We start from the raw sequence: 53,865 nt of genomic DNA, 5'->3' as shown, positions 1-53,865 counted from the left end.
CAACCCTAAAATGAATATAAAATAATTCAACAAAAAATATTTAATTGATTTAATTATTTTAAATATTTAATTTAATTAGGTGTTTTGTTTTGATTTATATTATGAATGCAATTAGATGTATGTATAAAATACTAAAAAGAAAAAAGAAAAAGAAGAGAAAAGAAAAAAGAGGAGACATAAACTAAGGAGAAAAAGAAAGAAGAAAGGAAGATAAAATACTAAAAAGAAAGAAGAAAATGAAAAAAAAAAAAAGAAATAAGAAAGGAAGAAAAAAATAATCACATATTTGGTACTATTTAATTGAAATTTCCAAAATTATCCTTCATAAAAAATACATGTTTGGTATCTAAGGTTATTTTTGTCACTGGGTACCTAAAACGATATAAAATAAAAATCAGGTACCATTTGCATGCGAAAGTGAAAGATTATGTACCATTTATATAGTTCACTCTATAAGAAATAATGTCTCTTATAATGGGTGTAAATCACATTGTTTTGTATATGTTGATTGAGTTTAAAATGTTCTTTCAATTTTCGCCGGAATTTCACGTCATGTGAAATTTACTAATTACATAAGTTTAAGATATTGCGGCCAAATTTTAAGCTAGGAGAGAAATATCAAATTACGGCCAAATCATTTTAAACACCATCTTCCAAAAAATTAAAGGATTATTTGCATATAAATATATGAACTTTCAACATTTTCTGATTTTTTCCCTGAACTTTTATTTTTGAATGTAAATACATAAACTTGGATTTTTCTGATTTTTCCCCAACAAATAATTCCGGCCAAATCAAAGCTGATGTGGAGTGCACTTGGCACGTTACCACCTACATGGCGAAAAGTGTCAAATCAGTATGACATGTTATTAGCTTGCAAATACACGAACTTTCGACATTTTCTTATTTTTCTCCTAAAGCTTTACTTTTTTTCTAATTTAAATACATAAACTATGAGATTTTTTATTTTGTTCCTAATAAACAATTTCATTCGTAGTAAAATTATTTTGTGAATTTCTCTAGTTTTATCATGTTTCTAAATTGTAATTTTTAGTTGTTTTAGACAATAAATATTTTTAAATTATATTGAATGTCCAATATCCTGAAAAAGTAACAAAGTTTAAAAGATGTTGTGAATTAAGATATTTGTGATTTTTATCTTTCAAATTGCAGTTGGTTAGAATGGTGGTTGTTTTCATTTGTATATGTAATGCTTTATTTTTGCGATTTAACATGACTATGTAAAAATTCACTTTAATTTTGTTTTGATTATATAATTTTTTTAAATGATACATTTTTAAAAATATTAATAAATATAAATTAATACTCATGTCTAAATTTAAAAAGTGTTGAACATTAAATGATTAGAGAAAATATACTGTTAGGAGAAAAATCAAAAAATTCTAAAAGATTAAGTGAAATTCTAGAAAATCTTGAAAGCTCCCAAATTTTAAGACAAATTACTATTTTTAATCCAAACGACGTCGTTTTAATACTCCTCGCTTTTTTCTCATGATGGAACTTCTAGCAAAAAGGTCAGCTTCAATATAAAGAAAATTTAATTTTAAGGAAAAATCAGAATAACTCATAGTTCATGTTTTTAGATTAAAAAACAAATGTTTGGGAGAAAAATAAAAAAATATTAAAATTCATGTATTTACATGCAAATAACCCAAAAATTAAATAAAAGTATGTAAGATTTTGTTGCGAAAGTGAATTTTGGAGTTTATATTTTTGGGACAATCAGATCTCTATTCTGCAGATGTTTTGCTTAGCATGAGCAGTATCAAATTACTTTCCTTCACAATACGTATTAATTAATCATTAATTCTTATCAATTTGCTTGATACTCTATTTCAATATCCAGTTTTTGACCCACTTTGCAAACAAAAAGAAAATCTAATCTCTCACACACACTTCATGTCGACAGCAACAACTCTACTACTTTTGTGTCTACTATAAATAATGTCATTACTCTGTCTGTCATTACCAGCTTTTTGTTATTTCTAATCTCTATTTACCAGGCTTTAATCAACGTGTTGGCTCTCCATATTCTTGAGTATTACTTAAACTTTTGAGTGTTATTGTAATCACGATTGAGTTCAAAATGTTCATTTGGCCCACAACTACCGTCTCATGACATGTCATCTGCCCTTTAATTACTAATATATACTACTCCATCACTCTTACAAAAATAGAAAAATTAGAAACATCACAAACTTTGTCAAATTAGTAAATAAAATAAATTAAAATTAAAAAATGATTGAATAATTTTTAATGGATAATAAGGCTAATCTAGGCATGTCAATCGGGCCAACTTGTTCGAAATATCGAGGTATGATCTATTATTTTGGATTATAATTTTTCTCTGGTTATATCCTAACCTAACTTTTAGGTTTCAAGCTAACCTATCGGGACAATCGGGCTCAAAATTTTTTATCTTTTTACCTAATATGGTTCTATTGATAATTTTATATATTAGTAATAAATGAATATAAATACAAATGAGTGTTATTTCAACTAAACAGATATACGAAAATACATTTTTGTTAATAATAATTATTATACGCATTCGCCACATTAAAAGTGGCGCGTTTTCCTTTTGTGTTGTTCCACTAAAAGTGACATATCCTAAAATGCAACATCACCTTTACCTTATTATTTCTCATACTTTATTCTCTCTCCACTTAACTCATAAAACAACACTACTTAAGATCGCGTGATATAAAACAAATGTCACATTTATTGGGACGGAGAGTTTGTAATTTTTTTTATGACTAGTAAAAGCAAGATAAAAAATAAAATAATAAGTACTTATAACTTTTAAATAATTAATTAAAATATATCTGCATGTGCATTTGAAAAAAAAATACTTATAACTAACTTTTAAAATTTTGAAAAAGTAAGAAAAAATGAAAACTAAATAACGAGAGTTCTCTCGCTCAATTTGGGTCAATCCTATCTACGTGCTTGCCTGCTCGGGTTGATTTTGAGCCAACCTTATCAAGTTGTTGTTATTTGGATTGTATTTTGTTGTGTTATAAATTTTAACCCTAATCTTATAAATTGTCGTGCAATTCGGGCCAATCGACGAGTTTCATGTTAATCAACATCTCTAGGTTTATCTTATTAGAAAAAATATTACCAAAAATAAAAATAAATTACTAATTTTAAGAGATAACTCAAAATTATAAAAATGCACTAACTTTTATTTTTTTGGTACGGAAGTGTAGGGCTGGCAATTTTTGACACGACACGATAACCCGACACAAACCGGCACAAAATTAATGGGTTTGGGTCAGAGCTTATTGGGTTCGTGTCCTTATCGGGTTGACCCATTAAGGACATGAAAATTTCGTGTCGTGTTCGTGTCGGGTTCGTGTTATCCGTTAACACTACGTGTTCGTGTCGGGTTCGTGTTATCCGTTAACAAATAATATTTTAATATTATTAATTCTTATTATTTTCATTTTTCAATATTTATTAAATTGACTCTCATAGTCTCATATGGTCATATCTCATTTAAATCATTTAAATATTTAATCACTTTCCAATACGTGTTGTTTTCGTGTCGTGTTGACCCGAAGTGGTTCGTGTCGTTAATGGGTTCGTGTCGTGTTTGTGTCTGAGGGTAGCGGGTCGTGTTCGTGTTCGTGTTTGGGGTTTTCTTAACATGTCGTGTTCGTGTTTGTTGTTATCGTGTTCGTGTCGTTATCGTGTCGACACGATAACGACCCGACACGCACGATTTGCCACCCCTACGGAAGTGCAATATCAGAAATTATGTGCTACTACATCATTGATCACGACTACATGGATATGACATCATAAATCATATTCGTCTTAACGTCATTTTTTTACTATAAAGGTCGTCACATATCAAGAATAAATTATAGAGTTAAGGCTAAAATTGGTCCTAAACATATAACCATTTTACGATTTTGGTCCTAAACTTTATCTTTTAGATTTTTTGGTCCTATACATTTCAAATCGAATCACATTTGGTCCTGAACTAACAGTTCCGTTAAAAACTAACGATCAACGGGTTTAATCCCGATTTTGACCAAATTAGACTTTTAATTCTGATTTTTTACTCCCTAATCAATTCCCTAATTATTTTAGTAAATATTCATTTAAAACATCAGAAATAAATTAATAGATTATGGCTCCCACAGCAAATCCACCAGCATTCCGTCCACAAAAATCATCTGATTCCCCCTGAAATTCCACCGCACCTTCATCACCTTCATCACCGTCTTCTTATCCATGCGCACCCACAAAATCAGATATATTCTGCTCCATCTCCCCTCCTCCGCACCAGATCGAGACATCGTGCTCGCCGCCGCCCTCGCTGAATCTCTCCTTGTCGAGTACACCGCGCTCTCGGAGAAATGGTCCTGCCGCGACACCAGCGCGAATTTATTTTTTTGGTCAAAAACAAGTGTAGTTGAGAAATTAGGCTTTCCATGGCTTCAGAGTTGCGGGCATAGGAGTCGGAGTTCCGGTCAAGCATATCGGGCAGTACACTGCTAGAGCAAAAGTATCGGGACGGGCAGAGGGGCAAATTCTGCCTCCACCCCCGTGAAATTGATCAGCTCGAAGCCGGTAACTGAATTCTTCTAGCTAAAGTGTCGTAGCATTTCTGATCTCTCTCTCAACACTTGTTTATGATCTCCATAACTAGGGTTTGAGAGGAAGAGGAAGGAAGAAGATGAAAGATGACAGGAAGGAAAAGATGAAAGAAAAGGAGCGATGTGAGGAAGATGAAATAAGCCCTAATCTATTATTTATTTCTGATATTTTAAATGAATATTTACTAAAATAATTAGGGAGTAAAAAATCAGAATTAAAAGTCTAATTTGGTCAAAATCGAGATTAAACCCGTTGACCGTTAGTTTTTAACGGAACTGCTAGTTCAAGACCAAATGTGATCCGATTTAAAATGTACAGGACCAAAAAATTCAAAAGATAAAGTATATGACCAAAATCGTAAAATGATCATATGTTCCGGACCAATTTTGGCCTTTATTCTAAATTTTATTATACTCCAGTTCTTTTACTATAATGGAGTATTAGTTACAACTGAAATGAACCTAATCCAGTTTTCCTAATATGCTACTCTATCAAATCATTCCGGTAAACCAATCCCAAAATGCAGTTTTTTTACTAATATACTAGTACTCCACTATTTAAAACTATCACATAAACTAATCTCATAACATTGCAACGTATAACCAATCCAATTATCCTAATAAAAAGTTCCACTAGATATTACTCCATAAATTAATCATCGATTTTTTATGGAAGTAGATATCTTATAGAAATGTATATTTATATCCTCTTATTTAACAATAAAACCAAGCATAAATATGCAGTTGTCTTGAACAGTAAACTTTTTCCCAATTAATTTGTTAGCCAAATAAATAATTATACTTTTCATATGGAAATCCTATTTTGTATAGGAATAACAGTAATTGTGGCACATCAATCCTCTCGGAGGTCAAGTTTACATATTTTTGCTCTTCTTGTGTTTTTTTTTCAAAATCTTCTTCCCTCTTATATTGCTTTTTTAGGAAATTACCAAATAAAAAATTATATAAAACGATAATTCTGTTGTTCCATCAGAAAATTAATTTTACATGGAGATTATAACTTGTGTTCTTCCATGAATTTAATTGGCCACATTAATTCATTAAAAAATCATTTATACGGGCAAGGATCCCCCGATGATGTGCATCCGATGATGTGCATAGAGGATTTGCTATTTATGCACACAAAATAATTTAAAAGGAAAGAGAAAAGAGATAAAATAAAAGAAAAAATACATTCATTTTATTATGTGATGACTGCATTTTAAGGCGGCTGTGCACAACAGGGGATCTCTGGCCCATTTGTGCAACGCCTGTGACCATAGAAAAAATGTAAAATGATTATAAACACAATTTACGATTATTTTTCTGTTGAAAATCATTTATACAAAGACTATTATTGCTTGCACATCTCATTTGTATAGGAATAACAGTAATTGTGGCACATCAATCCTCCATCATTTCCTAGGTCAGGTTTTACATAATTTAGTTTTTCTTTTTTTTTTTTCAAATTCTTCAATCCTATATTTTTATGAAATTACCAAAATAAATATATGTAAAAGGATAATTACATTGCTGGAACAAAAAATTAGTGATATTAAATAGACAAGAGATTAAGAGCATTCGCAACGCGTCTTGCGGGCGTCTCGGTCTCGTCTCGGAGAGACGAGACGGCCACGAGACAACCTTCCGTCCCGGTCCCGTCTCGCCGAGCGTCTCGTCCCGAAGGGACGGCTCGCGCGACAGCTCACCACGCGCCAGCGCCACGTGGCGCGCGCTGGCGCTAGGCGTGACGCCCACTCACCGGCCCACGAGTGGGCGTCGTCACGCTGACACAAAAAATCATTTTTAAAAAAAAAAATCGATTTTAATAAAAAAACAAAAAAAAATTAAAAACGGTAATATTACCATTGAACGGTAAAAACAAACATTTTTTTTTTTTTACTTTATAAATACTTCTCTTTCATCCTCATTATACACACACATCTATTATTCTCAAATCATCTCCATTTCCTCTCCAATTTTCATCACAAAATGTCCGGCAACGGAAACTCTGGCGGCTCCGGCGGCTTTGACATAAACGCGTTTGGCAACTGGGGGGGGCATGTACAATGTATTGGGTGGTTCCGGTTCCGGTTCTTCGACGCCGGGCACCCAAGGCTCGTCGACGCCGACGGCGTACCAACCACCCCATTTTGATATGGATGCATACGCTCGTCCCTCCGCCCCGAGGTATTCGCAAGGATTATCCCAAATTAGGGAGGATTATCCAGACGAACCCAATCCGGAAGGAGGACGAGGCGGTGGAAGCTCCAGGGGTCGCGCATTCAACGCCGTGGAAGAAGAGGAGGAGGCGACCGAGGATGAGGAGGATATAGACCGTCATCCATACAGCCGGGCGGACACGATGACTCTGTTCAACGCTTGGGTCAACGTCTCGTACGATCCCATTGTCGGGAATCAACAAACCCGCAAGTGTTTTTGGGAAAAAGTCACCGCCGCCTACAAAGAGAACAAGCCGGCTCGGTCCCGCCGCCGCACCCTGAAGATGCTCCGCAGTCATTTTGACCGCGTCGACAAAGATGTCAAAAATTTTTGCAGCATCTACAAGAATGAAGCAGCTCAACACCAAAGCGGAGCCAGTGGAGCCGACATTATGAGAGCGACGTTGCGAGTCTTCTTTGACGACAACGGCAAAGAATTCAAACATGTCGATGTTTGGGAGGCCGTCAAAGACGTTGAAAGGTGTGCCGACGGTGTCCAGTCCAGCCAGGGCTCGAGCTCAAAGCTCACGAAGCACACGGCGAGTGGCCAATACTCGTCTAGTGAGGGCGGGTCAGGCAGCGCCTCACAAGAGGTTGATGGCACGACCACCAATGTAGGGGGCTCCTCCCGTGGGCGCCGTCGGCCGCAAGGGACCAAGGCGGCGAAGGCGGCTAGAGGGAGGAGGGGCCGAGGCGAATCAAGCCAGTCGGGCTCGGGCTCGAACACCCTATTGTCCATGTACTTGACCGCCACGATGGCGGACACTTCCCGCATAACGCCTCCACAATATCAAGCTCATCTTGCCGGAATTGAGTATATGGCAAGACAAATTGGTATTCCGCCTCCAGGTAGCTTCAGTGCACCGCCACCTCCTTCGGGGGATGATTTGCCGGCGGCGTAGTTTTTATAATTTCTATAAAATTGTATTTTAAATTATGTCTTTTTTATTTATTTTGCCACGAATTTAATTATGTATTTTTTAGGATGTTAAGTTGTAATTTTATTTTATTTAATGAAGTGTGTTTTTATTAATTGAATTTGTTGTAAATAAAAATAAAAAATGAAATTGAATGAATGGTTAAGGGATGAGATGATTAAGAGACGGATAAGAGATGGAGGGTTGCAGATGTTGTCTCTTAATTAAGAGATGGAGTGAAAAGTACATTGTGGCCCATGAATAGTTAAGAGATAAAACAGTTAAGAGGCGGATAAGAGACAACGTTGCGGATGACCTAATATAACTTGCGTTGTACCATGAATTATAAATTTATGCACGCATGGGCGTAGCGCAGTTGGCAACGGAGGGACAGATCTTGCTCTAATGAGCCAACTGTAACAGAGGGGCAGATCTTGCTCCAATGAGCCTGGGTTCAAATCTCACTGTTGTCGTGTAGTTGCTCCCATTTCTCAGTCACAAGTGTGAGGCCTTGGGAGATGGACTTCTGGCAGTCAGTGGGTTAAGGCCTCCCCCTTAACGGGGTACTGCGTACCCTGATTTAACTCCCTCACATGATGTCGGGCCGGAGTGTGGGGCCACCAAGGCGACATAATCGCCTTTTTTCTGCAATGAATTATAAATTTATAATTGGCCATATTAATTCGCCAAAAATAATCTATTCACGCACTAATTATACGCTATGTCTATGATCATAGAAACAATGTAAAATGATTATAAACACGATTTACGATTATTTTTCTGTTGAAAATCACACAATTCAAATGATCTCTCCCAATAAATACATTAAATATTGCCTTATGTACAATTGGATTTAAATTGTTGATAATATGGTTAGCTAAAAAGGCCATTTATTGTGTGGGCTGACCTACTATTAATAATTGGCCAGCAATTTTCATTTGAATCAGCTATAAATTATGTGCCTATATTCTCAATCACCCTTTCCTACAAATTAATGCTAATTAACTTCAAACAATTTATTTGAAAGATACACGGTGGAGGTAAATTATTTAACCTTATTCAAACAATTTTAAAAGTTAAGGATTGACTTAAAATTACCAAGGCAGCAAGTCTCCGTCAAAGATTGATTGGTTACAATAATTTCATGTTCAAACGAAATAGTAGTAATTGGATAAACGTCTATTTATTCACCAAATTTAACAGCTTAGGATGATCTTCGAATTTTGTTCATTACTTTTGTCCAAGTTATTACATCAAACTTAAAAAGATTTATAAATAAAATACTCAATTTAGGTGAACTGATTTACAATTTGAATATGAATAATGTACCTGGAGATCATTTGAGCTGCCTAATAATCACTCAATTGTGATCCAATTTGCAATTCCCGCGCTATTTCTAAAAGGTTCTTAAAATAAATAAATGGAGATCATGATTGGTAAATATATTATATTCTCTATTTTGAAAATTGGTAAATATATTATAAAATAAATTTTGTTTATTTTGATAAATAAATGGGTTTCCTATTTTTTGTAAAATAAATATTTGCACAATGTAAAATTGGTAAATAAATTATATTCTCTATTTTGAAAATTTGAAATTATATTCTCTATTTCAAAAATTTGAAATTATGTTCTCTATTTCAAAAATATACAGTGTTTCCAATTCTTCTTCATATTTACTTTCATGCCTTTTCTCTCATTTAATCATTTTCCACTCTAGAATTATTTCCTACCTCAGTTTGCAGTTCTAAATTTCTAATCCATCCTATCCTCTCTCACCGACACCACTTTTGCAAATTTGTTCACTTTGCAATTTTTTATTTTAATAAATAAATAAAGCTTTCAATTTTTTGAAATAATTGCACACTTTCAAATTATCAAACAAATATTATGAGATTTCAAATCATCAAAAATATAGTTATGAATATTTATTGTTATGATATTTGGTGATCAATGAAGAGTGATGACAAAGCTCTCTATACTGCCGACTTTTTAGTCGTTGGGGCTATTTTTAACGACAATTATAGTATAAATCTCTAGTTTATATCACTCCTTCCTTAATGATTTCTCTTTTATTATGATGAAATCAATTAATTAGTTTGACAATGCAAAACGCATCACGTTAGAGCATCTCCAATGGTCGGCGTCACCACCGGAGCGCCGATTTTTCGCCCACGCCGGTTTGACGCCGAACCATTGGAACCGGCGTGGGCGAAATCGGCGTCAAAATCGGCGTCGCCATGCCGATTCCCGCGCTGACGCCGGTTCCCACGCCGATCCTCACGGGCGCCATTGTGGCTCCCGGATCGGCGCCAAACCGGCGTCGGATTTAAATATTTTTTTTTTTTTTCGCAAAACACTATATATACGCGCGTTGAACCTCATTTTCATTCGCACCACTTGTTTTAACGAGTACTCTCTCTCTACCTTACTTTCTGTACAAGATCAATTTAAGAAATGAGTAATGCCGGTGGTAGTGGTGGGGATGCGGATGAGTACGAGCGTATGATGAACGAAGAGCTTGATGCCTATACGAGCCGTGAGGTTGATCGATGGATGCAGAGTTATATGCAGCCGGCGGCACCTCGCCCACGACCAGTTGTCCACCGTCGACAAGTGGTGCATCGTGATCATGACGCTGCACATCAGCGCCTGTTCACAGATTACTTCGCAGAGGAGCCGCGTTTTGACGCCAACCATTTCAGGCGTCGTTTTAGGATGAGGCGGGACTTATTTATGCGTATTGTTAACGAATTGGAGCAGCGATATCTGTATTTCCGCTTCAGGCACGATGCGGTTGGCAGACCCGGCCACACCCCTATTCAAAGTGCACTGCGGCAATCAGGCAGTTGGCCTACGGCACCGCGGCAGACATGTGGGACGAATACCTCCACATCGGTGAGACGACTGCCATCGAATGTATGAAGTATTTCTGCCAGGGCGTGATCGAAGTATTCGGTGATCAGTATCTCCGAAAGCCTACCCCCGAAGATTGCCGGAATTTGCTGCGGATGCACGGGGATCAGCACGGGTTCCCGGGAATGCTAGGCAGCATAGATTGTATGCATTGGGAATGGAAGAACTGTCCCGCTGCCTGGAAGGGGTTTTACACGACCGGCTACAAGGGAAAAAATCCCACGATGATCCTCGAGGCCGTGGCTGATTACCGGTTGTGGATTTGGCATGCGTATTTTGGGATAGCCGGTTCGAACAACGACCTAAACGTCCTCAACTCGTCGCCCCTTTTCAACGAGCAGTGCCAGGGCGTCGGTCCGGCCATCAGTTTTGTCGCCAACGGCAACCAGCATGATATGGGCTACTACTTGGCGGATGGGATATACCCTAGGTGGCCCGTCTTTGTGAAGACGATCCGGTGCGTATCAGAGCCGAAGAAGGCCTACTTTGCGACGCGGCAGGAGTCGGCGCGAAAGGACGTGGAGCGCGCATTTGGTGTGCTTCAAGCTCGATGGGCTGCAGTTAAGGGACCAACGCGTTTGTGGCATGTCGACTGCATTGCTGATATAATGTATGCCTGTATTATCATGCACAACATGATCGTCGAAGATGAAGGTGTACAACTGACTGATTGGGCCACCGACGATAATGAAGCAGGTCCAAGCCACGGCGTCATCACCGCCAACGTACGAGGTGGGGTACCGCACGATGAAGAAGCCCTCCTCCAAGCACATGCCGACATGCGTCAGACGGAGGCTCATATTCGACTGCAAAATGATTTAGTTGAAGAGTTGTGGGCGCTGAGGACTGCAAGGCGGTAGTTTTTATGCAAATTTATGTAATTTTTTAAATGTAATATTTTTAATTATTGTACTTTTTTTTATATTAATGTAATAAAAAAATTTTAATATTATTATTCGAATTTTCCGTATTTGTCTCGTAATTTAAATTCCGTATGTTGATACAAGTGTAAATTAAATTATATAATTGTTATTAGTGATGTGGATAGGTAGTGTGAAGGCTATTTGATGGCTATTTGATGTCCAGTTGATGTGGCAAGCTGATGTGGCAGGAGAATTGTAGTGCTGATGATGTGGCAGTGTGAAGGCTATTTGACGGCTATTTGACGTCCGTCAGCATTGGAGATGCTCTTATAAACCCCTATCGTAAAGGAGAAGAGATTCAAATAAATATAGAAAACGAAGAACGAAGAACGAAAAACAAGAATCCATCTCCATCCATTTTGTTGTTTTCACCTTTTTCCGCCATTCAGCGTTTGGCCGGTGCGCTTTGCTGACCTGGTACTCCCCTCATTTGCTAACCCCACTCACTCATTTTCAAAATCCCCACAAAAAACAACAACCCAAGAATTTTTCAAAATCCCTCTCTCACAAAAATCCATTCTTTAAAGTTCCCAGCTTCCTTGTTTTTTATCCACCCCTATAAACAGTCACTTTTAGCTTTCAACGAAAAAGAGAGTCTTGGTCTTCTTTGTCACCGAAAAATTCGGCGGGCTGATTTTCTTGCGTTGCAGATTCTTGGGTTTTTTTTTTATTTCTTGGTGGTGCTTTGTTTCCGGTTTGCAGATACTGAAAAAAGGGTTTGACTTTTTCAGAATTTGCTATTTAGTTTCATCAAGATTTTCCACTGCCCTTTTTGGGATTTTGAGTGGTTTGATGATTTCTGGGGATTTTTGTCAGCTTGTTCCTTCTTTCACATGATTAGGGTTTTTGGTGAGTTATCATTGACCTTTTTGTACTCTTTACCCCCTTTTTTTTGCTCTGTTTCCTGTTTATTGTGCTCTGCCTTTTATCTTATCATGTATAGTGTTTTTGAGTGTAAAAAGGGTGATTTATGGCAGGTTCAAGCAAGTCTCTTAAAAATTGAGAGGATTGGATTCGGTTACAGAAGCAAATAAATTCAGGTAATATTGAAATGGACTTTTGCTCGTTTGATTTTGACGTTCTTGAAAATGTTTTATCATCTAGACTTTCATAAGACTTAACCCCTCATCGATGGCAAAAGCTAGTTTGGTAAATTAAATCAACCCGGCTGTTATAATCGGAAAATCTTAACAGAGTAGTATGTGAAGATTTTCATCTGAATTTTTATTTTGTTTTTTTATGGATATGAAAATGTCTAGACGTCAATCTGTTGAATTGACTTGTTGTATAGAACTTGTCTTCGAATAAAATTGAGTGAAGTCGTAAAGGGGTCAGTTGTCTTGCACATCTGGAGTTTTGAAGTAATTCTAAGTTAAGATCTGGAACAAGTAGTAATATTTTTATGTTGTTGATTTTGTAGTTTATGGATTTAATGACAATATTTCGTTTACAAAATTGTTGTGCCATGTTAATGTTTCATTATATTGTTCTATACGATGTCATATTGTCTGTAGGTGTCCATCTCTGTTATTGATGAACTCTCGTAAAACATATTGTATGTATAGTATGATAATTTTCTCTCTCACACTGATGTGTTCATTTCCTCGTAGCTGAAATTCTCCTGATAATGTCAAGAATACACCTTATGATGATGATGTAGGCAATTGAATTCTCCTAATCTCTCTACCTATAGCCTTTATGTAAAAAGAACATATCTCTCATAGAATTGCTTGCTTCTTATACTGGTTCCATCTTGAGGATTCACGATTATATGATTCTTGATGGAATGGATTGTGGTCTAGCTTTGGATTTGACTAAGGAAAAAAGGCGTCCATTAAGAAACCGTAGAGCCTTTTGGACGCATGGTGTATTGCAGCCTCTATATTATCGATTTGGACCCATGGTTTCAGTCTACAAAACAAGTGACTTAGAACTTGGTGCTTATTGCACTACTACTTTCAGATGATATTTTTGGTATCTAAGCTCTTTTTTTCATCTTGTAGTGAATCTCTTACATGTCTCTTATGTAATATATTTATCTTTTTAGCTGGTTTAACTTGGATTGAAACCTTGGTATGATCCTTCCTCATGTAGGGTCTATTTCTTGATTCGCAATAGGACTAACGCATGTTAAGAACCTGGCATTAAGCACTGATGTATTTTGCTGGAAGCAACCTTCTCTTGACATACTCTTTTAGTTGGAAAAACTATATTCTATTTCTGCATTATTGTCTTCAATTGTCAGTTTGATTATCATTAGTTTCTTTCTTTTGCGCTTCAGACGTAAAATAAAATCGAGGCATTATGGTGGCGAAAGATTATCAGAAGAGCAAAGGATCAAATAAAGCTGAGGTGGGAGAAATAGACACCAGTGCACCATTTCAATCGGTCAAAGATGCTGTCAACTTATTTGGTGAAGGTGCTTTTTCAGGCGAAAGGCCCACCATCAGGAAGCCAAAGGCACAATCTGCAGAAGTATGTTTATCCTAATTTCTGATCTCGTCTTTGTTACTCTTAATCATTGCTTTGTGTTGGTGATTCTTCAACTTGAAATTTTAAGAATGATGAGGATAATGTCATTACGGCTGAGTGCTTGGTTTTGCTATTAGTTTAGTTCAAGATAAACATGATTTTAATTGTTATTAGATGGTTTCTTGTTTTGGCATTCTTATCAGTATCTGGAGTAATAATAGTCTTCGTTCTTATGACGATGTGCCAAAGGACACCAGAAGTTTCTTTGTTATATATGCAACGTGAGGTCATATTGTCACACGGACCATTTCAATTCATCACAAATAATTACAAAAAGCAACTTCCTTGAAGTCATGATAATATATTTGGTCGGGAGGCTAGGTTATTTAATTAGCAGAAGTATTGATGTGTGCACTCACCATTTTATGTGGCATACTACTGATGCTGCCTCTTCCTTTGCTGGTGTTTCTTCTTTGTAGCGAGTTTTTGTAAAAGAGACGCAGCTTCACCTGGCCCAAAAGGAGTTAAATAAGCTGAAGGAACAGTTGAAAAATGCCGAGACTACTAAAGTTGATGCTCTTTCAGAGCTTGAAAAAGCCAAACAGACTGTTGAGAATTTGAGCCAGAAGCTAAGAGTCATTAATGAATCAAAAGATTCAGCAATTAAATCTACAGAAGCTGCAAAGCATCAGGCAAACCAACTTGCAGAAGCCAACAACAATGTTTTGGAAGGAGTAAATGGACATTCAAACGGTGATGTTGAAACTGACAAAGTGCAGTATTTGAATGCTGTTGCTGAACTTAATGCTGCTAAACAGGAATTAAGGAAAATTCGTCTGGAATATGATGCGTCTTTAGAAGAAAAGGAGAGAGCGGCAAAGCAAGCTGCTGTGGCTGATACTGCTGCCAAATCAAACATGGAGAGAGTTGGTGAACTGACTGCGGAAATCGCTAGTGTGCATGAGTCGATTCAGCAAGTAAAGTTGGCACACATGCAAGCAAAGGAAGATGAAACGAATATCTGTGCCGACAAGGAGAAACAGAAGCAATTATATAAAGATAGAATTGAAGGTCCAGTGAAGAGACTGGTTGCTTTGAAAAAAGATGTAGACCCTGAAGTCGCAAGAAATTTGGAGTCCGAGTTGAATGGAACCTTGTCTGAAATTGAATCTTTACGAAAGGAGATGGAGAATACAAGGGTCTCTGATCTTGGTTCTGTCAAGGCTGTCACTGTAGAGTTGATTGGTGCGAAGGAATCATTAAATAAAGTAGCAGAAGAGGAGAGCTCGCTAAGAAGCTTAGTTGAGACTCTTAAGGTTGAGCTGGAAAACATTAAAAGGGTTCATGCTGAATTAAAGGAGCAGGAAGCAGAAACCGAATCATTGGCAGGTAATCTACATGTCCAGCTCCGGAAAGCCAAGTCTGAGCTTGAAGAAGGACTTGCTGAAGAAGCCAAAATCAGAGGTGCATCTGATGAACTGGTTGCTTCGATTCATCAGCTAACTACAGAGAATGAGGCTGCTAAGATCGAAGCTCAAGAGATGAAACAAAAGGCTGAAGAGCTCAGCAAAGAAGCAGAAGCTGCAAGGATTGAACTGGAAGAAGCAGAAAATAAGCTAGAGATTGCGATGAAAGAAGCTGAGGAAGCAAAGGCAGCTGAGGCCAAAGCCCTTGATCAAATTAAGATGCTTTCCGAGAAAACAGATGCTGCACGTGCCTCCACATCCGAGCCTGGCGCCCAGATCACCCTGTCAAGGGATGAATTTGAGTCACTGAGCCGGAAGGTTGAGGAATCTGAAAAACTGTCGGATATGAAAGTTGCAGCTGCCATGGCTCAGGTGGAAGCCGTGCAGGCCAGTGAGCACGAGGCCCTGCAGAGATTGGAGGCGACCCGGAAAGAGATAGAAGACATGAAAGCTGCAACACAAGAGGCGCTGAAGAAGGCAGAGATGGCTGAGGCAGCGAGGAAGGCAGTTGAAGGGGAGCTCAGAAGATGGAGGGAACGGGAGCAGAAGAAGGCTGAAGAAGCAGCAGCACGAATTCTTGCAGAGACAGAGAAGTCCTTGGAATCATCTCCTAGTAACTACCAAATCCAAAAGCCGAGGGCTCAAGTGAAAGGAAAAGCAGGGGAAACGAAGAGGCTGGAGAAGGCAAAGACGTCTGTATCGAAGGTGGCACTGATGCCTAGTCTTTCATATGTTTTCCAGAAAAAGAAAAACAAGGTCGAGGGCGGGTTGCCTTCGTACTTGCCTGGTGAGAGGCCGGTTTGGTGAGTGCTACTGTGAGTTTCTTGTGCAGAATAATGTGTTATATGCCTTGTAAATTTGAGGCTAATGTTTTGAATGCTGGACAAGATTAGGTGACTGTTCTGGTAATTTGGTTTTATTTGTTAAATTGTGCTTTTTTTGGTGTATTGAGAATGTAAATGGCTGCTGGTAATAAATATTGTATAATAACTGGTGTTTTTGTTTAGTGTATGCAGCTTCAGCCTCCACAATTCGTGACAACAAGCCAAAATGAACAAAATCAAACCAACAACGAAATTAATTAAGTATTACCATTTCTTTTTATTCTTTTCATTATAAATAGAAAATGGAGCTTTTATTATTGCTTGAGAATGTGAGAACCAATTTTAGATATTCTATTGCAAATACTCCATTTACGGTAAATATATTATATTAATATTACTCTCTTTTTGGTGATGAATGCCGACCCAAATTCATAAATCAAATTTTAGCAATTTAACATTTGTTTATTAGCAATATAGCTCTCACCAATTTATTGTAAAATTTTATTATTCAAAATAAATGTCCATGTGCAACGTTTTAATTTTTATCAACTTTTTTTATTATTGAAATTTGTATTTTCACAAATTTTAAATTTGAATCTTTTAAAAATATTCTCAATTCTCCCTTTTATTTTGTGTTATTTAAATTTGAAATTACTGAATACCACAAACTACTACTCCCCAAATCCAATGTTGTAAATCGAAAGCAAATAATAATGGTTGTATAAAAAGGCAAGCCCCAATTTTCATCTCCTTCTCACAGCAGCCCTGAACGACCACTCGAACTACAGCTCTACAACGCGCCGCCTCCTTCAACCCCAATTTACATACCTTTTCTCATTAGGTATAATTGTAATTCGATTTCGGGAAGTTCCTTTCTCGCGAATTTTTGAGCTATTTGCGTTTTTGCCGGCTCACAATTGTGACTTGTGAGCCTTTTCTTATCAAGTTCCAGCTTGGTGTCAACTACCTCGAATTCGAATACCATTTAATTGAATATCAGCCGACCGCGAGCTCAGTTACACGCACTGTTCCATACAAAGCAGTACCTGAAAACACAGAAAGAGTTTTGAAACAGAGCTCTTTGCCATGCCGTCAATGGCCTCCAACAACGCTGATCACACTGCCACAATCAATCATCCCAATGGCTCTAAAGCGGACTTTATGGCCAGGTTCTTTACATTCTGCAGCATACAAATAGTTTCCACAATTTTGTTTACTTACAAGTTAATTATTTCAGGAGGCAACAAATTGAGAAACACAGGAAAGCTCTGCCGATTGCTGCGGGTAAGTGTTTATTTTATAGTTATGGCGACTCGTTTGTTGTAGAGTGCCTTGGCGTATTTCTAATTAGCTTATGTTTGATATTTCGTTGGTTTCACAATTCTGTTCTTTTCCAATATTAAAGGATTTTGCTTCTGATTTTTGATATTATGCAGTCGAAAAGAGGTTGGTGGAGGAGGTTCGGAATAACGATGTTCTAATTATTGTTGGGGAAACTGGCAGTGGGAAGACAACACGTAAGTTTCTAATTTTTTTAGTTGTGAAGCTTAGTTGTAGATTGCACATTTGCTTGATCTTGCTTCCAAAGTTGCTCTTTTGTGTAAGTAATAAGGAGTATTAGGGTCGCTAGTGTTAGTCCGTGCCAATGCTAGATAGACCTAGTTGACCTCCAAGTTCTTGTGGCCTGTGGAGCTATCCGTTGAATTTTACTAAAGGAAGAAGAGAGTTGATATTTGTTTCCGACTAAGAAACTCTTGACAAATAATTTACTCCATTAGCACCAATGCCCAAATTTGGTGATATGAGTATGTCATTAGCTGGCCTTGTAGTCTCTCCTTTATGGATTTATGTTTGATTTAGCATGGAACGATTTGTATTAGCTGCTAACATTTGTGGATTTTCAATTTTGCATGCACCATTCCTTTAGTTTATCCAAAATGCTAGATGTTGCTAATTGTTTGTGTGAAACATATGGCCTTTATTTAGCTTTCAACTAAAAGACTGAGTGCTGGTTTTCTTTTGCTTGTGTTAACTATGACCTTTCCAGTAAAAGATTGTTTCGTCACTTCATGTATGGTGTTGACTGTTGAGCAACCTAAAGGGATGACCCTTTTCAATATACATTTTTTCCTGCAGTGACATTATGCCCTTCTTGTGCTTAGAATCATGATCTATAGGACTTCCTGTATCTTGACTTGTTTCAGTTTACTCTATCATGCTCTTATCTGCACAACTTTACTTATCAACCTTAATTTTGGCAGAGTTACCGCAGTATCTATTTAATGGAGGGTTTTGCCACAATGGAGTAATTGGGGTAACTCAACCCAGACGTGTTGCCGCTGTTACAGTTGCTAAAAGGGTGGCTGAGGAATGTGGAGTAACATTAGGAAAAAAGGTTGGATATGCCATTAGATTTGATGATGCCACTTCTGCTTCAACAAGGATAAAATACATGACAGATGGCTTGTTACTCAGGTAAAAGAAACATCCATGTTTCCTGTTTGCCACATTACACATTTTTTTTCATACAAAATCACAGATTTGTTTTTTCATACATGTGAAATCACGTGCCTCTGCTATCCACAATGGCATTTGATTCATGCTTGGAGCTACAAATTACTGGATGTACATCCCTCAGAAAACTAACTGGTTGTGTTTTAATGACATCTACAGGGAAGCATTATTGGATCCATATCTCTCTAAATATTCAGTTATTGTTGTGGATGAGGCTCATGAGAGAACAGTTCACACTGATGTATTACTTGGTCTACTGAAGACCGTTCAAAAAACAAGGTCACAGGGTGTTAGTAAGACCGTTCATAATCAACCTATAGAAGCTGAGAATGGCATACAGTTGGAAAAAGAGAACGTGGTTGAATCCACCAGCATTCTGAAGCCTAATCAAGGCAAAAATTTATCCCCATTGAAGTTAATTATTATGTCTGCCAGTCTGGATGCAAAAATCTTTTCCGATTATTTTGGTGGTGCTAGGGCTGTGCATGTCCAAGGCCGACAATATCCTGTTGATGTACTATACACTCATCAACCAGAGACTGATTACGTAGATGCAACATTGATTACTATTTTTCAGGTCAATGCAGCATTTCTTCATATTTACAAAAAAAATAAAAATAGAATTTCCTCTTTTTTTTGATTGCATTAATCACTTATAACCTTTTTGGCTGACACCTTTCTAATCCCATGTCTAAGACAAGCTTGTAAATTCTATAGTTGCTGGTACATTGTTATTCAGCAGTTCCTTTAATCTGGAACCATAAAGTTTTGGAAAGGACGGCCCGCACAGAAGCCTGAATATTAACGCTTAACCATCTTTCTTACATCCATGGAGTTTTATAATTAGTTTTGTGTGTGTTTTTTTAAAAAACAGTGCAAGTTGTGAAATACTGAAATTCATATAAAAAATTGCATTGCAGTGCATCTGCTTGCTAAACATAATCCTGCTGCTACTTCCTTATCTCATATTTGAGGATATATACTCCCTTTCTTTCCAGTAAGAACATATTTGTATTTTATCCTAGCTTTTAAGGTCCTATCTCATGCTATGCTGTCTGAATCAACTTTGAATGAATAAATAATGAACTTTGAAGGTCTTACTGGATGGTCCTAGCTGATGTGTCTGTAGACTGTAACTCACTTCACTTTGACCTTCCAGATACATCTAGAGGAAGGACCAGGTGATATACTTGTGTTCTTGACTGGACAAGAGGAGATTGAATCTATTGAGAGGCTCATCCAGGAGCGCCTTCCAAAGTTGCCTGAGAGCAAATGCAAGCTTCTGGTTATTCCGATATTTGCATCTCTTCCGTCAGAGAAACAAATGAAAGTTTTCATGCCTCCACCTAATGGTTACCGCAAGGTTGTTCCTATTTCCTTCTCTAAATGAGTTTCATTGACTGGACAGCAGATGCATCAGCCTATTTGTGGATATTGTAATCTAAATTTAAGTGATATATTCTCCTTGGATAATCCTTTAGAACCAATAACCAATTTAGTGAAAATAAAATAGCTCAGATGTTTTTTTTTTTCTGAAGTGCTTCAGTTCTTCCCTAATAGCTGCCTGCTAGTTTGTCATGAATAGCATTTCAACTCTGCAATAATTCATTCTCCAACACAGGGAGCTAGTGAGGTCGAAATATCTGACTGTAGGTTGTTTGTTTCTGTGTGATTTTCAGGTAATATTAGCCACCAATATTGCTGAGACATCAGTGACGATACCTGGCATCAGGTATGTCATTGACCCCGGAATGGTCAAAGTACGCACATATGATGCTTCTACTGGGATTGAGCCATTGATCATTGTTAAAACCTCAAAAGCTCAAGCACTTCAGCGGAGGTAATGTGATTGAATTGCTCTTAACACTATCTCCACTGGATCAAATTTACACTCAATAAAATTCACATTACAGTCATGTTTCTCCTCTTCTTTTCTTGAGCTGTCATGATGATGGGTTATAATGTTTCCTTTTTCTCAGTTCCACTGCTGATTTTTCTATACAGTGTATCATTGAGTCAACTTTTGAAGGGTGGGCCAGTTATATATTAAGATATGGTCTTATGTTGATTAAAAATCTCTGATGATTTCGTAACCTGCATGCTCGTCTAAAATGGATCCTTGGTATTGTATGAGGGAGCTCAACTATACTGGCTAATACGCGGTCAATCCTTTCTAACCCTGAGCCTGTTGGCTACACTAACACTGTAATACGTTACTTTACTTTGAAGTGTCCAAGGTGTTCATTTTTTTGTTGAGTTTAAGAAAAGTAGCAAACATTGGGAAAAGGGCATTGTCGGTCTGTCATCCCATTTTCTAGATAAAGGCACTGGGGCAGTTCTTGTTTAAGATATCTACACTAAGTGAGAAAATATTACATTTTGACTGCAGTGGTCGTGCTGGCCGAGAAGGACCTGGGAAATGCTACCGCCTTTATCCGGAGAATGAATTTTACAAACTGAAAGCCTCTACAACACCTGAAATTAAAAGATGCAACCTTGCAAATGTAATTTTGCAGCTTAAAGCTCTAGGTGTTGATGATATTCTTGGTTTCGACTTCATTGAAGAACCAGACAGGTGATTACAGCAAGCCCCCAACAACCCCCTCTCTTATGAAGCTTTGAAACTGTCGATGCGGGGTGTGCTATTATGTCTTTCTTATTGTTTCCCTCAAGCAGCTTTATCAATTTACGTTCTACTGTGTTTACTGATGCAGGATGGCCATCACCAAGTCAATGGAGCTGTTATTCTTGTTAGGTGCTCTTACGGATGGAAGTAAATTGTCTGATCCAGTTGGTCATCAAATGGCCAGGCTTCCACTGGATCCTATTTATTCTAAGGCTCTTGTTGTTGCCAATCAATTTAATTGCTTGGAAGAAATGTTAATAATTGTTGCATTGCTCTCAGTCGAATCCATATATTATGCTCCCCGTGAAAAGTTGGAAGAGGTATAGCTCCTGCGTCATTTCTGCTCTTATTGGTGTTCTTTCAAGATGACAATGTAGTCACCTGATGGAAAAGTAGCAAGAACCAATAACCAAACCTTATTTTCTGATGCAGTCACGAACTGCCTTGAGAAGCTTTTCAAGTTTAGAGGGCGATCATTTGACGTTACTAAAGATATATCGTGCTTCTGATGAGTTTTTGGAGAAGAGCAAGCTGGTAGGCAGTCCTGACAAGGCTGAAAAGAAACTCAGAAAATGGTGCAAGCAGAACTTCATCAACAGCCGCTCTTTAAAACACGCCCGCGATATCCATAGGTCAGTTAAACTAACTTGATCTTTTACTAACCTGGTTTTGATTTTCTCTAGATATGCATATCTAGAGAAAATGGACCTAGTTTTAAATTTCTCTAGATGCATATCTCAGATTTGATTTTCTGTTATATTTGTAGTCAAATACGAAGGAATGTGGAGCAAATGGGTCTTTCTGTCACTTCATGTGGGGATGACACTCTTCAAATGCGCAGATGCCTAGCTGCTTCGTTTTTCCTAAATGCAGCTTTGAAGCAGCCTGATGGTACTTACAGGTATATGTTCGAGTTGATTGCTCTCTCTCTCTGAGTCTCTATCTCTCATGGTCTCTCTAAGTGTCAGTTTGATTTCATGAAAATGGCAGGGCGGCTTTGTCTAGTGGTCTGGCAGTACAGATTCATCCTTCGTCTGTATTATTCCGGATGAAGCCAGAATGCATAATCTTCAACGAATTAGTCAGGACTAATCAGAACTATGTCCGGAATGTTTCTACCATAGACTACTTGTGGTTACCCGAGCTGGCTCCTCAATTGTACGCCTTACCGGAATAGTTCTCCCAGTGAAACTCTCTGGTGCGTCAGCACCCAGTCTCTCTGCACACAACTGGCACCTTGAAATGAAGGGATTCTTAGAAGCACAACATCACACAGCATAAATGGGAGGCGAAGGCTGTCCCTTTACTCAGTAACTCAACGCAAACGCAATAGCAATAGTTGCAGGTGAAGTTGAATCATGTCAACAATCACCAGTAAGCATATATCTTCATGTTCTCTAGCTGGTTGCCGACGGCCGAATTCACCCTGCCCAGATGCAAAAAACCTCCACTGTAAGAACATGTTTTTGATATGACATTGGGTAAATATCTTTGTACGTTTAACCAACTATGGCCATTGTTTGGTCTCTTATAATAATTGAAATTCGAAGGTTGCCCTTTCTGTTTATGTTGTGTCAATGTGTTAGCTTATTTTTATTCGATAAGGCTAAACATGACAGTAATCGAAATTGGATGCTTGATCACTACTAGGGCTGACTACTACATAATCAATTGATTCACACAAATATAACCAATCATAGCCTCTCATATTTGGGTTGTTTTAACTAAACTAACGTGTAATACAATCAAACATGATAAAATGAGCATGAAATCGATTGAAAACGAAATCCCAAATCTGTAACTAACACCCCATGATAGAAAAATTTAGTTCACAATCAACTTCATCAGTCCACAATCGAATCCGTTAGTTATATATTATGGGAAATTCATTTTGATTCCTTTAAAGTTAATGTATTTTAGTGCCGATAACCCTCGAGTAAATAGATGCTTTGCCCATTTACATTTTCTTTCAACATACATATCCTTCAAAGAAGAACAGTCTTTTCAAGGATATTCAGTAGCTGGGGCAAACACTTAATCTAATGCAATATTTTGGAAGGGTTGACCATGTGCTCATCAAATGTCACAGCTCCTATACAATGATTATGAAATGATGAAAACCTGAAATAAATACAGATATCACAAAAGTTGAAAAACAAAAAGATTGTGTTTGTTTGTCAGAGCTGCCTTGGACGATCATCTACTGCACAACAAGCTGGAAACCCAAACTGAGGAGCTGTTAATCACGCTCTAGCAAGGCAGCCATGCTTCACCGGCCAGATATGGTTTCATGTCTCCTAGAGATCAAGGATACAGAGGTACGAGTGATCATGGCTGCTTCACGAAGCCACCAGTTTTATGTAACTGTCATTTATTCAGTAGGTATTCATATCCTTAAAACAAGAAGCCCAAAAAATTCCTAAAAACAAACACTAAAACTAAAAAATGGTGGGGTGTGCCTGACCAATGCAATAGTGCAACGCAAAGGCAACACATGAAAACCCAAGTAGCAAGCTACTTTGACGGATCTTCCCCCTCAAAAAATAAATTTAATATCGTGTGAACCAATGGTCCACATATCAGATATTAAACTGATAAGAACAGATACTACACTTGATCTTAGCCAAAAGGCCGAGAAAGGTAAGCGTTTTCAAAACACTGGCCCATGATTTTATACTACATGGTCTGCTCTTCCTTCCTTTATTCATTTCGATGTGGGAATAAAATATCAATAAAGATACTTCAAAATCAGATTAGCCAACTCAAATACATACATTCATCTACAAGAAGAATTCATTTCCTGCATTAACTCCAAGGAACACATTAACTCCAACAACCCACAAACTTCCTCCACAAACTTCCTCCATGTATGTATCATTACTTATTAGCTGCATCAATAAATCAAAAACTTATTAGCTGCATCAATAAATCAAAAAACACAAACTTCCTCCATGTATGTATCATTACTTATTAGCTGCATCAATAAATCAAAAAATAAAAACTTCCTCCATGTATGTATCATTACTTATTAGCTGCATCAAAAAATAAAAAGATTTAGAGTCTGTCAGACAGCTGCCTAGCCATCCTGACTCGACCAGAGTCAAGCCAAGAACGATCATCTACTGCATCTCAGGCCAGAAACCCAACTCAAGGGGCTGTTAATCACGCTCTAGCTAGGCAGCCACGGTTCATCCACCAGACATGGTTTCCTGTCTCCTTAGGAATCAAGGATACAGAGGTACGAGCCTATAGAACAGATCCTGTTCAAGTAAGGTCGTGACTGCTTCACTAAGCCATCTATATATGTACCTGCTGTTTAATATTTAAGAATTCGATGTGGGATGGGTTTTGCTGAAGTGGAAAGCTACAACCACATAACACGTTTCATATATGTAATCTCTACCCGGGCCCAAATAATCCTACAACCCGACGCAATTACCATTATTATATTAGTAGCCACAACAAAATTTCGGTGGAAGATATGCTAAACCGAATAACTCATAATCCAACAAGACTTGTCCGAAATTGAGTGAATTCTAAAAACTTTTTATGAACAATATGTTTTAATATAATATTATATTCAAAAGTTTTCCTTCTAACGCTTAAAATAAAATGTTCACATATAAAAGTTTAAAAATGTGTATTGTTACTTCTCTAAGTATATATTAATCTCAAATTGAAACCACTTAATTACTTATGTGTTATAAAGTTAATTTCTCGTGTTAGTTTTCAAGTCCAAATGGCTCAATGGGTTAGCCCAAATTCCAAAATTTAAATTTAATGGTGATCACAGTGTATTAGAAATTTAGAAATAGTGAGAAAATTATAAATTTGACTAAATGTTGTGTTACTTTTAATAGTAACTAGGGTGAACATTATATTGAATTATAGTACATAATAAGACAATCAAAATATATCTTTATGTAAGTGTTAAAAACAAAAGAAAATAAATTAGTGACTACAAGTCTTCGGTTGATTTCACTTTTGATAGCTTCCCATGGTTATTAGATTAATCCTTTTTTTGAATTTTTTTTACATTCTCTATTGCTATATGGGCAAAGATTCATCCGCAAAAAAGATATGTTAATTATAGAGATGTAAACTGACATACTTATATTATCATATGTTTGCAGATACAAATATTTCCATATTAAATGGCCACAATTTGCAGATACAGATACTCATGTATGGCTATAGCTTATACATGAAGGGAAAGAGTAAATCAAGAAAAGTAATATGAATGAAATCTATGTATGAGTTTGATGTTAGAAAAGATTAATCAAAGAAGCTTCAAGAGCTGCACCTTGAATAGGGCTCCTTGGCATGAGACACAAGGCTTCGACGAGGACCAAACTGCATCAAAATAGCAAGGAAAGGTTAAACGATGACCTGCATTAACATCGAAGAAACACACACATCTTGATGAATCAAAGTTATTTTGTTGAAAAAAAGACCTCTTCAGGAATCGGTTGTGTAGAGCTTCGCTAGTATATCCGATTGAAGGAGGTATTAAAGCTCGTCGTTTTCCTGAGATATATATGCCAATACAATTGAGGCATTCACTTTTGTATGCAAACTAAACACCAATTTATAATCTGAATATCAACCAACCTCCAACTTTTATTCCACTCAAAACCACCTCCTTCAAAAGGGAAAACCAAAACAGTTTTGTGCTAAAATGTGTATCACCAAAATTACAATTTACAGGTACTAGGAGACATTTTGTACATCAAGTAGTAGTTGTTAGACAATCTACTTTTCTGAATGATGCATTAAGGTTATTCACTAGATATCTCAAAGCACTTATTCTTTGCTAAAACACAAGTGTTAGTTTAATATATGAAGGAGGCATATGTGTTTGAATGTAATGCCAAGTATTTTGGAAGGATTTAGGTTGTGTATTATTACCCCACTAGGAAACCTTCAGTGTCCAAGATACTTTAAAACTGGGACCTTAAACTTGACATAGACATTAACTATCATACTCATCAAATGCCATTACAATCACTTATCAAAAAGATTAACTATCATACTCATCAAATGCCATTACAATCACTTATTAAAAGTTCAAAAAGATAAATTGTATTTCAAAACTGTCTGACCATCCTCACTTGGACCAAAATATTTCATTAAATATTAAGCAAAATATATAAATAAATAAATTCCACACAAGAAACATTGCAATTTGCAACTAAAATTGGTGGGGTGTGCCTGGCCAATGCAATAGTGCAACACAAAGGCGACACATGAAAACCCAAGTAGCAAGCTACTTTGACAGGTCTTCCCCCTCAAAAAATAAATTTAATATCGTGTGAACCAATGGTCCACATATCAGATATTAAACTGATAAGAACAGATACTACACTTGATCTTAGCCAAAAGGCCGAGAAAGGTATGAGTTTTCCATGGACTGGCCCATAATTTTATAGTAAAAGGTCTGCTCTTCCTTCCTTTATTCATTTCGATGTGGGAATAAAATTTTAATAAAGATACTTCAAAATCAGATTAGCCAACTAAAATACATACATACATGCATGCGTGTACAACAAGAAAACAAGCACAAGAACTGCATATATATACCTGAGAATGTCCAGTTCTTTCATTTCCTGCATCGGTGCAGCACGAGCAACACAAAAATGCATCTACTTTCCTAAGAGAATTAATTATCTGATGAACATAATTATCAATTGATGAAAAGACCTTATCTACTTTCAATATACATAACTCTCATGCCTATCAAATGCCACAACTCTTTTATAAATAAACATAGATAAAACAATGATTTAGATTTAATATCATATACTACTACATATAAAAATGGCCACAATTTGCAGATACAGAAACTCACATATGCCTATACATAATAGATGGGACCCAGAAAAGGGAATATGAATGAAGAGAGCATCCAATGCATGTATGACTTTGATCTGAGAAAGATTAATCAAAGAAGATTCAAGAGTTGCACTCGAAAATTAAAGTCTCCTCGGCATGAGACACAAGGCTTCAACTAGGACCAAACTGCGACAAAATAACAAGGAAATATTACATGATGATCCTGCTACACTTTGATGAATCATAGATTTTTAAAAAAAGGACCTCTTTAGGAATCGGTCGTAAAGCTTTGCTAGTATATCCCATTGAAGGAGGTATTAAAGCTCGCCGCTTTCCAGAAGTATCTATATATGCCAATACAAGTGAGGCATTTCATACATGTACATATACTAAACACCAATTTCTAATCTGAATATCTGATATTATTTGGATGGCCAGTTTTATGAATAGAATCTCAGAACTAAAACTTGATATAGTTGTCTGAACAACTTCCAATCATCATCTCTAGCCTATACTGAAGCTGCTCATACTCATTAGATGCCGACTGAAGGAGGTATTAAAGCTCGGCGTTTTCCTGAAGTATATGTGCCAATACAAGTAAACTAAACACCAGTTTCAATCTGAATATCAACCTTTTATCATATGCGATTTCCAAAAGTAAATTGAAATAACTTCTACAAAAGTATAGAGTATGCAAACCTGCTCGTCACCCAAACGGAATAATCACAGTTTTGTACTAAAAAAAATATATCACCACAATTACAAGAGATCAAACGTGGATTACAGAACTAATATATGTAAGTTAAATAAAAACAAAAGGTTTAAACACCAATTTCTAATCTGAATATCTGATATTATTTGGATGGCCAGTTTTATGAATAGAATCTCAGAACTAAAACTTGATATAGTCGTCTGAACAACTTCCAATCATCATCTCTAGCCTATACTGAAGCTGCTCATACTCATCAAATGCCGACTGAAGGAGGTATTAAAGCTCGGCGTTTTCCTGAAGTATATGTGCCAATACAAGTAAACTAAACACCAGTTTCAATCTGAATATCAACCTTTTATCATATGCGATTACCAAAAGTAAATAGAAATAACAGAAGTGTAAACAAAAGTATAGAGTATGCAAACATGCTCGTCACCCAGACGGAATAATCACAGTTTTGTGCTAAAAAAAATATATCACCACAATTACAAGAGATCAACCGTGGATTACAGAACTAATATATATAAGTTAAATAAAAACAAAAGGTTTAAAAAGGTCTGTCAGACAGCTGCCTGGCCATCCTGATAAATGAAAGAAAATAACGTGGGAAATAGCTTTTTCATTTATGATAAATGTGTTAGACAAGTTTCCTTTTTATATCTACATCCCAGGGCGGTTCAACCTCCTATCTCCCGGGAAAGAACCACAAAGAAAACCCGAGATAGAGCTTATAAAGACGCTCGACCTCCTAGTCTATTACATTAGATAAACAAACATAACTAACTTTATTACTACCTCCCTACTTAGGTGGTGTAGCATGAAATGAAGGATAGACGATAGCTTCCTCTATAGAATCATTGATATGCTCTCCTGCATGTGTCGACGGAAGGGATGATGCTGGGTTCTTATCAACTCCCCCCCGATAGGATCGTCCTTGTCCTCAAGGAGAAGAGAAGGATTGCGGCTGGAGAGGGAAGTGACGGTTTCCCAGGGGGCACTAGACCATTTCTTGTGCGGTATAGATGAACAACCCCGTAGCACAACGAAGGAGTTAGCTCGGGAAAATTCCATCGTGTGTTCCACATAATCATGTGTGACACGACCAAGTGATTCCAACCACTCCATGCCTAGAATGATATTCGGACCGTGGAAGTCCAATAAATGGAGATCAATCCGGAATAAATGGCCTTGGAGATCGACCATCGTCTCCTTGCTGACATGAGAACAAATTAAGGATTCACCATTACCGACATAAACACGAAAATGTTTAATCTTAGTCAAAGAAAGACTTAGCTTTTCGGCGATACGCGGATGTATAAAATCATGGGAGCTTCCATTGTCAACCAAAATATTCACCGCGGATTTGTGAATTGTTCCCACAATATTAAAGGACTTCACGTGTTGTCGGCCTTCGACGACATTCAAGTGAGATAGATCCGCTGTGATATCATTATCATCCGTCTCTAATTCAACCACATCATCTTCATCAGCATCGACGCCCATGTAAGCCAAAAAATTATGGTTACACACATGACCTGGGGTCCATTTGTCCTCACAATACCAGCATAATCCCCGACGAGAGCGATCTGCCTTCTCCGACGCAGAAAGGCGTACCACATGCAGTTTGCTGAACTCTCGGAATCTGCCACCCGAAGGACGCGGACCTTGGGAAGACGAAGCCACGGTCTGATTAGGCACTGTGGAAGGATTGTGTGTGGCTCTTGATTCTTGTGAGACCCATGGCCGAGGCGAATAAGTGGAGGGAGACAGTTGGTGCTCCGGTCGACATGCCGATATTTCCTTGGCCAAAGCAAACGCAGCAGTAAGTGTGGAAGGGCGATGTAACTTGACCTCCCGTTGCAAAGGTTGTTTAAGACCAGCGATATAAATGGGAATACGAATATAATCTGGAACGTCGGAGAGCTTGTTCTGCAATCTCTCAAACTCAAGCTGATAATCCGACACCGTGCCGGTTTGACACAATTTGGCGATTAAGCCAATGTAACTTTCATAACAGTCCGGATCGAAACGATAACGTACGTCGGATAAAAAGTCTTGCCAAGTAACAAAATCATTATTAGAGCAATAATGTTTTATCCATTCGGAGGTTGGCGGGTCGAATAATGGGACGACATAGTGAAGCCTGTTTGTATCCGGCATCATCAAATGATCGAAATAATATTGGATTTTCAAAATCCAATTTGCGTGTCACTACCGTCAAAACGGGGAGGATCTAGATGAACACCTCTATGTTGATCATGACTACCGCGAGGCTGTCGATCTGCTGAGGGATACCAACAAGAAGTCGGCCGAGGCCCGACCATTGGAGATGAAAACGGGCGGTCGACGATCGGCATGAAATGAAGGATAGACGATAGCTTCCTCTATAGAATCATTGATAGGCTCTCCTGCATGTGTCGACGGAAGGGATGATGCTGGGTTCTTATCATTGAACAATGGAGCTTCCATCATTTGCTTCATTTCAGATAAAATTACTTTATTTTATCATATTTTTGGGCATTTTTTGGTTTTATTAATAAACTCTAATTTATGAGTATTCGTACAATTTAGTGTAGTCTTGTGTCACAACTTACTAAGTGTATTATTAGGCCCGAAATTCGGGTACCCAAACCCGAAATCTCAAAAATATCATACTTAATACCCGACCCGTATGTGAATTTGGGTACCCTAATATCCGATGCATGTACCCGACCCAACTAATCGGATACCCATAAACCCTAAATTATTATATTTTGAATTTATTCTATTTATATAAATTATATTGTAAATTATTAAAAATAACACAATATTACTATTTATTGAAATAAAAGTCTAAACTTCCGTTTTAATGCTTTAGCTTTCTTTAGATTATGATTCTATGACCATATATATACTATAATAGACATCAGAAAAATAGACACTACTTAATTTTAAAATATATTTTATTTGCATGAAATAAAACTCAAAAGAGATTAAAATAATTTTTTTTTAGATTTTAAATAAACATGTAAATAAAATGGAGAAAGCATAGCTATACATTGAAAAAATAACAAGTAAGAACATAAATAATGTCCATGAATAAAACATAACACAAATGTAAAAAAATATTAAAGTCTAGATAATAGAACAATAAAATCGGATTGCATTATACTAAAAGCATTCATAAATCTAAATGTGATTAAATAAATTTGCCCTACGGGTTGTAGGCCCTATACTAAATAAAAATATTTATCACATATATATAATTAATCAGATTTAATCGGGTATTAGTTGGGTATTCTAATACGGGTTTCGGGTACCCTAATCCTAAAAATTCCTAACATTAACTACCAAAATCTATATCCGAATCTATAATTTCGGGTTTCGGATACCCAAAACACCAATTTATAATCTGAATATCAACCAACCTCCAACTTTTATTCCACTCAAAACCACCTCCTTCAAAAGGGAAAACCAAAACAGTTTTGTGCTAAAATGTGTATCACCAAAATTACAATTTACAGGTACTAGGAGACATTTTGTACATCAAGTAGTAGTTGTTAGACAATCTACTTTTCTGAATGATGCATTAAGGTTATTCACTAGATATGTCAAAGCACTTATTCTTTGCTAAAACACAAGTGTTAGTTTAATATATGAAGGAGGCATATGTGATTAAATGTAATGCCAAGTATTTTGGAAGGATTTAGGTTGTGTATTATTACCCCACTAGGAAGTTTCAGCGTCCAAGATACTTTAAAACTGGGACCTTAAACTTGACATAGACATTAACTATCATACTCATCAAATGTCATTACAATCACTCATCAAAAGTTCAAAAAGATAAATTGTCTGCCTCATCAAAAGTTCAAAAAGATAAATTGTCTCTCAAACAGCTGCCCGACCATCCTCACTTGGACCAAAATATTTCATTAAATATTAAGCACAGTAAATAAATAAATAAATTCCACATAAGAAACATTGCAACTAAAATTGATGGGGGTGTGCCTGGCCAATGCAATAGTGCAACACAAAGGCGACACAAGAAAACCCAAGTAGCAAGCTACTTTGATGGGTCTTCCCCCTCAAAAAATAAATTTAATATCGTGTGAACTAATGATCCACATATCAGATATTAAACTGATAAGAACAGATACTACACTTGATCTTAGCCAAAAGGCCGAGAAAGGTATGAATTTTTCAAACACTGGCCCATGATTTTATACTACATTGTCTGTTCTTCCTTCATTTATTCATTTAGATGTGGGAATAAAATATCAATAAAGATACTTCAAAATCAGATTAGCCAACTCAAATACATACATTCATCTACAAGAAGAATTCAGTTCCTGCATCGGTGCAGCACAAACATTTCCAAGGAACACATTAACTCCAACAACCCCCGAACTTCCTCCATGTACTTCTTCTTTTCCGTACATACAACTGTTATCAAATGTCATACCTCACATAATTATCATTACTTATTAGCTGCATCAATAAATCAAAAACAAAAAGATTTAGAGTCTGTCAGACAGCTGCCTAGCCATCCTAGCTCGACCAAAGTCAAGCCAAGAACGATCATCTACTGCACCACAAGCCGAAAACCCAGCCTAGCCATCCTAGCTCGACCAAAGTCAAGCCAAGAACGATCATCTACTGCACCACAAGCCGAAAACCCAACTCGAGGGGCTGTTAATCACGCTCTAGCCAGGCAGCCACGGTTCATCCACCAAACATGGTTTCCTGTTTCCTTAGAAATCAAGGATACAAAGGTACGAGCCTATAGAACAGATCCTGTTCAAGTAAGGTCGTGACTGCTTCTAATCTTTCGTTATATTAAGTACTTGCTGTTTAAACTTTAAGAATTCGACGTGGGATGAGTTTTACTGATATTACTCACAGTTATGGGATGGGTTTAACTGATTTTATCCTACATAAGTCAATAAAATCGTCCATTTTAAATACCAATGGAATCCACAAATTTTAGTGAGAGAATAAGCAAGTGAAGAATTGGAATGATGTAAAAATAATGAGTGAAATGAGGTGTATTTGTAGGTAAATTAAATTGAATTTAAAAAAACAAAAAATAAAAAATCGTCCTCTCCGCCCCGCCCCCACTATAGGCCGGCCGCCTCACCGCCCGGCGACCGGCGCGTCCTCGCACATTTCTCGACGGAAGGCCTTCCGCCCCTTTTTTTTGTCCACTTCGGACCCACTATAGACCGCCCCCACCGGGGCGGCCGGCGTGCCTATACTATAGTGGACACTCTTATTGAAGTAACTCTCAAACCCGTTTTGAGAATTCAGATAGTAAGATTTAAGCTTAAAAAATATCTCTCCCCCTTCCCTCTTGTTGTTTGTGCATTGTAAAAATGTTACTCCAACCTCATTGTAAAAACGTTTATGGAAGTAACACTGAAGTGTAATCTTCCATAGATGCTAGGACCTTAAACTTGCTGCAATAACTATCAAACTCATCAAATGCCATAACTCTATTACAATGAATATGAACTGATGCACACCTGAAATAAACACAGATATCACTTCACCACCATTACCAACTAAACTTATAAAAACTGAATCAGAACACCTCTCATGGGAATCTCAAACATCCTTAGCTGTGTGCAACATGATCAAAAGTTCAAGAAAACAAAAAAGATATAGGGTCTGTCAGACAGCTGCCTAGCCCATCCTGACTGGACCAAAGTCAAGCCAAAAACGATCATCTACTTCAATAACCCAATGCAATTACTTAACTTTTATATATTTGTAGTCCAAATACAATTCGATTGAATATATGTTAAATTGAATAGCTCAGCATCCTATATATTCCAATTTTTTAGGTTAATATACTAAACTTTTAATGAAAGATATGTTTTAATTAATTATTTGAAAGTTATATCTATCGGTTTAATTTTTGATATATTATTCTAATGCTTAAAATAAAATGTTGAAATATAAAGATTTAAATATGTGTATTGTTACTTCTTTAAGTGTTACATATAATAGTTTCTAACTGAAATACCACTTATTATGTGTTAGCAATTTTACTTCAAAGTGTTGATAATAGTTTCTATCTCAATGGGTTAGCCGATATGCCAAAGTTTAGGGTTAGGTAGAAAATATATAGCGATTGACAATTTGAGATCCATACTCCTCTTTCTCAACTTTCTATATTACCATGGGCCATTAATATGATAGCATGTAAATGGAGCTAGTAAAATGCTTGAAATTTAATTTGAAACTAAATAAAAAATGAGTGATGTAAAGACAGTTGTTAATTTGTGGCTACAAATCGATCAACTGATTCCTAAGCACCAAACAAATTTTACTTTATATTATTGCAAAAGAATCAACATGTGATATTAATGGTAATCACAATATATTGGAAATAGCGAGAAAATTATAAATTGGACTAAATATAGTGTAACTTCTAACAGTCACCTTTAGTTTTCTTTGCTTTTCTAAAAGAATAAAAATAAGTGAAAAATCAAAACGTATAAATTGTATTAATTCTCATATAATACACTCCAACGTATTTTCGACGTGGGACACTAACAATCACAGTTTTGGGGATTATCAAACAGATGTACATAGGATTAAGTAAAAAAAATACATCTAAATATTACATAAGCATAGGATTAAGAAATTTGTGAAAAGCTATGAAGGGAGGTACGTAATTTTTCTACATCAAATAGTAGTTGGAAGATCGTAGTAAACTCAGTTACAAAAATTTCCAATCTACTTTTCTGAATGATTGCTAAAACACTACTGTGGGGTTAATTTATGAAGGTGATATATGTTCATCTCTATTGCCATTTATTTTGGAATAATTTACCTTGTACAGTTACACACAAACCACCTTCACTTCCCTAACTACAATACATATCATACTAATCAAATGCCACAACTCATTTATAAATAAACACAGATATTACAGCCCAGCCACTACAGAATTATCAACTTAAGTTATGCAAAAACTGAATATTCATGGAGGATCTCAAACACCCTTATAGCTGCATCAATAAATCAAAAACTGAAGAAAACAAAAAGATTCGAGTCTGTCAGATACCTGCCCAGCCGTCTTGACTAGACCAGAGCCGAGTCAAGAATGATCATCTACTTCACCACGAGCCAGAAACCCAACCCCAGGTGCTGTTAATCACGCTCTAGCCAGGCAGCCACAGTTCATCCACGAGACATGGTTTCCTGTCTCCTTTTTTTTATTTCAAATTTTCAGTTAATAATTATCACTATGTTTTTGCTTCCTTTTATATGTGGTGAATAAAGCTCACACAAAATTGTGGCCACTGCCCTCGCCGGAGCAGACTAGCAAACGGATATATTTAAACTAAAAAATGGTGGGGTGCGCCTGGCCAATGCAATAGTGCAACGCAAAGGCAACACATGAAAACCCAAGTAGCAAGCTACTTTGACAGATCTTCCCCCTCAAAAAATAAATTTAATATCGTGTGAACCAATGGTCCACGTATCAGATATTAAACTGATAAGAACAGATACTACACTTGATCTTAGCCAAAAGGCCGAGAAAGGTATGAGTTTTCCAAACACTGGCCAATGATTTTATACTACATGGTCTGCTCTTCCTTCCTTTATTCATTTCGATGTGGGAATAAAATATCAATAAAGATACTTCAAAATCATATTAGCCAACTCAAATATCAATAAATACATACATAAATTTATTAAGTTTACAATAAATTTATCAAAAACCCTAATAATATGCAAATAAACAACAAATAAGGGAGCAATGTTGAAAGAATGAAAGAAACTTACCGAAATATGAAGGGAATCGCCACGAAATCGCCAAGAAATCGCCAAATTTTGTCTTCCTCTCTTTCTCTCGCGGATTCTGCCTATTCTGCCTGGGGCACTGATTTAAGCAAGTTAGAGACGCATGAGCCGCATGCGTCTCTCCCTAAGACGCATGACGCTCATGCGTCGTCCGTGAAATTTAAAAAATATAAAAGACGCATGAGGGAGATGCGTCTCTTCCTAAGACACATGACCCTCATGCGTCGTTAAAAAAACGAAAAAAAAGAGAGACGCATGACCCTCATGCGTCTTTATGAAAGACGCATAATCGTCATGCGTCTCATTAAAAGGAGACGCGTGAGGGTCATGCGTCTCTCCCAAATTCAGAACAAAAAAAAAGTCCAGTACAAACGAGGAATGATAACTCTATTCTAGAACAAAAATAGAAAAAACCCGGGCTCCTTGGCATGAGACTCAAGGCTTCGACGAGGACCAAACTGCATCAAAATAGCAAGGAAAGGTTAAACGATGACATGCATTAACACCGAAGAAACACACACATCTTGATGAATCAAAGTTATTTTTTTGAAAAAAAGACCTCTTCAGGAATCGGTTGTAGAGCTTCGCTAGTATATCCGACTGGAGGAGGTATTAAAGCTCGTCGTTTTCCTGAGATATATATGCCAATACAATTGAGGCATTCACTTTTGTATGCAAACTAAACACCAATTTATAATCTGAATATCAACCAACCTCCAACTTTTATTCCACTCAAAACCACCTCCTTCAAAAGGGAAAACCAAAACAGTTTTGTGCTAAAATGTGTATCACCAAAATTACAATTTACAGGTACTAGGAGACATTTTGTACATCAAGTAGTAGTTGTTAGACAATCTACTTTTCTGAATGATGCATTAAGGTTATTCACTAGATATCTCAAAGCACTTATTCTTTGCTAAAACACAAGTGTTAGTTTAATATATGAAGGAGGCATATGTGTTTGAATGTAATGCCAAGTATTTTGGAAGGATTTAGGTTGTGTATTATTACCCCACTAGGAAACCTTCAGTGTCCAAGATACTTTAAAACTGGGACCTTAAACTTGACATAGACATTAACTATCATACTCATCAAATGCCATTACAATCACTTATCAAAAAGATTAACTATCATACTCATCAAATGCCATTACAATCACTTATTAAAAGTTCAAAAAGATAAATTGTATTTCAAAACTGTCTGACCATCCTCACTTGGACCAAAATATTTCATTAAATATTAAGCAAAATATATAAATAAATAAATTCCACACAAGAAACATTGCAATTTGCAACTAAAATTGGTGGGGTGTGCCTGGCCAATGCAATAGTGCAACACAAAGGCGACACATGAAAACCCAAGTAGCAAGCTACTTTGACAGGTCTTCCCCCTCAAAAAATAAATTTAATATCGTGTGAACCAATGGTCCACATATCAGATATTAAACTGATAAGAACAGATACTACACTTGATCTTAGCCAAAAGGCCGAGAAAGGTATGAGTTTTCCATGGACTGGCCCATAATTTTATAGTAAAAGGTCTGCTCTTCCTTCCTTTATTCATTTCGATGTGGGAATAAAATTTTAATAAAGATACTTCAAAATCAGATTAGCCAACTAAAATACATACATACATGCATGCGTGTACAACAAGAAAACAAGCACAAGAACTGCATATATATACCTGAGAATGTCCAGTTCTTTCATTTCCTGCATCGGTGCAGCACGAGCAACACAAAAATGCATCTACTTTCCTAAGAGAATTAATTATCTGATGAACATAATTATCAATTGATGAAAAGACCTTATCTACTTTCAATATACATAACTCTCATGCCTATCAAATGCCACAACTCTTTTATAAATAAACATAGATAAAACAATGATTTAGATTTAATATCATATACTACTACATATAAAAATGGCCACAATTTGCAGATACAGAAACTCACATATGCCTATACATAATAGATGGGACCCAGAAAAGGGAATATGAATGAAGAGAGCATCCAATGCATGTATGACTTTGATCTGAGAAAGATTAATCAAAGAAGATTCAAGAGTTGCACTCGAAAATTAAAGTCTCCTCGGCATGAGACACAAGGCTTCAACTAGGACCAAACTGCGACAAAATAACAAGGAAATATTACATGATGATCCTGCTACACTTTGATGAATCATAGATTTTTAAAAAAAGGACCTCTTTAGGAATCGGTCGTAAAGCTTTGCTAGTATATCCCATTGAAGGAGGTATTAAAGCTCGCCGCTTTCCAGAAGTATCTATATATGCCAATACAAGTGAGGCATTTCATACATGTACATATACTAAATACCAATTTCTAATCTGAATATCTGATATTATTTGGATGGCCAGTTTATGAATAGAATCTCAGAACTAAAACTTGATATAGTTGTCTGAACAACTTCCAATCATCCTCTCTAGCCTATACTGAAGCTGCTCATACTCATCAGATGCCGACTGAAGGAGGTATTAAAGCTCGTCGTTTTCCTGAAGTATATATGCCAATTCAAGTTGAGGCATTCATTTTTTGTCTGTAAACTTAACACCAGTTTCAATCTGAATATCAACCTTTTATCATATGCGATTTCCAGAAGTAAATATAAATAACAGCAAGTGTAAACAAAAGTATAGAGTGCTTTCTTCTCTTCCACAAAAGTATCGAGTATGCAAACCTGCTCGTCACCCAGACGGAGTATATATGACTGGAGAACTTTCTCCAATGTGAAAAATAGATAAAAAGAAATCACCATTATAAGTATATTTGATGATACATATGGAGAAAATATCCATCTAACCTCACAGATAGATGCTATGACCTTATTAACTTCAATAATTCGATGTTGGACACTAATAATCACAGTTTTGTGCTAAAAAAATATATCACCACAATTACAAGAGAGATCAACCATGGATTACAGAACTAATATATATAAGTTAAATAAAAACAAAAGGTCTGTCAGACAGCTGCCTGGCCATCCTGACCGATCATCTACTGATGTATGCAGCCAGAAACCTGACCCGAGGGGCTGTTAATCACGCTCTAGCCAGGCAGTCATGGTTCATCCACTAGACGTGGTTTCCTATCTCGTTAAAAATCAAGAACACAGAGGTACGAGCCTATAGAACAAATCCTGTTCAAGTAAGGTCGTGGCTGCTTTATGAAGCTATCAGTTAATGTACCTGTTTTTTATTGAGTAGGAATTCGACGTGGGACACTAATAATCAAGGTTTTGTGCTAGAATCCGATTATACAGTTAAACTTCGATGTGGGATAGCGATGCTCACAGTTGTAATTGCGTTAACTAAGGGATTGTAGTTTTTTAGTGAGGATTAACCTATTAAAGGTGAAATCGGAGAGGAGAGGAGTGGAAAGGGGAGACTAGGAGGTTGAACACGGGAGCTTCCATCATTTACTTCATTTCAGATAAAATTACTTTATTTTATCATATTTTTGGGCAATTTTTTGTTTATTAATAAACTCTAATTTATGAGTATTCGTACAATTTAGTGTAGTATTGTGTCACAACTTACTAAGTGTATTATTAGGCCCAAAATTCGGGTACCCAAACCCGAAATCTCAAAAATATCATACTCAATACCCGACCCGTATGTGAATTTGGGTACCCTAATATCCGATGTAGGTACCCGACCCAACTAATCGGGTACCCATAAACCCTAAATTATTATATTTTGAATTTATTCTATTTATATAAAGAGGGAACATCATTTTAGGTCTACGAACTTTGCCAAAGTATTATTTTAGGTCCGTGAACTTTGAGTTAGTATCATTTGAGCTACTTTTTTAGTATTTTGGAGATTTTTTTGCCGAAAATGGCCTCAAGGCCTTGAGGGTTAATTCTGTCAATTTAGTTTGATGGGTGGTGTGATGGTATCCATAAGAGAAGAGAGAGAAACACGTACTTCTAACATTTACTCAAGTAATTCATCCATTTCTCTTTCTTTCTCTTATCTTCCCCCATTCCTTCTCCTCTCATCTTTCTCTCTAACATGTCGACCACTTCTACAAACGGATGTCACTGATTACGCTTTGAATATGTGAATTGTTTGTGTCGTGAACGGGCAACCCTTATATTTTGTTTGCGAGAAGAAAGGGAAGAATGGTGGGTGCTCATTTTTCCGCTGGTGCTACCCTATTACCATTCATTATGCAAGAAAACCGTCGAACGAAGAAGGAAGGCAATCTGCAATTTCAGGAGTCGGTGGAAATGGAAAGCTTCGCAAAGTCCTTTAGACCGACTCCCACTCTGACCACCACTCTCACTACCGCTACCACGCCGCACACTCTTCTGATGCATTTTGGTGATATTATCGTTAAAGACTATATTAGATTAGGCTAGGTGAATTTTGGGTTGTATGGTTTTGAAGCTTGTTGTTGGGTTGGAAGTGAGAAAAAAAGCCAAATGAAATGTTTTCAAGTGTTGAACCCAAATCCTAAAAATAAACCTTTCATCTTCACACTTTATGCAAAAAGATCACTCAAATCCTACAACCTACACATGCAGAGAAGTGACGTCTCTGACGCAAAATGCAGCGGCGGATGATTTGTCGAAATTGCCCTTTGAAGGCCTTAAGGGTATTTTCGTCAGAAAAAAAATTTAAAATACCTCAAATGATACTAACTCAAAGTTCACGGACCTAAAATGATACTTTGGCAAAGTTCGTGGACCTAAAATGATGTTCCCTCTTATATAAATTATATTGTAAATTATTAAAAATAACACAATATTACTATTTATTGTAAAAAAAATATTAAAGTCTAGATAATAGAACAATAAAATCGGATTTCATTATACTAAAAGCATTCATAAATCTAAATGGGATTAAATAAATTTACCCTACGGGCTGTAGGCCCTATATTAAATAAAAATATTTATCACATATATATAATTAATCAGATTTAATTGGGTATTAGTTGGGTATTCTAATACGGGTTTCGGGTACCCTAAACCTGAAAATTCCTAACATTAACTACCAAAATCTATATCCGAACCTATAATTTCGGGTTTCGGGTACCCAAAACCCGCCAGATATTAGGTTGGGATCGGGCATATCTGAAACCTGAGAACTAAATTTGCACCCGTATGTAGTATGAGTGTATGACTATTTGTTTTAATACTAAGAGCATCCACAGTGGGCAGACGATGGCACATCCATCGTCCGCAGACGATGTGCCTCGGAACACGCATCATCCGCGGTATCATCCACAAACGATACCGCGGACGATGCAACGTGTTTTCGTTTTTTTTTTCCCTTAAAAAATGTATAAATATACCACACTTCACCACTTCTATTCACTCTTCTATTTTCATCAAATTATAATGAATCCGGGTGATTTTCCAAATCCGAATAGTCCCGACGGATTGCCGATGTTCGGCGGTGGTGCAGGTGGCTGGGTACAGACCCTGACGAATATCGGCCCTTCGACTCCAACACCTAGTACGATCCGGATTTCAGCACGGATTCGTATGGGCTGTCCGACATGAAGCCGTCCCCTACCCGCGCCCCCGCCTCAGCCGCTGCCACCGCCTCGGCCTCCGCCCCCAAGGAGAGGAAGAAGAGGAACAGGCACAGAGCGCAGAAGTTGCCGCCTCCGGATAAGAACGAAGAATTCGCCTCAGGGAGGACGAACTACAACCCCAAGGAAAGTGTTCTTCTGACGAAGTGTTGGGTTGATATTTCAGATGACCCGGTGTTTGCCAACAACCAAAAGCAAATCACGTACTGGGAGCGCATCGCTGAGCGCTACAAAGAATCCAAGTTTGCGGCCGCGTACAAGCGCCATAGGGAGCAGCTCCGCAAGTATTGTGATCAGGTGAAGAAGCAGCTCAATTTGTTCTCAGCGGAGTATATGAAGTGCGTGAGGGAGCAGGGCAGCATCGAGAGTTTCACCGATGTGCGCGATAAAGCGCTTGCGTCGTACATTTCATTGTACGGCGAGTTCAAGCACTACTACTCCTGGCTCATCGTGAAGGACAAGCAGAAGTGCCAAGGAGGGATTATGCCCATATCGGCTGTGTTGAAGAGGATGAAGAACACCGCTACTGGTGATTATACGAGCAGCGACAGTGTCGCACCTCCGATGGACCTCAACCAGCCGATGTACGAGGATGAGAGTTCGGGCACACCGATGTCCTCCCGGCGTCCCATTGGCAACAAGGCTGCCAAGAACAAGGGGAAGGGGAAGACGACGACCTCACAAAACCTGGCCACGACTTCGGCTGCGGCACATGCCTACGAGGAATTGGTGAGGGTCACCACGCAGAGGACGTTGTTGGACACACACAACGCCCTCAGGCAGACCAACGACCAGGATGAAGCCCAATATCTCAAGAAGATGATCGATGCTCTCCAGCACTAGTTGGGAATGCTTTAGACCAGCCTTTTTATATGTAGTGCACTTGATTTTTATTTCTACATTTGTAACTTTTTTTTAATTAAGTAAATGTAGGATTTTCCTTTAAATTGTGGTGTTTTTTTTATTTATTTTGCTTGACATATTTGCAAACATAAAAATTAAATACAAAATAGAAGTAAAAACTATAAGGCGGACTATAGGGCATCACATTGCAGGTTGAAGGATAGAAGGATAAAATGTTGATGTGACAGAGGATAGAGGTCCTATAGAGCGGATTATAGGGCGCCATATTGTGGAGGCTCTATGCTTATGAATTACTACTATTTTAAAGCACCGAGAATATTGTAAAACTATTCATATCGTCACATATTAATACCATTATATACAATCAGTACTACTACTACTATTTAACAATAATTTATAAATTTCTTTGTATTAAAAATTTAAATAGACAAAACAGAGAGGGCTATTCTCCTTATATTTGGTGATAATAAAAGAGAGAAAACCCCAACTCCCCAAGCCTAATTTTGTAGTGAATCTCAACTTTTTTTGGCGGAATTGATCGAACTCAGTGAATCATGGGTGGTGAATCGCGTTACGAGATCCATCAGAGCGCCTACATCAAGCTGGTCCTCCACGCCCTCAAGCACCGTACCTCCGCCGTCAATGCCGTCCTCCTCGGTCGCTCCGCCGGCGCCGGGGTGGAGATCGTTGACTCCGTTCCCCTCTTCCACTCGCAGATCGGCCTCCTTCCCCCGCTTGAAATCGCACTCATTATGGTCAGTTAATACTCTACACTCTGCACTGATTTGCGAATTTAGCGAATTTTGATTTATTCGATTGAGATTTGAAATTGGTAGATTGAGGAGTATTATGGAGAAAAAGGCTTGAGCATCGTTGGTTACTTTCATGCTAACGAGAGATACGACGATTTTGAACTCGGCGGTGTGGCTAAGAATATTGGAGATCACATAACTCGGTATTTTCCTCAGGCGGCTGTGCTTTTGGTAGGTTTTTAATTTGTTTGAGAGAGAATTGAAAGCTTGATATCTTGTTTATTGATGATTTTGTCATGTTTTGATTTGTGATTTTATAGTTGGATAATAAGAAGCTTGAATCTTTACAAAAGGGGAAAGACCGAAGTCCAGTTGTGCAGGTAATTTCTGCTACAATTCTTCACCTAGGTTGTAAGATTGAAAATTTTATATCTCCAAGCCGTTTCATGTTGAAGATAGATTTCAGTTACATGATTTAAGCTCTTCCATGTGATTGTTGAGGAAAAGCATAAACTTTGCTTGCTATTATCGACATTTCTTTTATGTGATTGTGACCTAAGCTTGATCCTACAGCTGATATGTCTTTGAGATTGAGCAAGTGTAGATCTATCCAGCAGTGTGTTATAAGCTACTCCCTGTGATTTTTTACGGGTCCTTTGGTTGTTAAGACAATGTGATTGAGCTAAAAAGTTGGTAAAAGGTTGTGTGAATGGGGGATGTATCGTGTATCGCCAGTTCGGGTTTATAATCAAATTTATCATTTAATTAGAATGGATGTATTGTGCATCCGGATGTACCGGAGTGTGCCTCCTAAAACTTTATGACTCTGCTCACAATTAGCACTTTTATTCAAAAAATGCATTGACAGATAATTCATTAATTCATTAGTATAACAGACATTAATTCCAACATATGACTGCACATCTCATTACAGTCTGAAGCTGCCTCATCCTTTTGGCTGTGTTAACTTCATTATTCTACTGTCTCTATTTCATGATGCAATTCCTTCTCTGCGGCTTTTCCTCTCCTTCTCCAGAGGAGGAGATAACTAAATATGTGTCTCTATGTTACTCAGCTTTATAACAAGGATGCATCTAGTAGTTGGAAGCTAGTCGGTTCTGATGCGAATAGCCAGCTTGCTCTCAAGGAGCCTTCAGCTAATGTAGTGCTTTTGGACTACATCTCATCTGAGAAATGGAATGACATCACAGATTTTGATGACCACCTAGACGACATCAGCAAGTAAGAACCTCTTCAATGTCATCCACATTAAATAGCCGTATTGGGGTCTCATCAATAATAGCATCAAAATAATGGTTGTTGTTTATGATGTTCTTGTAGGGATTGGCTGAACTCCAAACTTTTCAACTAAGCCTCAGAAGTTTCAAGATGATGTACACTAATGTTGACTTCACTCAGTGGCTGTTGAGTTTCTTAAGACTGCTTATGTATCTTGATGGTTAAATTTTTGAGATATACCGTGTCTGGTTTATTGGTATTTGCTTAAAGAAACCCATTCCAACATCAATCTTGGAATGTTGGATTATAGTTTTTGGGGCCTCTATATCTTATGTTATACTTTTCCTTGTGGATATTTTACTCTTTTAGCTTAATTGATTCACACTAGCTATGCCTGAAATCATTTATCATAGTAACTCATAAGGATGATGTCTATTCAATACCTTGGCAGAGCATTGATCTGCATTATGGAAGTATGTACTTCTATGTTGTAGTAATTCGTTTTAGTCACTACAATGTTTGCTATTCTAAAATAACTTAAGAAACATGTTGAAGCCACCCATCGACTATCGCTCAGTTCTGCCAAGAATTCCGACTCTTGAAACTCACTTTACTGACAGAAATCGGATTTTTTGTCTGAGGTTTTAATAGAATTTTGATTTGATTCAGTAGAAGTAACTAGCTAATAGCTATCCTCATGTTTTATTTATTTGATTCCTTGTAAAGTATGAAGATGCACTAACTTTTATGATTAATAGTACAGTATTATTTATCACCATAAACAGAGGATTATTACAAATAATTTCATGCGTAAATACATCCACCAAAAAAATTCCAATAATATACATTGAAAATGAAAACTAGATCAACTTATTTGACATGCAGCCACTGTAAAAAAAACATGGTTCTGGAATGAGAATCAGCTAGTCTACCAAACAATAAAAAGAGAGTTTCAATCGCAACGACTCTGAACACTAATATTCAAGAAGCCGAATGAATAAAGTTACATGCAGCAGTGTATGCATAGCCGCGCGGTACAGGCAAGGAAGGACTACCCCTGTTTTGGAGCAGAACGCCTCTGTCTCTTGTACTTCCTCTGTACATTGTCTTTGGCTGCTGCAGAATCGGTCTCAGTAACCTGTGGTTCTCCCTCCGGTGACGGCTTAAATGGAGAATTATGTGGACAGGGTGAATTTACAGTCGGACCAGAGGAAGTCGTGTCTGCTTTATCTGCATCCATCCCTTTCCTCTTGGCTAGACCACATTCTAAAGCATCACCATCTACCTCATCAACCTTGATTGTTTCACCACAGCAATCTTGATGCGATGGTGATGGCTCTGGGATATTCTTTTCAGCAAGATGGCCGTAGGGTTTTATGTCTTCCATTCCATGACTCATGGAGTCGGACAATGTCGGATTCTCAGCCTCTTGGGGCTCGTGTACAGGAGGTTCAGGGATGGACTTGGTGTCCACTCCATTCACATCCATTGCCTCCTCAATAGGTTCATGGTGTAAAGTTGACACTTCAGGGTTGTGCGTGGAAACCATAGAGGCACTGGGATCATCTTCGTGAGGGAAAAGAGTCCCATTAAACGTTGTAGTATCAACATGGTGTAGTTGTTCTGAGTTCTGAGAACATGGTTCCAATGCAGGAGGTTCAGGTACCGGTTGCAAGACTTCATCGTCAATTCCTCTGTATTCCTGCCCAGTGACTTCTTGTTCTCTGTCGTCTGCTGCAGAACCAGTTTGGATTCGTTCATCATTTCCTGGCGAAAAATCTGTTTTCACATCAGTCAACGTTAGGGCTGAATCCTGACCACCCGGGGGATCACAATGTAGATTTAGCATAGATGGATCGGCAGGAGATGGTGAAGCTTCTCTACTTCCGGTAAGGGTGTCTATTTCTATCATTTCCAAGTGTAAGTTGTCATGTAACTCTGGAAGCAGAGACTCTCTTGACATTGGTGTAGCCAAAGGCTCAACATCCCGTCCGGTACTATCATGCGGCTGCAAAGGAGAACCATTAGGTCCCAATGAGGTAGATGGTGTTGGTGAAAATGCACTAGAGGTACACGGGAAGTACGAATTGACACGTGAATTTGCACCTACCAAGTACCCACTCATTTCGCCTTTCCTTCTTGGCTTGCAGTGCTTCATCTTGGGACCATCTGGGATCATATCATGTGTTGATAGCATGGCCTGGTTTTGATTACTCACTCCCAAAACACATGCACATATATCTCGAATCTTCTCAAGGGCCTGCACCATCGGGTTTGTAGTTTCTGCAAGATCCAATAAAAATGACTATACAGCGCACTTTATAAACAATCATATCTCAAGAATGAAAAAGTCAAGAATTGATCCTCCCCCCCCCCCCCCCCCCCACATCATATTCACAACCCCAACTGCACCTGTAGCTTCAGGATCCAACTGAGTTATATTCGGATCGGTATCTTCCTGGAATTCGGGGGCACTCAATCCAGAATCCCATGTCCCTGGTGTATCTGGCACTTCACTAACATTTCCTTGAAAAAGATTTGATGGCTTAAAAGAATGAGACACTTCTGATGAGGTGGAAAGCATCACAGGAACCAATGAACCTCTTCTTCGGCTCTCGGCGGCTCGTCCAGAAGTAAGTGTGCCCCTCTTTCTTGGTCGACCTCTCTGAACCTTAGGTGGAACATATGGGGCTGTCGATGGAGATGCTGCTCCCATATCAGGACGCACAGTCAGACGGTGGTCCTCATGAGCTGCCCTGAGAGAATATGCACATATTTCCTGGATCTCCCTAAGGACATATTCCCCAGAGACCTCATAACCTTCATGAATAGCATCAGAGGCACGGTGATATATTTTTTGTAAGCTCTGGGCCTGGATACACTGAAAAAAGTCAAATACAAAAACACGAGCACGAAATCAGCTAGGTAAAAAGTTGGATTTTTTATAAGTTTCCTACCATTGCCTCCATTGCACCTCCGACTCCCTGGTATCCAGTATTTGGACGAGTGGCTGGATTACCAATCAATAAGCGAGTGATTCTTCGGTACCACATCATGTATGGATCACTCTGATCTATTGGACCATCAATTGGAGGTCCACATATGACTCGGGATCGGCGGTCTGCCCACATATCAACAAATTGCCTGTGATGATGGGCCCAATCATAATTCTGTCTTCCTCGACGATCTGTCAAATGAATGTCGGGGATAGTGTCACAAAGTGCAGGGATAGATTGTTGTTGACCAAATTGACGTAGAACACGATCAGCATGGTGGAACTCCACGACATCAAAGCAGATGAGAGGAGCCACTGTCTGCCATATTTGTCTTCCTGAAATACAGTATTCTGGGAGGCTGGCCAAGACTTCAGGAGGATATGGGTCCCATATAAACTAAAACAGGAAGTAAATTTTACATATTGGCAATGTATTATGTCACAAAACAGATACTGCGTGTAGTAGTAAAATATGAATATTAACCTGGTCGTCCTTCATATTATCTAGCTGGTCCCTGTATAAGACTAGGACATGCGTTCCCACAGTCTCCAGCTTGAAACCAACATTCCACCTGTGAACAATTAATAATTCATACTAATAAAATACATGCATTGTAGAATATGAACACTTCAAGTTTATCAAATCTTCAAGAATACCTGGAACCATAAGGGGCAGAAGGCAAAGAGTGATCTCCAGCAACTACATCAGGAGGTGGCTGCTCACGGGGTGTTAATCTCCCAGGACGGATGAAAGGCAGTCTCTCCCATGCCCAGATCTGAGTAGAATTCACAAAGACCATTACATCACATCAATCTGTACTGATGACTGTATAGTAAAAATACAACTTTTGAAATTCTATTATGTTAGGCTTGTAATACCTGCAAAAGGACCAATGGCCCACATATATCTGATGTCTCGGGTTTGGCTGCACGGCACAATGCCCGGTACAAGCAAGAAAGGACAGCTCCACCCCAGCTTAGCTTGCCAGCCACTTCAAAATCCCTGAGCAGGGGCAAGTACATGAGCTTCACCTTATTATTAGACATATCTGACAATAGCTGCCCCCCGAGCAACTGCAAAATGTATGCTCTGGCATAGAATTGCACTGTACACTCTGATGCACCATCTGGCAATGTTTTGAACCTCTCCTGTAAGCATCGGATCTTGAGGCGGCCGCGATCAAAGTCTTCAGGTGGGGGTCTGAATCCCAATAGCTCATTGCATATTTCTTGCCATTCATCTAGTGACCGGTTGGTATCGACACCTGTGATAGGCTCACCATCTATGGGGAGACCCCACAACACAGAAATGTCCTGAAGTGTGACAGTGGTCTCACCAACTGGCAAATGGAAAGTATGTGTCTCTGGGCGCCATCTCTCAACCAATGCTGTGATTAAAGCATGATCCAGCCGCATGCGACCAGCCTTATACACCCCATAAAAACCTGCTTTCAACATCATTTCTTGCACTCGAGGATCTAAGGTACCCAAGCGCCAAAAGTGGCCATCACACCTCCTGCAAGTCAGTGGTTCAAAATTCTGACCATTCCATATCTCTGTAGATCTGTGATGATCCTGTAAGGTAAGTACGGAGTCATCAATGGGCCCAGGATGCAATGTATGCCTCAGTGCAGAATCCATATTCACTGAAATCCCTGCAATATCTAAAACTAGTCAAATGTCAATTGAAACAAGCAGCACACAGTCAAAGATAATTGGCTAGTGAAGACAACATTGCTAAAAGTGGCCACATTTTTTATCCTTAAGAAAATCTAGAAGGAAAATATTATTCTAAGGTCATCAACAAGTGTTTTTCATTATATTCCAGTTCTGCATTTCACTTTCACTTCTGCAACCTCTCAAGTTAAGATGGATTAGTGGCAACCCATTACTAGCGTTGCACTAAGCAAGAGATGGGCAAGGCGCTTGAGGTATCTGAATGTGGAAATTATTTATGCAACTAAAAGGAAACTGTAAAACTTTCGGCAGGGGAGAGAATTTTTTTAGTTATCTAAACTATTTTCACTTATGAAGAATGTACTTAACACTTTATGGATCTCCAGGTATAGTGAATAGCACAACCAACATCACTTTCAATATTCCCTGAGAGGTGCAGTCAGGTTCGTTATGAAGAACTATTGCAAAAATACTGAAATTGATTAGGAAACTAAAATTAGGTGTGTATCTTAGACTTGCACGCACGTAAGACTTCCATTCCCCCATTGAATTTGGCAAAGGAACACGAGAACTCACGTCAAGATGAAATTTTATACAAAATTACAAATAGAACCTAACAAGCATACTCAATAATTACTGAGCCACATTCTAAGAAGTAACAGACTCAGTGAATTTAAAGCTTCAAAATTTCCATAATACATACAGTCTCTCACTCAATAAATATGCAACAGAGGGCCACCAGCAGACACCTGAGCTGAGGCTGCTGAGAGCCTGAGACTAATGAAACTTCAATTCATTAACTGCAAAATTATTTGCACACGAACGTATCAAAAGAGAGAGAATTTATAAGACAATGTAACTATCCATAAAATTACGCCATCCACGAATTCATCACTCATTTACCATTCCCTACATCCGTAATCCAGTGAAAATGGCACAATTAGAGCATAATCAGTTGTGTCAAAACACCTGATTCTCAATGTAAGCTCCAATTATCACATCAAACATTGCGCAATTGCCCTAAAACATAGAGGGGAAGAAAAAAAAACGAACTTTTACCCACAAAGAGAAAAGCCAAAAGCCCGAGTGAGTCAATTCGACGAAGCAACGCTTACGATATCTTTATCGATTCCCCAAAACCCAAACCATGTAATTTGGGCGTGGAATTGAAGAAGAAGCTAAAGGCGTTGGGATTTTGCAGCAGGAGAGGAAAAAATGGAGGGAAGGAGGTGTGAGAGCAACGGCTATTCAAATCAGAGAATTTCTGATCTCCTTCACCAGAAACGCTTTCACGACTTCGTTTGGGGAAAAAAATGAAGAGATAGCGCTAGGGTTTTGAGAAGCGTCCCCTCCTTCATCCACACTTCTATTTCTTTGCAACTCAGCCCCCTTTTTCTCTATATTCTCAAACTAGGCTCTAAACTTTTTGCTTGCTGAGAATATTACCCATTTTTTGTAAGAGTTGACTTTTTACTTTTTGACGTTATCTCGCCGATATTAAATAGCAAATGGCAAACGTAATTATTTCTCATTTTAATTTTCAGTTGATTTTTACTTTTCTCGAGGTGTAAAGGTAAGATTCCCCGTCCTTTTTCATTCAAATATTTAGCAAATTCATATTAAAACAATCTCAAATTTATTGTTGGAAATTTGATTTTAAATATGGATAGGCAACATAAATTTTGGGTGAAAAAAATCTTGTCATAGCAAGACAAATATTAATAAGGAGAAAAATATCTAAATACTAATAGGTCGGACTTATCGTATCAAAAACACAGAATTTTCACTATATTGTGATATTCAGTTCGATATGATACTTTATCGGAAATAGGAATTTATAGTTTCGGTTTGGGTTGAGTTCAGGTAACCCATAAAAATCTATTATTATTTTGATTCTTGTATAAATACTACTTTTAATTTATTCTATATATTCATGTTAATTCGATTTATATTATGTAAATCAAGTTTAATTCTTTTTAATCTGTTTAATAGTAGTATTAGGTTTTAATTTTGTAATGCAGGTTTAATCATATATTAATGGTTTGACTTGTTATTGTGTCGTGTTCGGGTTTGAAAGTAGTAGGCCGGTTTCGTGTTCGGGTTGAGAATTTCCTTAACATGTCAGGTTCGTTAGGCCTTATTGGATTTGGCCGTTATCGGATTGGCCTGATAACAGCCTAACTCACACGATTTAACCCGATAACGGCCTAAATCACACGATTTGTCACCTATATAGCGTGATTTTTAATGCAATATGATACATTACCAAATATTGCAATACGATATGCTGAAATTTTGGTATATACTTACCATAATGTATTGGTGCATCGTATATATACCGACATCAATATATAGTGTACAAACGGTATATACTATGAATACAGAATTGGAAAATAAAAGAAGTGAACGTTTTATCAGTAGAGTATGTTGTGTTTTGTGTATAACGTCTTTACAATTATTTATATAATTAATTGACTACAAAATTTAAAAAAAAAATAACAAAGCTCGTGTACCTCACGCGAACGACAAGCGATTGGCGTGCCATTTCGGCATGCGCCCCCCCTTCAACGTGGCACGTCCCCGGTGCGCGCTTTTCCTTCCGTTGTTGATGCTCTAAAGCCGTTTCAGCATTAAATATTTTTCTAAATTAAGTAAATAGTACGATACGACAAGCTCGGTCAGAAGAATTTTATCGACGGTATTTCTACTTACCAAATAAAAATAAAATCTACTAATAATTTTTCTTACTAAATGACAATTCTCATTAAATACATATTATGCTGACAAAAAATAACTATATGGATCACCTGCCCCATAATTGCCCCTTGTGGACTCATTTCTACTCTTCTAAGACTCTTCTTGTCTATATATTCAGACAATTGTCTTCACAATCACACAGTTTATACAGTCAAAATCACAAGAAATAGATTGTGTGCTAAATATATTTGAAGATGGAAAGTGGAGGAGGATTTAACTCTCAGCATGTAGCATCCAGATCTGGTAAAAGTGCTAAACTTAATCTGAAAGTTTTATGCATTAGATTTTTTTCTTTTTTTGCCATGAGCCAACTGGTTTTTAATTCTTTGAATTTTATGCTGTGAAGTATGTCAAATCTTTTGCCAAATCGTTAGCAAATTAATTTTGCAAAATAATATTCTATGCATAAATTATTAACAAGTTAAAGCTGATTTCTGTCAACTTCTTGTGGAGTTTTGTTTTGATCTATATATGTCTATTTGTCGAGTGACATGTTTTGATTTTGTGTTATTTTACTGGTTCTCTTTAGCTACTTCTGTGAGGCAAGTTGTTTATTTCATTTTTATGTTGTTATTTTTTGCATATATGTTCTGTGAGGCAAGTTGTTTATTTCATTTTTATGTTGGTATTTTTGCATATATGTTCTATGAACATGTGTTGATATGATATAGCATAACTTTGTCTAAATATATAACTTTTTTAAGTTTTTGCTCTTCATTGATGTATAAACGTTGAATTTCTTGTTTTCTAAGATGCAATGGTGTGTTTTTAATTTATCAAAGTGATTTATGTGTCATTTATTGAAAAGAATTTGATTGTAATGACATGAATAAATTTGAGTTCTGATATTCTACTTTGGAGGGAAACCGTGTTAATAGGTTGCCATTAATTTTTTTTTCCTCTATAAAATTTGTGCAATGTAATAAAGTAAATTGTAGTTTTAATTAGCTAGTAAACAAAATCCAACAACTATCAGTTATCACACCAAAACTTGTCTTCTTGTGTATGAGAAAATGTAACACTCACAATTTCAAACAAAATTACTAAATTATCTCCTTTATTTGCTAATTTCATTATAAATTATCTCTAATTAATTCATTTATTTTGTCACATTAAATCGATTTCTCTCGTATGGATCGCAGAGGGTGGTTGATAGGAATTAAGGAGAGTCTAGCAGCAAGACGGACATGGTGGTAGAAATCAATAGGAGGATAGAGAACATAATGAAAGCACCAATTTGATAGGAATTAATATGAGATTAATTCCTATTGAATATATTATATGAAAAGAGAACACAAAGGGAGGAAAATAACGTAGATTGGCGGTTTCTCCAAGAGGGAGAACCGAAGGAGAGAACGAGATTAATAATTTAATTCTTCATTCTGCTTGATAATAATAAAAGACTCCACACATATTTATAATATGTGTTGTACAAAAAGATCTCCTATAAACTAAGAAAGCAACTCAAAAGCATATCAAATTCTAACCACTATGCAAAGTAAATTAAATCATAACAACTAAATAATACTAAAGCATAAATAAACTAAATAAATATGCGGAGAGAATATCAGCTCCCTTCCGTAATAAAATAGAATATCATGTCCCTACCATGCAGGTGCAGCAGCAGGCGACAGTGGCGAGAGGATAGAGGAGGTGGCGCCGTTGCAACAAGTTCCGGTGAGGAGGTCGGAGCAGTTCGTGCCGTCGGCGAACGTGAAAAGGATAATGCGGCGGGCTCTGCCGCTGCACGCGAAGATTGCCGACGACGCGAAGGACATGGTGCAGGAGTGCGTGAAGGGAGTTCATCGCCTACGTCACAACGGAGGCGAACGCTAGGTGCCGCGGGGAGAGCCGGAAGACGATCACGCCGGACGACGTGGTGGGCGCCATGGAGGCCTTGGGCTTCTACAATTACTCCGACACGCTCGCTCTCTACTTGGACCACTAAGATCCCAACCGTCGCCCCGTGCCGCCCGCTCGTGGCCTTGGAGCTGACGCTGGCTATGGCAGTGGTGGAGGAGAAGGCTCTTCCTCTGGGGCTGAGTTTGGGAACTACAACATCTTTCAGTAGGAAACCCTACTTTTGTTGTTGTTGTTGTTTTGATTTTAATTTTGATTTTGATGGACTACAGTTAAACTCGGATTATGCAGTGCATGGATTGTTGTTTGATTTCA

General features: G+C 37.6%; 4 protein-coding genes, 7 non-coding genes and 1 pseudogene across 18 annotated transcripts; 3 read left to right on the top strand and 9 right to left on the bottom strand.

Annotated features, from left to right (window-relative positions):
* Positions 1 to 11,920: 11,920 nt before the first annotated feature.
* Positions 11,921 to 16,553, top strand: LOC121759004 (WEB family protein At5g55860-like). Its single transcript, XM_042154490.1, has 4 exons — positions 11,921 to 12,458; positions 12,587 to 12,649; positions 13,891 to 14,084; positions 14,561 to 16,553. Exons 3-4 carry the CDS (start codon positions 13,914 to 13,916, stop codon positions 16,352 to 16,354), a joined length of 1,965 nt encoding a protein of 654 aa, XP_042010424.1. The 5' UTR covers positions 11,921 to 12,458; positions 12,587 to 12,649; positions 13,891 to 13,913; the 3' UTR covers positions 16,355 to 16,553.
* Positions 16,554 to 17,070: 517 nt separating this feature from the next.
* On the top strand, positions 17,071 to 23,076 carry LOC121759696 (pre-mRNA-splicing factor ATP-dependent RNA helicase DEAH10-like). Of its 2 annotated transcripts, none has more exons than XM_042155368.1 (13): positions 17,071 to 17,212; positions 17,324 to 17,540; positions 17,609 to 17,655; positions 17,808 to 17,888; positions 18,633 to 18,846; positions 19,045 to 19,462; positions 20,045 to 20,248; positions 20,565 to 20,725; positions 21,275 to 21,460; positions 21,600 to 21,831; positions 21,944 to 22,143; positions 22,278 to 22,412; positions 22,502 to 23,076. In XM_042155368.1, the coding sequence occupies exons 2-13, from the start codon at positions 17,458 to 17,460 to the stop codon at positions 22,686 to 22,688; spliced, it is 2,148 nt and encodes a 715-aa protein (XP_042011302.1). In that variant the 5' UTR covers positions 17,071 to 17,212; positions 17,324 to 17,457; the 3' UTR covers positions 22,689 to 23,076. The 2 variants fall into 2 exon arrangements, with proteins under 2 accessions (XP_042011302.1, XP_042011301.1); XM_042155367.1 differs by having other exon boundaries at positions 17,092 to 17,212; positions 17,318 to 17,540.
* An 883-nt stretch (positions 23,077 to 23,959) lies between these two features.
* On the bottom strand, positions 23,960 to 24,155 carry LOC121759765. The gene has a single exon (XR_006041713.1). It is a non-coding gene; the product is annotated as a U2 spliceosomal RNA (small nuclear RNA).
* A 414-nt stretch (positions 24,156 to 24,569) lies between these two features.
* Positions 24,570 to 24,789, bottom strand: LOC121759813. The gene has a single exon (XR_006041756.1). It is a non-coding gene; the product is annotated as a small nucleolar RNA U3 (small nucleolar RNA).
* A 1,922-nt stretch (positions 24,790 to 26,711) lies between these two features.
* Positions 26,712 to 26,907, bottom strand: LOC121759853. The gene has a single exon (XR_006041787.1). It is a non-coding gene; the product is annotated as a U2 spliceosomal RNA (small nuclear RNA).
* Positions 26,908 to 32,031: 5,124 nt separating this feature from the next.
* LOC121759832 lies at positions 32,032 to 32,227 on the bottom strand. Its single transcript, XR_006041771.1, has one exon. It is a non-coding gene; the product is annotated as a U2 spliceosomal RNA (small nuclear RNA).
* Positions 32,228 to 32,628: 401 nt separating this feature from the next.
* Positions 32,629 to 32,846, bottom strand: LOC121759818. Its single transcript, XR_006041761.1, has one exon. It is a non-coding gene; the product is annotated as a small nucleolar RNA U3 (small nucleolar RNA).
* A 2,549-nt stretch (positions 32,847 to 35,395) lies between these two features.
* LOC121759811 lies at positions 35,396 to 35,591 on the bottom strand. The gene has a single exon (XR_006041754.1). It is a non-coding gene; the product is annotated as a U2 spliceosomal RNA (small nuclear RNA).
* Positions 35,592 to 37,152: 1,561 nt separating this feature from the next.
* LOC121759852 lies at positions 37,153 to 37,348 on the bottom strand. Its single transcript, XR_006041786.1, has one exon. It is a non-coding gene; the product is annotated as a U2 spliceosomal RNA (small nuclear RNA).
* A 1,472-nt stretch (positions 37,349 to 38,820) lies between these two features.
* Positions 38,821 to 39,019, bottom strand: LOC121759819 (annotated as a pseudogene).
* Positions 39,020 to 42,702: 3,683 nt separating this feature from the next.
* Positions 42,703 to 44,661, top strand: LOC121756980 (ER membrane protein complex subunit 8/9 homolog). Its single transcript, XM_042152422.1, has 5 exons — positions 42,703 to 43,025; positions 43,107 to 43,253; positions 43,343 to 43,402; positions 44,098 to 44,264; positions 44,364 to 44,661. Exons 1-5 carry the CDS (start codon positions 42,825 to 42,827, stop codon positions 44,392 to 44,394), a joined length of 606 nt encoding a protein of 201 aa, XP_042008356.1. The 5' UTR covers positions 42,703 to 42,824; the 3' UTR covers positions 44,395 to 44,661.
* A 343-nt stretch (positions 44,662 to 45,004) lies between these two features.
* LOC121759253 lies at positions 45,005 to 50,289 on the bottom strand. Of its 7 annotated transcripts, XM_042154792.1 has the most exons (10): positions 50,049 to 50,289; positions 49,837 to 49,953; positions 49,637 to 49,733; positions 48,136 to 48,911; positions 47,914 to 48,032; positions 47,741 to 47,828; positions 47,219 to 47,653; positions 46,674 to 47,142; positions 46,372 to 46,544; positions 45,005 to 46,269 (listed from the first exon to the last, which is right to left on the bottom strand). In XM_042154792.1, the coding sequence occupies exons 4-10, from the start codon at positions 48,895 to 48,897 to the stop codon at positions 45,313 to 45,315; spliced, it is 3,003 nt and encodes a 1,000-aa protein (XP_042010726.1). In that variant the 5' UTR covers positions 48,898 to 48,911; positions 49,637 to 49,733; positions 49,837 to 49,953; positions 50,049 to 50,289; the 3' UTR covers positions 45,005 to 45,312. The 7 variants fall into 7 exon arrangements, with proteins under 7 accessions (XP_042010726.1, XP_042010725.1, XP_042010724.1 ...); XM_042154791.1 differs by lacking the exon at positions 49,837 to 49,953 and having other exon boundaries at positions 49,987 to 50,289; XM_042154790.1 differs by lacking the exon at positions 49,837 to 49,953 and having other exon boundaries at positions 49,993 to 50,289.
* Between the last annotated feature and the right edge of the window lie 3,576 nt (positions 50,290 to 53,865).

Source organism: Salvia splendens, chromosome 12 (assembly GCF_004379255.2).
Source record: "Salvia splendens isolate huo1 chromosome 12, SspV2, whole genome shotgun sequence".
In the NCBI taxonomy this organism is placed as follows: Eukaryota; Viridiplantae; Streptophyta; class Magnoliopsida; order Lamiales; family Lamiaceae; genus Salvia; species Salvia splendens.
This window is presented reverse-complemented; position numbering and strand designations above follow the sequence as displayed.

Excerpts from the sequence above, each read along its gene's own strand:
- LOC121759004 (XM_042154490.1), top strand. The coding sequence starts at position 13,914 with ATGGTGGCGAAAGATTATCAGAAGAGCAAAGGATCAAATAAAGCTGAG. Across the intron at positions 14,085-14,560 it reads CAAAGGCACAATCTGCAGAA|CGAGTTTTTGTAAAAGAGAC; the intron begins GTATGTTTATCC and ends TCTTCTTTGTAG.
- LOC121759696 (XM_042155368.1), top strand. The coding sequence starts at position 17,458 with ATGCCGTCAATGGCCTCCAACAACGCTGATCACACTGCCACAATCAAT. Across the intron at positions 19,463-20,044 it reads CATTGATTACTATTTTTCAG|ATACATCTAGAGGAAGGACC; the intron begins GTCAATGCAGCA and ends TTGACCTTCCAG. Across the intron at positions 20,249-20,564 it reads CACCTAATGGTTACCGCAAG|GTAATATTAGCCACCAATAT; the intron begins GTTGTTCCTATT and ends TGTGATTTTCAG.
- LOC121756980 (XM_042152422.1), top strand. The coding sequence starts at position 42,825 with ATGGGTGGTGAATCGCGTTACGAGATCCATCAGAGCGCCTACATCAAG. Across the intron at positions 43,026-43,106 it reads TTGAAATCGCACTCATTATG|ATTGAGGAGTATTATGGAGA; the intron begins GTCAGTTAATAC and ends TGAAATTGGTAG. Across the intron at positions 43,403-44,097 it reads ACCGAAGTCCAGTTGTGCAG|CTTTATAACAAGGATGCATC; the intron begins GTAATTTCTGCT and ends TATGTTACTCAG.
- LOC121759253 (XM_042154791.1), bottom strand. The coding sequence starts at position 48,897 with ATGGATTCTGCACTGAGGCATACATTGCATCCTGGGCCCATTGATGAC. Across the intron at positions 47,654-47,740 it reads ATAATATGAAGGACGACCAG|TTTATATGGGACCCATATCC; the intron begins GTTAATATTCAT and ends TTCCTGTTTTAG. Across the intron at positions 46,270-46,371 it reads GCGAAATGAGTGGGTACTTG|CCGCATGATAGTACCGGACG; the intron begins GTAGGTGCAAAT and ends TCTCCTTTGCAG.